Source organism: Monodon monoceros, unplaced genomic scaffold (genome assembly GCF_005190385.1).
Source record: "Monodon monoceros isolate NGI ecotype Baffin Bay Population unplaced genomic scaffold, NGI_Narwhal_1 Super_Scaffold_15, whole genome shotgun sequence".
NCBI lineage: Eukaryota > Metazoa > Chordata > Mammalia > Artiodactyla > Monodontidae > Monodon > Monodon monoceros.
The window spans coordinates 14,126,297-14,187,818 of NW_021703771.1; the positions used below are offsets into that span (position 1 = coordinate 14,126,297).

The 61,522-nt window shown below is 42.1% G+C and overlaps 1 pseudogene; it reads left to right on the forward strand.

The window, feature by feature from the left end:
- The first annotated feature begins 16,787 nt into the window (after positions 1-16,787).
- Positions 16,788-42,001, forward strand: LOC114896287 (annotated as a pseudogene).
- The last annotated feature ends 19,521 nt before the right edge of the window (positions 42,002-61,522 follow it).

Below are 61,522 nucleotides of genomic sequence, written 5' to 3' on the forward strand. Positions count from 1 at the left end.
GATTTCAGGTCATGTTACGAACCACAGTGACCGGCCATAGGTGGGTCGGCCCTCAGGACGGCCTCTTCCCTTCACCGCTCAGGCTCCTGAGCTTTGCCTGGTGCTTTTGATTCCATCTCATAATACTTTCATCTCAAACTCCCAGGAAACCAAGCTTGTCAAGTTACTAATCATAATACTTGGAAAAAGCAGCAACAGGATTCATCACTTCCTGGGGAAAAAAAATGATTGAGGGTCTAGCGTGTGGCTGGTGCTGTTACTGGTCTTGTGAATTCAACAAAGTTCTCACCCTTGTGGGTTTCACATTATAATGGGGATCAGACAATAGATAGATGGGTGCTTAATAAACAGTAAGATTGTGATGAGAATGATGACAAAGCAAGGCAGGAGGCTTGAGGGACAGGGAGGAATGAACGCTTCAGGCAGTCCAGAGAATGTCTGTCAGAGGAGGTGACTTCTGAGAAGAAGCCTGTTTTGTCCCTTGTATGTCAGACCTGAAGCTTCTATGATTACAAGTTGATTTGGTCCAGAAGCCATCTTCTGGACTCCCCTGAACCTTCTTTCCCGTAGTCATTTTACTGCCTGACCCAGTCCATTTTTAATGTAGGGGTGATGGCCTAGACTGCCGGGGCCTGAAAGCCATGTCCTTTCCTAAATTTCTTCCATCAGGTAAGGCAGGACCCTCTATTCATTCATTCATTTGAAAGATATTTGTGAGAACTCACTACATCCTAGAAACTGGCCGGGCTTTGGAGATAGGGACCAAAATGAGTAAGTCATGGCTGCAGCCCTGGGTGAGCTTCCAGATCAGTTGGGATAGTACACATGTAAACAAATCAGTGCAAAAAAAAGTGTGCCAGGTGCCTTGAGAGCAGGATAGAATGAGGTCTCCTTATGGAGGTCTTCAAAGTTATTGTGGAGAGATTAAATAGTATATTCATAAATCATACTTGACATATATCAAATATTATATCAATATCAATGTTACATTCACATATATGTATACAAGGGTACAAGGTTTACAAGGCAGTATGGAGCCACTGAAATTGTTAGTGCCCACTGAAAAAAATGCACAACCTAAAATTTGAGGATTATGGTTTATTCGGCAGATATACTGAGGACTTAAGCCCAGGAGCTAGGCTCTCAGATAACTGAGGGACTGCACTGACTGAAGAGGTAAGGGAGGAACCAGGATATATAGGAATTTGGGAGGGGTGGGGACGGGAAACCAGGAAGTTGAACATCAAAACATTACTGCTAATTAAAGAAAAAACAGACATCTCAAGTTAATGAATTTAGTGCTTTCCTATGTATGGGAAGATGCAAGAGTCTGGGCTTAATGAAATCATTCCTTTGATATGCACCTTAACTATCTAGGGCCAGTATCCTGTTTTTATTTTTCTTTTAATTTATTTATTAGTTTATTTTTGGCTGCATTGGGTCCTGGTTGCTGCACACCGGCTTTCTCTAGTTGCGGCGAGCAGGGGCTACTCGTCGTTGCGGTGCGCGGGCTTCTCATTGCGGCGGCTTCTCTCCTTGCGGAGCACGGGCTCTAGGCACGCGGGCTCAGTAGTTGTGGCTCACGGGCTCAGTAGTTGTGGCTCGTGGGCTCAGTAGTTGTGGCGCATGGGCTTACTTGCTCCACGGCATGTGGGATCTTCCCTGACCAGGGATCAGGAGGATTCTTAATCACTGCATCACCAGGGAAGCCCCCAGTGTCCTGTTTTTCTCCATCCTGAATCCTCTCAGGGTGCACTGTGGTGGGTGGCTGCAGAAGCTGATAGCCTGATGGCTGCAGCATCCTTTGTTCACTGATACGACAGGCAACATTCTTTGAAAACTGAGCAGGTAAGGGTAGGCTGCATGAAGTGGGGACAAGGTGAGACAGGCAGCAGGAAGACGTGATAGTTGAGTGAATAATGAGGCTCTGGACCAGGATATGGCAAGAGAATGAAACAAAAATCAGCATCATATAAGAGTGTCAGTGCCAAGGCAGACAAGACAGGACTGGGAGATTGATTGGATCCGACAAGCAGAAGTGAACAACGTCCCATTCAGAGGCTCTGAGAAGAATAGTGCATCCTAGCTCGGGAGCTTCCATTTACATGATATTAGTTGGATTTTTTTTTTTTTTTTTTTTTTTGCGGTACGCGGGCTTCTCACTGCTGTGGCCTCTCCCGTTGCGGAGCACAGGCTCCGGACGCGCAGGCTCAGCGGCCATGGCTCACGGGCCCAGCCGCTGCGCGGCATGTGGGATCTTCCCAGACCGGGGCACGAACCCGTGTCCCCTGCATCGGCAGTCGGACTCTCAACCACTGCGCCACCAGGGAAGCCCTGTGTTTCTCAATTTTAATAATGTTTACTGTATCTATTTCATAAGCTTATTTGAGTTTGCTTAATACAGTGTAATTCGATGTGATATGTCAACTCTGTATCGATAAAGCTGGGAAAAAAATTAATACCCTGTGAAACAGAACAAAGGTAAAAACTGAAAACATAAAGCAATGGTTCTCAAAGTGTGGTCTAGAGATCTCTGGTGTCCTCAAGAGCCTTTTAGGTTTGCATGTCCATTTATAATAACATTGTGATGTTATTTAGCTTCTTACTTTCGTTCTCTCACAAGAGAACAATGGGGTTTTCCAGAAGTTTCATGGGGAGTGATGGTACCATTGTTCTGATGGCTAATACAGTGTGTGCTTCTGTGTTCTCATGTTTAAAAATCACTCCATTTTACTTTCAAATACAGTAGATGATAAACATTACCACATAAGCACAATCTGTTTGGGGTCTTAAATAATTTTGGATAAAAAGGAGCCCTGAGACAAAAATGTCTTAAATAATTTTGGATAAAAAGGAGCCCTGAGACCAAAATGTTCGAGAACTGCTGATGTAAAGGGAACAGAGGGACCAGATGTGTCCAGGTACTTGAAGGAACTATTCCCAATGCTGGGGACCAAATCTGCTTTTCGGTTATCTGGTAGCAAATCATATAGGAAACATGAGGGTTACATATAAGTCATCTTTGGGACCTGGGGTGTGACTTGGGTACAAAGTGCAAGAAGACCTTGTATGTAGTCAATGGGTTTATCTATGTAAGTTTTATCTATGTAAGTTATGGTACAAGGGATGCTGGGTAATAAAAACAATACAACATCTTTAGTGCAAGGCTGGGTATTAGCTTCCTGTTGCTGCACAACAAATTACCTCCCACTTAGCAGCCTAAAACAACACTCATTTATTATCTCACATGTTCTCGGTTAGGAATCTGGACATGGTGTAACTGGGTTTTCTGCTCAGGGCCTCCCAAGGATGGAATCAGGCTGTTGGCTGGGTTGCATTTTCATCTGGAGACTCACCTAGAGAAGGATCTGCTTCGAAGTTCCTTCAGGCTATGGGCAGAATTCATTTCCTTGTGGCTGTAGAATTCACGGCAACTTGCTTCTTCAAAGCATGCAGTGGAGAGAGGACAGTCTCTGCTTCTTCAAGTCTGTATTTTCAAGGAAGTCATGGAGCCTCTTGTAAAGGGCTCACCTGATTAGGTCAGGCCCACCCTGGATAAACTCCCTTTTGTTTAACTTAAAGTCAGCTGATTATCAACCTTAATTATACCTGTAAAATCCCTTCACCTTTAATATATAAAATAATACCATCACAGAGTGATACCCTGCATCTTTGCCATATTCTATTGGGTAGAAGCAGATCACAGGTTTCGCCCACACTCATGGTGAAGGAATTAAGGGTGTGACTCAGGGGATCACCCTATGGTGTGTCTGCCATAGGTGGGGAACAGATTCAACCATAATAAGAAGGGTTTTGATACAATGACACCTGAGAGTTAGCACAAGAGCATGACTGAACCGCCAAGCAAAGACCTTGGAGAGAATATCCTTTCCAGCAAGATCCCACATGGGTGAACAACATTGCAGACTTTCAATCAAAACAGTAGGGTGAAAGTTCAGAAACACAGACATATGGAAGCATCACCTTCCTGGGTAAATGAAACAGTAACAAAGAAGATGATGTAAAAGATGATGACACAGAATTGTAGGATGTACAATACTCCTAGTTGGGTTGGTGGATTTGGCTGCTCTAGTCTAATCACCACTGGCTAATACAAATCACACTGTAAAAGCTAACTAGCGTTAAGAAGCGTTATTCTGAAGGGCAAGGGGATGTGTATGAGGTTTTTTAATCCCTGTTATATGTCTTTGAATCTGTTAGACTGTGTTTTGGAATTTTCCTAAACTTTATTCCTGAAAACTGTTGAGAGAAAAGCTGATAGGATTTTTCAAGGAATATCCTACGGATATCCTACAGAGGAGATGACCTACTGAAGGAATTTTCTAGAAATAGACTAGCCTGTAATTTGGGGGTGATAAAGATTTCCCTCTATAAAGATAGAGGGATGTGGCCACCCTTTGTACCCACGACGCAGAAACAAAACCTGTAGAATTAATCAGAGGAGGTAACCCAGTAAGAAAATTACGACAGAGGTTGTAATTTAGGAAGATATAACTCTGATAGGCCCACCAGGCTCTGTGCACAGTCTGCTCTCAAAATGGTTGACTGAAGATGAGAACCCTCTGAAAGGATCAAAATCCTAAACCTTAGTAGCTGGCTCTGCTAATACCTTGGTACCAACCAAGGCCATTTGAGATGTGACACAGGCTTGGCCCCCCCAGATGGGTAAGGGGAGAGGACAGCGTGTAGGAGAGGTTTCTGCCAGGTTAGGGGCCCCTTGCAAGGAAGGTGGAGGGCCTCAGAGGCAGACTTCACTCATTTTAAATGTTTCCCAGGTGGTTGCTCATTTTTGTTCCAAAGAGTTTGCTGAGGGCAAAAGTGGATCTTTCCCCAACAATCTTCAAGGAGTAGAAAACACAAAATTCCATCTTTGATTTTCATTATATCCTGTAATTTACATCAGTTGGGAGGCATTTATCGCTTCCTCCTCCTACTTCCTCTTTCTCTTCTTTCTTCTTTCTGGTATTGCTTAAATACAATCAAGCAAATCAATACCCGAGTACTTACCAAATATTAACAGGACCATTCATTAACAAACTCAGTTATAAGATGAAACTAAATCCTGGTAAAAAATTTTTTTAAAAACCTGTAATAAAATCAATTAATGACAACAATCATTATTTAAAATCTGAATTCATAGATATAGTAACATGATATCTCGAAAAAATTTTATGTTGATTGGCTATTTTAAATGTTAATTAAATGTATAAATTGCAATAATTGGTAATCCAGTACAATTTTTAAAAAATGAATCAAAACTGTTGCTTTTCTAGTACTTTTTTAAAAAAATTTATTTTTGGCTGCGTTGGGTCTTCGTTGCTGCGCCGGGGCTTTCTCTAGTTGCGGTGAGCGGGGGCTACTCTTCGTTGCAGTGCGTGGGCTTCTCATTGCAGTGGCTTCTCTTGTTGTGGAGCACGGGCTCTAGGCACGCGGGCTTCAGTAGTTGTAGTGCACGAGCTCAGTAGTTGTGGCTCACAGGCTTAGTTGCCCCGCGGCATGTGGGATCTTCCCAGACCGGCGCTCGAACCCGTGTCCCCTGCATTGGCAGGTGGATTCTTAACCACTGCGCCACCAGGGAAGCCTCTAGTACTCCTATATAGAGTTAAAAATAATCTGTTAATCTGTTCCTCTCTGTCTTACATACTTTCATTTGTTTCCATGCCTATCAAAAATTTCTAAAAGCTGCTATAAGGTTGGTCATCTCAATGATTTCTGCTCTTCCTCCGTTTAAATGTGTTTTTTCAAAACAGTAGCCATGGGGCTAAAGGTAGGTGAGTCAGTTATAATAAGGCAGCTACAGTAATTAAATTCATAAACTGCCACCTCTTGAGCTGTAATTTGAAAGGATGGAAGCTTAATTTTTCCATCAACGAAGTCAGTTTCATCCAAGCTGTTCTTCAGAGTGCATTAAAAAATTACATGTTTAAACTAATCAGGAGAAAACAGAATTTCAATCCCTCATCACAATAGCACGGATGGACTGTATATGTACGGAGCATTTTCACTCTAGAAAACGAAGTCCATTCCGAACGCACTCCTAAGTAATCAGGCAAACAGAACAGTAGAGATGTAAAAATACTCCCTGTGTGAGCTTGAGGCAGAAAGGGATCTAATAAATGAGAGTAAATAGCAGCCGAATTGTCCTCACCGAGGCTTACCTGTTCAGCCTAGCAAGGAAGAAAAGTTAGCATTAATTGGCAAGCTCAAAGCTGTCTCAAAGGAAATGGCACTTAGAGCAATTAAGTCAGACGTGGATAAACAGCTCTGCATTGAAAGCTGACAGCAGGACTTTGGCACAATACAGCAATGAGCGTCTGAGGGTTTTAATGGATGGAACCTTGGAGACTAATGGACAATTAATGTAAAACAGATGACTTCCCTTGCAGAGGACAGTCTTTTGAAAGATGCTTTACCTGCTGCTCAAACTAATGTGGCTAACGTGAAATAATAAAGGGAAGGCAGTCTTACGTAGCTGGGCTAGTGTGGGTATTAGTGTTCCTGCTTTCTCCTTGAATATTTTCAAAAACCAGGTCAGGAATTTAACAGTTTCCTGCAGCTGGTGGTGCAAGCCTCCGCCCACCACTGTCTCGCTGTCCAGAGGGGCCCGGACTGGCTGTGTTTCTGAAGCCATTTTCCACAGAGCCGCCCTGGGGGTTCACCTTGTTTTACAGGGGAAAGAAGACAGGATACATCATGGTGTTACAGCCTAGCTTTTATTTTATTTTATTTCATTTTTTTTGAAGTATAGTTGATTTACAAGGTTGTGTTAGTTTCAGGTGCACAGCAAAGTGATTCAGTTATGTGTGTATATATATATATATGATTTCAGATTCTTTCCCATTTTATGTTACTATGACAGCGACAGCAGGTCCTTGTTGTTTACCTGTTTTATACATAGCAGTGTGTACATGTTAATCCCAAACTCCTAATTTATCCCTCCCCCCCCCCCCCCGTTCCCCTTTAGTAACCATAAGCTTGTTTTCTATGTCTGTGAGTCTCTTTCTGTTTTGCACATAAGTTCATTAAAAGCCTAGCTTTTAAAATGACCACAAACCACCCCAGCACAAGAATTGTAGTAAATACATTTGAAACCTCTCTTAGAGATTTTGGAGCATGGTTACTTCCTGGTTCAGCCACTCTAGTTGTACTTACTGAAGTCCAAAAGCCAGGGTCCTTCAAGTTTGAGCTTTATAACCACATAACGTATCCTCCTGATAAGTGGTCAGACACCAAAAGCATATACTGAAATAGGTTGTTTGGAAAGAGAAATCCATCCCCCGTAGAAACAAAACTGTAATGATATCTAAATTTCCATGTGATCCCCCAAAGTCTGTTTAACCCGTAATGAGGCTTAACACACATCACCCAAGCCCTGGGTTCCAAGGAAAAGAAAGTGGGTGTCCTTTCCCACTTGGTGGGAAAATGGGAATGGACTGACCTATAATTTTGAGATACAAGCTAATCTTCAACAATTTTCTGTCTTCTAATGCCCTCAGGAAATCAGTGCCTTTATGTAATTTAAGTCACTAAGCATTGCGCCCTAATCCCTGCTCCAAATGTACCTATTTTAGTAATTTTCCACTCATTCTCCTCTAATTTTTCTTTCATTTGCTCAGGACAGTGTATCTCAACTTTAAGAAATTAAAGGAAAGCAACCTGCGTGGGCTAATTTACACCCTTGGGTGATGGCCCGAACACTCTCAGAAGTTTTTGCATTTTTTTTTAAACCAAACTGCTTCTAATATCACATGCATCTCTAACTGGCAGAATGTCTGTGAGAAAAGTCAAGTGAAAATGTCGGGTAGTTGAGTAATTCCATTTCTAAGTATCTAATTTGAAAGTATCTACAAGGGCAGGAGAAATGCACAGGGATATTTGTTAAGGCGGTGAAAGGTAGAACTCACGTGAAAGTCAACAGGAAAATGCATAAAGTGTAATATATTCATGATGTAATATTATGCAGGAATTGTGTGCGCACATTAGAAAATTAGAAAACGTCACTTTTTTTTCACAGTCTGACTGGATTTCAGCCCCCGGTGTTGGGCCGGGCAAGATTTGCACAGCTGTTGGAAGAAGCCCAGCTCCTCCCTCCCAAGTGGGACCCAGAGCTTTGCAGGGGCAGAGCTTAGTTTGAGGCCTCAAATACTAATGCATGTGGATTATGTGTTATAAGTCTGAAACTTGTGTAGTGGGTGTGGTATGGACTCAAAGTTGGGTAGGCAAGAAATATCTCATTGCTTTCTTCAAATCAAATCAAATCTGACTGCCATTCCCTATGCCACTGAATTTGTAACAGAGAAGAACAAACCTGACTCCATATTGAATCTATTCCTTTAGCTCTAACCCTTGTGCTCTGTTGCCTGTGCTTAGTCATGCTGGCTCTGCACCTTCTGTAAAAGAACATTGCCTATAGCCTGATATATACGTGATAGAAAGGTATAACAATTTTCCATTCATATAGAGATGAAAAGTTGCAGAACAGAGAATAACATTTGTCTTGTTGGAGGTTTACAGGAACGTTGTAAAAATGCCAATTCCTGGACTCCACCCCAGACTTGCTGAATCAGAAACCCTGGGAAGGAGCCCAGCATGCTGTGTCTTAAGCCCTCTTGGGACCTGAAAGTAACTTGGGCTTTCTGTTCCGACCTCACAACCACCACGCAGAAGCAAGAGATCTTCAAGTCCCAGCCGCCTCGTTTAAATGGGGGAGGAAAAATGGAGAGGTAAACACAAAACAGCTCTCGTTCTTTCAGATCCTTCAATAGCAACAAAATAAAATAAATACTGATGATAAACTGCAATGATAACGCGGTGATCACACTTCAGGCAGACAAAAATGGAGCTGGGCAGCTCTTGAGGGTCTGGTCTGACACATCTCTGCACCACTGAGAACTTCAACTTTCTTTCAGCTGTACCCGACCCAAGGACACCACCAGCCGTATTCAAAACAAAACCTGTCAGCTGCAACCTTATGGTCTCAAGGTCTCCTCTTGTAAATATGCAACGATTTTGGACCCCAACAAATCCTTACTTAACAAGCACCCTTACTTCTTGCCAGCTCCAGTGATAATTCTTGATAAACAACTCATGTAACTAATTGTAACCTTGTGGTTTTTGCCTTTATATGGGGTTTTTTCCCCTCCACTTTGTAGTCCAGTGGACTACAGCACAATTCAAGTGCTTCTGAATCTGTGTCTCCCGGGCTCCAGTCCTAACAAACCCCAAATAAACACCTCTTAATTTCAATCAGGTCTCCGTTTCTGAAATTTGCTTAATGATACCTTACTTAATTCTCTTTCCCCTTTTATATGGCACCGTGCAAAGCGCAGTCTGGATTTATAAAAAATGAAGGAAACCTGAGAACACATCTGATCCACACCTCAACAAATCCTCACCCCCAAGTGCCAGGTTTAAGAATTCAAGAGGCTTTATCCTGACAAAGAAGCATGCTGAGAAATAAAGGTCAAGTGTTCAGATGAGGCTGTTCCACATCTCCATGGAATGCACAAAGGTGTGAACACCCTTAGAATTTCAATTGGGTCTCCCTTTTGCAAAGATTTTTATACTAACATGGATCTAGCACATAACTTCCTGTAGTAAAGAATTCTGTGTTTAAAAAAAATGCAGTATCCTCCCGCAATATATTATACCAGATAAACGGTCATTTTTATCACATCATCTTATTTCAACTTCGTTATAAGGTTTGCTTCATGCAAAAGTGGAGTCATCACTTTCGTTCTTAAGCCCAATTAAATGTCACCATTTTCAGTTTCTCCTGCTGCCACAGATACTTCCAACATATTTCAGACCTGAAATTTTCTGAACTCCTTTTCCAAGTCATTTTAAGAACCTACCATTAAAACGTAATGACATGACTGGAAAATACTTTTGAAGCCCACTCAGTGTGACTTTTTTAATAGTGAGGTTTCCGAATTGCAGGCCTCGGAGGAGGATTTTCCAAGCTGTTGTATAACTCAAGAGCATCTCTGCAGGCCCATTAAGTCACCTTACAGAATTACATGAACTCTTTCAAGCCTCCCAGGGTAGCAGAAACTTAGCAATAAATGAAGGGATTATGCTTCATACAGTCATATTTTTAGACAATATATGTTAACAACCAAGTTAACAAAACTGCTGAGCAGTTTTTGGCTTCTGAGATTGTTAGTATGAAATACAAGATTCACTTTCTACAGAAACAAAAAAATGTTTAAAGCCGCATGGAGAACTGGTCTCCCAAGTTTTACTCGAGGAAATTCAGGCCAGAGATCAATTCAGACCTTGATCAAGGTCACAACGGCCGGTGTCAGGGCAGCAGCAATTGGACCCACAGTCCCCACTGCTTTCCTCCAACTGCCAATCACCATTTCAGCCAATTCTTAATTTTCACTGACCAAAAATCCAGCTCATTACCGTCCAGCACACGACTGCCACCTACTGGTGACAGTGGTCATTGCTACTTGTGCAAAGCCCGAAATCTTAACTGCCAGAAAGGAAACGGAATTAAGAATTATTTCGTCTTCTGATATCGCTTGTATGTGGAATCTAAAAAATACAGCAAACTAGTGAATATAACAAAAAAGAATCAGACTTACAGATATAGACAACAAACGTGGATACCAGTGGGGAGAGGGGGAGAGGCAATACAGGGGCGGGGGAGTGGGAGGTACAAACTATTGCGTTTAAGATAGCCTCGGGCTTCTCTGGTGGCGCAGTGGTTGGGAGTCCGCCTGCCGATGCAGGGGACACGGGTTCGTGCCCCGGTCCGGGAAGATCCCACATGCCGCGGAGCGGCTGGGCCCGTGAGCCATGGCCGCTGAGCCTGCGCGTCTGGAGCCTGTGCTCCTCAACGAGAGAGGCCACGGCATTGAGAGGCCCGCGTACCTCAAAAAAAAATAACCTCAAAGAGGGGCTTCCCTGGTAGCACAGTGGCTAAGAATCCGCCTGCCAATGCAGGGGACATTGGTTCAAGCCCTGGTCCGGGAAGATCCCACATGCCGCAGAGCAGCGCAGCTAAGCCCATGTGCCACAACTACTGAGCCTGTGCTCTAGAGCCCGCCCCTGCTCACCACAACTAGAGAAAAGCCCACACACAGCAACGAAGACCCAATGCAGCCCCCCCCCCCAAAAAAACCTCAAAGATGTACAACCCGGGGAATATAGCCAATATTTTGTAATAACTGTACATGGAAAGTAACATTTAAAATTGTATAAAATTAAAAAAAATTTTTAAATAAGAAAATAAAAAGACTTTACGAAGGAAAGAATTCAATTCGTCTCCAAAAAAAAGCATTCCGTCTACTGTCCTTTTAGGTGCTTTAATTACATTATCTTATTCGATCCTTTCAACACTATGAACTAGGCATTTTTCTCCATGAGGAAACGAGGCTCAGGTGAAGCAACTTACCCTTGGGAGAAACAAGTTCACACAGCCTTGCTCCTCCCGGCAGCAGCTGCACCACGTGCTTCTGTACACCCCTCACTCCGCGGGCTGAGTCTGGGTCCTGTAACTCTGACCTGTGCCTGGCTGGGTTCTCCCAGCTCTTCGCAATCCTCTCTGATTGGTGCTTCTCCATGGGCTGCAGTGATGAGTTCGGGGACAGCCAGTAAAACCCAGTGACACGTTTGCCAGCCCAGGTGAGGGAGAGGAACGTGTTCTTTTCCACTCCTGCAGCTAGTGGTGTAAACAGTGCAAGCGGAGCCGAGCGTTGTCAGGTCACTACAGTGCAGGAAAAGCTGAGAAACATCAAGGAACTGAACCAGTGACACCCCTTGTGCCCCCAATTCCAGCTGTGTTTGAAACCAGCTCTGCTCCTGGTGTTTCAGTTCTGAGAGGCAATAAGTGCCTCTTTAAGGATTAAGCCAGTTTGAGATGGATCTCCTGAATCTAGTGCTGAAGAGTCCTGACTAATACCAATGGTTTGCCCTTCCTGCCTTCCTTCTTTTTTCCTACTTTCAGCTGTCAACAAATCAATATTTATATTGTGCCTATGCTTACAAGGCATGGTTCCGTTTGCCACTACCTATCATACTATTCTTGCAGTTACAGTACTTAAGTAAAAACATCATTTGGAAATAAACAAAATTTTTAAAATTGAGGTATAGTTGGTTTACAATATTGTGTTACTTTCAAGTGTACCGCATAGGGATTCAAAATTTCCATAGATTTTACTCCATTTAAAGCTGCTATAAAATATTGACTATATTCCCTGTGCTGTACAGTATAGCCTTGTAGCTTATTTATTTTATAGCGTAGTTTGTACCTCTGAATCCCCTACCCCTATCTTGCCCCTTCCTGCTTCCCTCACCCCAAGGTAACCACTAGTTTGTTCTCTATATCTGTGAGTCTGTTTCTGTAAAAATCATTTTTAAATGAAGTTTTTACATAAATTTGAAAACGTAAAATACTTTAAAAATCTTTTATTTCTCATCCTAAATATCAGCTTCTCAAGAGCAACCAGGAAATCTACCATCATCTGAAATAATTAGTTCTTTCACCGAGGCAGGAATTGAAAAGCGCTTTGGGGTTTGTGAGGGAGACGAGCCATCTGTCCAGGATTCATGTCATCGTGGCGTAGAGGAGTGTAGTGGTCTTTCTCAAAGGAGACATATTCCCTTGATAATATCAGGATATCATACCTTTGTTTAAGGTAAGGTCAATACACATAAATACTTTGGGACAGGTAGCCCTATGAATCAGTATTTTTCAAAACGTTTGTTACCTATTTTTGGATGATAGGAGACACTAACTGCTTGAAATTATACATCTCATTCTTAATGTATTATATACTGTCTTTGTTAATGTTCAGATAAGGAATTTGTTACATGCGGTTTTCTAAACCAGAGAATTTCTTGGGTGGTGAATTGTTGACAATGTCAATGATAAAATAAATAACTTGATCCCAGAAGACAGTACCATGATCAGAATTTGCTTCCCCAGTGTTCTTGACTGACTACCAACTTTTGGAGACTGTCTTCTGATTGGTTAAGGATTGGTGACCCGGCTGACAGCTGCCCCAAGCAATATGCAAATACTTATCATAGAGCAATCTACCAGAAATATTTTGGCTACAGCAAAGGGAGTTTTGGGGTTTTGCTTTTTATTATTTGAGGCTGCTATATCAATGAGAGAAAGACATTTTGCAAGTAATGTTTGGAGCCATGAATAAACACTGGAGTTAAGTGCTACTATTTTTACTGATTTATTTCAGCAGTGTTTTAAAACCCTTTTAAAAATTGTTGACCAAGACAGCTCCAGCCTGCTGGCTCCTCACATCCCCACACCACCCCTGATTTTCACTCTGTTCTTCCAAGAGCCTCAGGAGCAGCTGGAATAGGGCCAAGTAAGGGTCCCTCTACCACCACCACCACCAGTTCCCTCCCCCAGCTCCTCACATTCAACCAGAGCAACTTTGCTCCGAGCTCTGTTTCTTTTTAACATCTTTATTGGGGTATAATTGCTTTACAATGGTGTGTTAGTTTCTGCTTTATAACAAAGTGAATCAGTTATACATACACATATGTTCCCTCTGTTTTTATGTATTGGGCTTCCTTGATTTTCTTTCACTCATTCAACAACTGTCTCTTGAAAACCAACTATCCTCCAAGCATCGTGCCGAGGCATTGTGATACTCCTGGAACAAGGAAGTCAAACTACCCTGTGTTTACGTTCAGGGGGGAGGGGGTGGGAGGGTACAGACAATACCCAAACAAGAGAATAGATAAAATAATACTGATAGGAGTATGATAAAGAGAATAATGTGATCATGTGATAGAGGGTGGCTGGAGGGGGCAGGCATCATTAGAAAAGGGGGTGAGGAAATGCCTTGCAGAAACAGTGATATTGGGTGATGTATCTGAGCCATTAGAAGGTTTTAAACAGAGGTGTGATATAACCCAATTTTTAAAAAATCAATTTTGTGTGCTCGGTAGAAGGAGATGGAGAGAGAGTAAAAGCAAAAACGTCATGGGGAAGCAACTGGGATCATCCCAGCAAGAAATCATGGTGGTTAAGGGTTAAGATAGTAACTGGAGATGGAGAAGAATGGACATTTGGAGGCATATTTCAGAGGCTGACAGAATACTTTGGTGGTTTGGATATGATAGATGAAATAAAGAAAGGAATCAAGGATGACTCCTAGTCTTTTGGATTTGAGCAGTTGGATGAATGGTAATGCCTTTTCCTGAGATAGAAAGATAGGAGAAGAAAGTGTGAGTAAAGACTCTAGAAATAAAGTTTTGTTTTAGACAGTTCTGATTTAAAACCTCTCTTAAATATTCAGGCTGAGATGCTAAGTCAGCAGTTTTCTATGGAGTCAGGAGCTCAGAGAAGAGGTCAGGCTCTAAAGATCTAATTTTGAGAGTCATGGATGATACAAATCATTGGGGCAAAAGGGATTGCCAAGAAGTGGACCCAAGACCATGTTCCAGGAACTCAAGGAATTAAATTCAGCAGGGGAAAGGAAGGCAAGATAGAAAAGGTGATGGATTCTTCTGCAAAAGAAATCTGCAGCAATTGCAGTGGATGTTCCCAGGACAAAGCCCACGGAATACTACAGAATCCCCGGCTGAGGAAATCTTGGCCAGAAATTCAGGAAGAAAATCGGGAGAATTCAATGAATTCTGCTGCTTTTAAAAAGCCTACAAAGATTACAATAAGTAATTTAGGGAGAATAATGCCATTCCTTAAGTGCCACACTTTGGGGAAAAAAATGCCCTAGTCTTGGGCACCACAGCTATGGTCCTGTTATTTATACTTACATGGTCATTGTTCCCAAAGAATGCCCCAATACCAGGGTGGCTAAGATTAGAAGGTTCTAGTCTCTGCTACTCTTTTCAGATCAACTCCTCTTCCATGCCAAACTAGAATTTCTATATTGAGGACAGATTTCCAGTCCAGGAGACCCTGTGGTTAGTTTCCCTTCAAGAGTCCCTCCCAACTTTCCTGGCAGAGAAGCTCAGCTAGAGTCATTGGCCATCCATAAGGTAAAGTTTAATAATGTTGGACTACAACAGGGAAAGAATGGACTTCTCCATGATTTTGTTCCCAGGAAGTTCTTTTGACGAAAGAAATTTTCAAATATGCAAAATTTCTCCAGACACTAGATTTATATCCTAAGAGGTATTATTTCTAACAATAGAAATAATACCAGACCTGTGGCCAGATTTGGTCTGGCCACAGAGGATTTTATTGCACACTTCCCTTACGTTAGTGGAAAACGTTTTTCCTAATACCTATTTTCATTTCTTGTTTCAGATCTTTTACTGTAAGCAAATCGCCTTTTGTGGTCTATTTGGTTCCATATTTTTTGCATTTTTGTGCATTTTGTTGGTGATTTCCCCTTTTGTTGGCGATTTTAAATGCCCCCAAGTGTAATGCTAAAGTGCTGGCTAGTGTATCTAAACACCAGAAGGCTGTGCTATGCCTTACAGAGAAGATACGTGTGTTAGACAAGCTTCCTTCAGGCATGAGTTAAAGTGCTGTAAGCCGTGAGTTCAACGTTAATGAATCAACATGTATATTAAATAACTTTTCTTTGAACAGAAACACACATAAAAGAAAGATATGTATTGAACAGTTAATGAAAATGTTGTGACCAGAGGCTCTTAGGAACCTAACTCTGTATTTCCCCTAGGAGCAATTGTTGAATCTTCACTAATACAGTGTTTGCAGTGACTTTGTAGAACTACCATGAATAATGAGAGCCATTTGTATTTACATCATCAAAGGGACACCACTCAATTGACTTTCCTAAAGGAAGACGACTACATCAAGGTGACCAAGGTCTCTGTAGGCAGAAAAGTGCAAGGCAGCCTTTAAATGGCAGATCTTCATTTAAAAAGACAAAAACAAAACAACAACAAAGAGAAAAATCAAACAAAACATTTAAAGCATTGCTTAACCAGTCCCCATGCCTCCCTCAGTGTACATATGTACTTATATATATATATATATCTATATAAAAAAGAAAAAAATACATAAACCAAAAAACTACACACCAACTCTACAATAAAACTGATATGTAGGAAAGCACTTGGAGCAAATCCTGGAAGATCATATAAATGTTAGTGCAATATGTTCAAATAAGGAAATTGCACAAACACAGAGATAGTTATTTTGATACTAAATATTATTAAAAATTACAACTAAACATATGCCAAATATTAATATATCACTTCATTCGTACCTCACATAATTAGGTGAAACATTTTCTCAGACTGAGATATAGAAAAGTTTATATTTTCTGTTTCTTCCTTGGAATATCAGTTGGAGATTGTTAATAATGATACAAACACATGATAGATTATTATATAACCATGGTCATGTTTTAGAAGAATACTTAATATGGGACAATGTGGATCTAGAATGAACCTACAAAGTTGTACACATACTATGATCACAATTTTTAAAAATTACCTAATGCTACAAATATAATGAGAAGACAATAATATTTGAAGTTGTAAACTTCAGCTCTGATGTTAAAGGTAATTTTTATTTTTTCTATACTGTTCTGTATTTTCTACATTTTCTCCAATAAGGATATTACCTTGTATAATAAAAAACTATCATTAATTATGATTTCTATACTTTCACACTGTTTTTATCATTCAAGCCTAAGAAGTATTCACATATGTTTTCATATTAAAAAGCTACACTTTTGTCACCTAAGATCTCAAATAATTAACATTTCTCTAAGCGTTCCAAAATCTGAGTGAAATGCAACAATTTATATGGTCAAGTCTCCAGTTTTCTGATAATGAACGACAACATGAACAAGGCCGTGCAAACAGTCCAAAAACTCTTTTGGGTTTGGAAGCGTGATGCAATTTTCATGCAGAAAGTATATCTTTCCAGCGATGGACGTCAAAATGAGCCTGCCTTCCTGGTGTACCCTCCCGCTAGCAGGAGGCTGTCAAGCTTCCAGGTGACAGGTGAATGCTGGCAGTAACTTGCAAGGTAGATAACCTTCTTAGCCTAAATCATAATTTATGGTATAAATTGCAAGGAATAAAAAAGAAGATCTCTCTAGAGAAAATGGTCTAGACCCACGTGGCATGAAGATAAATACGTAATATCTCCGTACCCATAGCACACCCAGCAGCAAATGGTATTCAGCAGTTACATGAATCGTGTAAATAGGCTGAACAATGTTATTTTTAACGACAAAATGGTACATATTTTGGCACCTGTTCGGAACTCAGAGTTGAGCCTCCTATGGAGCAATAAAAGATTTCATAGTGAATACTGAGCCTTTGTTTTTACACTGATTATAAACTCACAATTTGTAATGGATCTTTAGTGTTAATCCCTTAAAGTGTATACTTGGAGATGCTCTGGGTTCATTTTGAATTTTTAAAAATAAGCATGGGCTAATTTTCTCTCACTCTTTATTTATAAACAGCTTATCTGAGACTTTGTAAGCCCATCAATTTTGGGCCATTGACTTTTGTTTCTCTGCTCCCTTTTGTTCCTATATGTGCTCTCTGTTTTTGTTCTCTCTGATGGTCTCCTTGTGTTGTATTTGTTTTTCTCTCCAGGGCTGGTTTCGTTCGAAGGACACACCAGAGAAAATTCTGACTCAACAGACCTCTTCTATTCTAAGGGGTTGCGGAAGGTAAGTGAAAGCTACTCAGACAGCTTTTGAGGACAGATATTATGTGAGGCTTTGAGATGCTACTTGGCAGGACACAGCACCAACATGAAATGAAATCATTAAGCCAGAGAACACAGAAGTGGTCCCACAGCTCCAGGCTGTGACCAGAGACCCGAAAGATCCCTGACACTGCTCTTCCTTCCTTCCACAATCCCAGGCTTTATCTGAGATCCAGGATCAAGGGTGAAAGAGTAGTTTGTGCTGGACGGGATTAGTTCTTTCCTCTCATATTCATTTTCCGACGCTTTTGGAAAAGGTAACCCTCTCACAGAGACCTCCCCTTGACTGTGTAGCCACAGAAATAAGTCTCCCAACTGGGAGTATCTGTGCTGACCCTGGGGTATCTGTTGGTTGGGTGATAAACGTCAGCATCTGTCCTGACTTCCATGGTGCTACGTGGAGGAGAGAAGACTACAGACTCATTAACAGGCCCAGTTCCTCCCTATGATACTCACCAGGGTTCTTGGCCTTCCCCAATGAATAGAAATTTATTACCGGGCAGACAAGAAATTCAGGCAAGGCTTTACTGGGGCCCCTGCTGTAGCAGGGGGGAACGAGAACAAGTAACAGGTTCCCTTGCTCGCTCCCCAAGTGGCATCGGGGGGCGAGCTTGTTCCTTATATGGGGTGAGGGTAGGGGTATGTCCAGGGGTCGGACCAGAGGGGTGGCTTAGTGGTTTATCCACCCGTTTGGTGGTGTTGAGTGCAGTACCCTGTTTTTGCTCCCAGCTCTTCAGAAGTGACAGTTGGGTTTTTTTGGTCTTTTTGTACCTTGTCCATAATTTGCCCCAACTGTGCATGCACGCAGTTATTTTTAGTCCCTTATAGCTTCTTTGTATTTTGTTGCTCAAGGAGACGTGTGTCCAGGTGCAAGCATTGCAGCAAAGGGTCCCAGGTCCCAGGTCCCAGCCTGTCTCACCTATACCCAACCTACGGCAACCGAACAGTCTGGAACGAAGGTAAGTGATTTCCCTGGGGAAACTGAGAGTAATTGTACTTAAGATCTCAACTAGGCAGAAGACAAATGCTCAGTAAGGTAGCGTATGTGCTGAATGTTCAGCTTTGTTTGGAAAAACTTTTGTAAACCTTTATAAACGTCTACATGGACCTAAGGTTCTTGTAAGCTAAAGGTTGACCCCTAAAGTTTTTTCCTCTCTTTTCATTTTATTTTTAAGTTTTCTGGTGTTTCACTAGTACTCTGACATTTAATTACGAGTGGTTAGAATTACCCTAGAAAGAAAATATCTCTGTTCAGACTTCAAATACGAGTACAATAATGCCACTTGCTTCATTAAGTCTTGGGCATTTTAACCTCACAGCATAACCGGCAAAGAACCAACAGATTCACTGTAGTGACGTGCAGTCTCTGTTGAGATGATAAACAATACCCCTTCATATTTGAGGAGTCATTGATCATGCCAGGCCTAGGAAGAGTGAAAAGGGGAAAAGTTTTGGTTACTTTTGAAGGAACGAAGTAATGGTTTAAAAGACTGCTCAAGGAAAGACATATATTGTAAAATGTGGAGTCCCTGGAGAGTTTTGCTGAATGCCACGAGCTTGGGAACTGGCAAACCATTTTTACTTCTGTGTAAGACATGCTCTGGGAACAAATTAGATAGTTTGCCGGGGAGCTGCAAGACAGTTTGATTAACTTCCTTTTCTAGGACAAAAGGCTACCATTTAACGCGTAATCCTCAGGAAGCTGTGCGGAATTGAGTGATTCCGGCAATGATATTTATTCCACTTGAACTCCATTTGAGTTTATTGATTCCTTCATCTGGGAAACAGACAATCCAAAAGAAGCATAGAGCAGCTGCAGAGGCAGTAATCCAGGTGTTCCAGATTTTTGCTGTAAATCAGGGGAAGGGATAGGTCTAAGTTGCTCCCATTTGTAAATGCTTCTAGGCTGTTCTTTATGTGAAAAATGACTTATCTTCTAACTCCTCTTTCTGTCTTTTGTTAAGCTAAGACAGAAGCCTAGTGGCTAGCAATAAAGAAAATTGTATTAAACAATTAGAAAAAATTCTTTCCCAGGAGACGAGCTACATAAAAATATGTTGGGTTTTGTAATCAGCGTGAGCTGTGTTCTTAATATCTGAGGGATGGGCTTTTGGACAATGCAGACCTGGAATGCCAGCATTTGCTGGGAACCCGTAACTGTAGGGAAGACAGCTATGATGAATGATTCCACAGCACCCCAGGTCTGTGGAACAAGAAGTTCACTTGCATTTCTGTTTATAAAACAGACGCCTTCAACCTTGATATATTTTTTCCAAACTAATTCCATTCATTAATCAAACTAAACCATTATACTAAACCCCAAGGCTAATATGCTATAATAATTTCCCATATACGGTGGGAACGCCTTGATTTGTGATTGGGATGAGAAAAGAAGGATTATCTTCTGTTTCCTTTATTTCTCCAAAGCTTTGTGTTTAAAACACATAAAATTCATAATTTAAAACCCTCAGTTTCTTGAGTTCGTAACACCTGATTGCTGTTCAAATAGTTACTGATATGTAAAGGGCCACTGCTATGGTCTGAATGTGTGTGTCCCCCCCAAATTCATACATAGAAATCCTAACCCCTGAGGTGATGGTATTAGGGGGTGTAGGCTTTGGGAGGTGATTAGGTCATGAGAGTTCTGTCGTCAAGAGTGGGATTATTGCCCTTGTAAACGGGGTTCCCTTCCACCATGGGAGGAAACAAGGAGAGTCTGTATCCCAGAAGAAGTCCCTCCCTCAACCATGATGGCACCCTAATCTAGGAGTTCCAGCCCCCAGAACTGTGAGAAATACATTTCTGTTGTTTATAAGCTACCCAGTCTATGGTGTTTTGTTATAGCAGCCTGAACAGACTAAGACAGCTACACTCCAAAGAAACTGTAGAGAAAATTAGTGTTTCCATTTCTAAGCACATGAAGAGAGATGAGGGGCTAGGAGTCCACTGAGAACAGAACAACCTAACATATGCACGTGGGAAACTTCCCTCTAGCTGAAGCCAAAAGGTGTACCGCTATCACCCAATTAACCTAAAATTCTAGAAATTGTAAGTGGAATTGAGAAAAGGAGGAGGTTATGCTCCAGGTCTAAGCTGCTATATAAGCTTCCCTGGTGCCTGAGCTGTGTAATTGTCAGGGTTCCATCAGAGAAGCAGATGACTGCTCGGCATGTACATACACGTATGTTTTCAATATAAATAATATATATAGCTAAAAGTTAAAACTCAAAATCTTCTAGAAGAAAACATAGAAGATCTTTATGACCTTAGAGATGGCACATTTCATAGACAGACAAGAAATGATCATTATAAAACATAGTCCATCAAAATACAAAATTTCCGGGGCTTCCCTGGTGGCGCAGTGGTTGAGAGTCCACCTGCTGATGCAGGGGACATGGGTTCGTGCCCCGGTCCGGGAAGATCCCACATGCCATGGAGCGGCTGGGCCCGTGAGCCATGGCCGCTGAGCCTGTGCGTCCGGAGCCTGTGCTCCGCAACGGGAGAGGCCACAGCAGTGAGAGGCCCGCATACCGCAAAAAAAACCCCTAAGAAACCCCACAAAATTTCCATGCATCGAAAGCTATCATTAAGATGATAAAAAGGCAAGCCACAGCTGGAAGAAAATATTTGCAATACAAATATTTCATAGAAGAGTCATACCCAATGTATATAAGAATTCCTATAGTGAGTAATAGAAAACGAGCTGACTTTTTTAAAAAACTGCAAAAACTGAAACACACTTCACAATATAATTATAATTATATTATAAATGTAAATGATTATGTTTATATAATTATAAAAGTGGCCAATGCACACATGAAAAGATGCTAAACGTCAGTGAAATACAAATCAAAAGCATAATTTACACTAACTGGAATAGTTAAAATTGAAAAAACTGACAATACTAAGTATTGGGGAGGGTTACAAATGTAACTCTCAAACATTGCTGCTGGCAATGTATGAAGATAAGTACTTTGGGAAACAAGTCAGTAGTTTAAACATATACTTTCCATATAACTAAGCAATTCAACTTCCAGGGAAATGAAATTATATTCATTTAAAAAAAAACCTGTACAAAAATTTTCATGGCAACTGTTCCATACCTGTCAAAACCAGAAGAGAAAAACAATTAAGGAAATAAATTGCTAAATTATATGGCGGCATATCCATTCAATGAAATTCTACTCAACAAAGAAAAGGAACAGACCACTGTGTATCATTGTATATGGTGCTATATAACAAATCACCTCAAAATACAGTGACTTAAAACAACAACAGTTTATTATTTATCACAATTCCGTGGGTTGAGGGAGTGGCACTTCTACTGGCCTTGCCTAGGCTGACTCCTGCATCTGTATTCAGCTGTTGCCTGGCCAGGGCTGGAGAGTCAAGAGAGCCTCACACACCTCCTGGGGCCTTGATGCTGGTGATGGTCTGGGCACCTGCCTTCATGTGGCCCCCTTATCCAGGTGGTCTTCCCATCCTCTAGGGCTTCTATCTCTCTACATGCAGTCTGTGTCTTTAGCAGGACAGCCTGGACTTCTTTATTTGACTGTTGGTTTCCAAGACATAAAGTAGAAGCTATAAGCTCTCTTAAGGCTTAGATTCAGAAGTCAAAGAATATCACTTCCGTCACATTCTGTTGGTCAATCAAGTCACAAAAGCAGCCCAGGGTCATGCGGTAGGATATAAATCCTGTCATTTGACGGGAGAGGTAGCAATTTTACATTATAAAGGGACAATGTACAGGAAAGTGGGAGTCATTAGGAGGCTGTTTTCACCACTATCCCATTCCATACATACAACAACATCGAGTATTCTCAAAAATAATATTTTGACTGAAAGGAGGCATTCGCAAAAGGTAAACAGTATATTACTCTGTTTATATTAAACCCTAGAACAGTAAAACTAAGCTATGAGTCAAAAATCAGAACACGGTTGCCCCTGGTTATGGGGCCAGGGGTGGGGAGGGTGTCTGAAAATTGGGACAAGGAAGCTTTCCGTAGTGATGGAACTGTGCTATGAATTGTAGGTTACCTCCACTGATATTAGTGTCTCTTGTCCAATCAGCAAAGCATATAAATCTTTCTTTATTGTTCATATAATTCATTCTTTTCCATTAATTGGATTAGCAAACAATCAAATACGCTATTTATTACCTCTATTAGAAGGTGAGGAAACAAGACAGAGAGGATAAATGATTTGCTTATGTCACACAGTTTTAGTAGAGGCTCTAGGACAACTTCTGTGAAGAATTCAAAGAGATGCAAATGTCTCCTTGTCCAGGCAGGGAGGATACATAGGAGGAGCCATGCTTGGAACGGGACCAGTCGTTTACTCCCTAGGGACTGGGGAGACTGTCTTGAATTGGAGAGCTCAAGGCCATCTAAGGATCACTATTCAGACCTGGGGGATTGAGGCCCTCTGGTAATACTAGCCCAGACTTGCTGATTTTTTCAAGAGAATATAGAAATATAAAAATTTGAGTGTGTGTGTGTAATCTCCTAATTGTAAGATATTGAATCGATTTTAAAAAAGAAAAACAAGTGGGCCAAACAAAAGGACTGTGGTTGTAGCCCTCCTCCAAGGCCAGGAGTACGTACCCACACTTAGTTCTTTGCAAAATTGCAAAGTTTGTTTTTCTACACATCTTTTTCCTTTTTCTGCTCCAAGTTGTGTAGCTTGTTACTTTCACTGCCCAGCATTGTGCTTTTCCCAGAGCAGATGCTTAAATAAATGAAGTCAGGTTTGTAAGATTCCCTGAGTCAGCAGCAGAGCTTGAGCTGTCTAATCGGGATGCTTTGGGGGGCCAACATGAGAAAAGGTAACATACAGCAACATCTGACCGTTTCGCGGCAGGTGATAATTTAGGTGGTGCTATCTGTCTTTAAAAATATATTAATTTTCCCTCTGGTTACTTTTTTAGTCAACTGTCAGATCGACCTAGGAGCAAAGAAATATAGAGAAGGACATAAAATGCTGATGACAATCTGTAATTAACAGTCATAAACATTTCAGGCCCCCAAGGCACCTGTCCCACTTTAACCTCCGCCATACAAAATAGGGAATTGCTTTCTAAAAGGACACAGCCAGCTCATTCAGTAGGATCCCCAGCAACCTTTGCCCCAGTTATCTTGCAGCCCAGAAATCAACACTGTTAGCAGCAAACCTCAGAAGTAAAACTTCAGTACTCATGCTATAGGCAGGTGTAAATTACTGAAAGCACAGTGAATTCCGTAATTTGATGGTTTCCAGCCATTTCATTTTATTTATTTTTCTATAAAATTTTGGTTTATGTTTCATACTCTAGTGACTAAAGGCTCATGTCAAATGGTTGAGATTATTGGTTCCAGAAATTCCAATAAGCTGGCTTTACTAACATCTGCGTGCTCTGATTTTTGAGCTCATTGGATCTGTGCATATCACCGGGGTTCATAAATATCATATCTAAAGCCAGCCTTTCAGACGTGGAAGACAGAGGGAGACTCACCTCCTGTCTACCTCCTCTCCTGCCCCCAGTGGCCTCAGTCTCTGCTTCTGTCATTTGCATATCGGTCTGTTCTATTTCTTCAGCCCGTGTGTGTGATTACACACTTCTGGAGCCTTTCCAGCCAACTCAGGAGTTTCTGGGCTTTGGTGTCTATCCCCTAAGGCAGCAAACTCAATCTACTTAGAGAGCTGTTAATTAAGTGAATTATGTCTGGTCAGGTGTTTAAACGAGCAAAGAAAACAGGAATGGAAATGACACAAAAAGACTGAGTAAGCTATATGTAAATTAAACAAACAAAAAAACCCAACCCAACCAAAAGAACCTCTTTAAAAGGATTTTTCCTCTAGTCTTCAGTTTCGGTTTTCTCCTTAACTCAATTTGACAGAATGCACTTGTTCTTTAGTGAGATCATTCTCATTCCAAATATGCTTGTAAACTTGGGCAAAATGCAGAGAAGAGCTGAGAGGAATAGAAATACTGTGTATTCCCTTTACAAAACCGTTGAAGGAAACGCTGTTTACTTCGAAATAGTGTTCCAGAAAGTACGTCTGCCATCTGTAGTCCAGATGATGATGGTTGTGGTGATGAATTAAACATTTAGAAATAAAAGCTAACTGTTGTTTCTGTTTTCGAGGATAAGGCAACTGAAATATTGTTTCATTACTCTTAATGCGCAAAATAGCTAGAACTTGTTTATGCGTTATATATTCACAACTTAGAAGACATTTAAAGAAAGACACAATGATTGTGGATTTTTGAGAGTGTGGCTTGGCACAGTTTCTGCATAGGCTATGGTGCAGGCATAGTGGGCTAAGACGTGGAGACTGCCAGAAATTGGAAAGCATTCCTATCATCACCATATCCTGCTCTTCAATGAGGGATTCTGCTCTAAGATAGATTGATCGTTTCATGTACTGTCACTCACAGGCATGATTCTACACCTATCAATCAGTTCATCATAAATGTCCCCATCCTTGAAGCTATGATAAGGCATTTAGAAAGCTGTTCGTGATTCTTTGCTAAGTGAGATGCAAAGAAAACTAAATGGGTATGATTTCCGAGCGCTGCCCATCAAGAATAGGCAGTCCAAAAGGGACTTGTAAAAGAACAGGGCAATGCGAATAGCCAATACATTCATAAAATATTCACAAAATCAAGGCCCGTACATGTTTTTTGATGTTATTCTTTTTAAACAAAAGAGCAAATTTGATTTGGTTGGTGGGGGCTGAAGCAGAGGAATCAGAGGATGGTGGTGGAATCATCACCTTTCACCCAAAAGTCAAGAGACAATTCCGGTATGAATTGGGATTTCAAAGGATTTTTGCACGATCAAGAAGGCTGAGAAGGAGACATATAGGCCAGAAAATGAGTGACTGAAATCAAGCTGGACTTGGGAGGTGGCGAGGCATGGAAATGGCCAAAGGAGCAAACTACAAGAATATTAAATTGGGGCTTCCCTGGTGGCGCAGTGGTTGAGAGTCCGCCTGCCGATGCAGGGGACACGGGTTCGTGCCCCGGTCCGGGAAGATCCCACATGCCGCGGAGCGGCTGGGCCCGTGAGCCATGGCCACTGAGCCTGCGCGTCTGGAGCCTGTGCTCCGCAACGGGAGAGGCCACAACAGTGAGAGGCCTGTGTACCGCAAAAAAAAAAAAAAAAAAAGAATATTCAATTGAAGCAGGCTACTCACCTGCAACTCAAGATACAATACTTAGTAAACGTTTCTAGGTTCTGAGGAGTTAAGGAATGTCCCAATCTTCTTTCTGGTCTATCCACTCTTTCTTACAAACCTCTGTACTTCTCTGCCACTAACCAAAACAGCTAGTCATTCTAGTCAAACAACAGATGTTCCCGGTTGAAGATACTAGCAAAGAAGTGGTCAGAGTGATCCTGTGTGGGTTCAAGGCTGGATGGGGAAGCTTTGGGTACCAAAGGCAGGTTGAGAAAAGGGTCCTATCCAATGGTGTCTGAAGTCAGCTCCTATAATATCATGGGAAAAAATTATTAAATGATCAGGGATTTTGCAAGCCAGTTGTTACACTCATTACTAAAAATTATATTAAAATACAATTAAATAGATTATATTAGAAACAGGTAATTTTTTAAAAAGCCACTACATTTTACTGTTATCTATGCTGTTGAGGTCATTTTCTTACACTGTAGCTGTATAACGGAAGTACCACAGAATGATGTGCTCCTGGGTCTCTCTCCCCAAGGCTGCCCTCAGCGCTAACACGCTGGCAGCTCGAAATCAGCTACATCGATAAACATTTACCGGCACGTCACTGGTCTTTGCTACAATGCACCATCCCCAAGAGTGAGCCTGCTTTTTACATCAGAGCTGGTTTTAGAGGCAAAATAAAATCCCATTAGAAAGTAGAGTCACAGATGTAGAAAACAAACAAAACTTACGCTTACCAGGGAGGAAAAGGCAGTAGGGGTGGGGGGAGGGATAAATTGGGAGACTGGGATTGACATATACACACTACTACACATAAAATAGATAACTAATAAGGACCTGCTGTAGAGAATAGGGAACTCTACTCAATACTCCGTAATGACCTATATGGGAAAAAAGAAATCTAAAAAAAGAGGGGATATATGTATATGTGTAACTGACTCACTTTGCTGTACAGCAGAAACTAACACAACGTTGTAAATGAACTATACTCCAACACAAATTTTTTAAAAAAAGAAGAAAATAGACGCAAGGAATGCGTTAAGTGTAAAAAAGAAGTACCCAAGCCAACATTTCTCTGATCTTGTTGTCCATCATTTTTGACCATTGAACCATTCATTTAGAGCTATTTATTGAGCACTTTCTACCACCATGCTAAGCTCTCTGAATACAATGAAATAGAAGATGAAGTTCCTGCCCTCAGGGAGCCCATGACCGAATGCATCACCAGAGGAGCACATGGAGAGTGATACTAGAGGCTGGTATGGGAGGGAAGTAGGGGGAGCACGAGAGCACAGAGGAGGGAAACTGAGTATCAAGGCAGGTGTGGGATGAACCCCAAACACAAAACAGTACTTGGTGCCCACTCAGGCAGGTGATTGGGGAATCTTATAGGAAGGGAGCGTTAATGTGCATGTGGTCTGTTAGCTTTGACCACGTCTTGGAGAAGCATGAGTTGTACTCTGCAAGCAAGACCTCACATCCTCTGCAGCGGACCTTGTTGGGGAGGGAGCAGGTGGCACCTACCAGTGGCCTGACAATGGGAACTGGATGGCCTTCCAGTCTGAGGAATGGCCTTGCTGGTAAGAAGAGCATCCTGGTCATGGAAGTTTGCCCATTCCAGGTGACAGGTAGCCTTGCAGCCCTTCCTGCCGGCAGCTCGATGCTAGGCTACCTGAGGATATCTGTTTCTTCCCATTCACCCAGAATGAGGGTGTCTGGAGGGGAAGAGCGGTGTTTTTAGAAGGAGGCCTCATCTGAGTCTTGAAGGGAATAAGGATGGAAGGAAGGACAAGCCACACCCAGGTGACAACTACCCTGACATCATGGTTAATTCCCATCCGAAAGGGAGCTAATTCTGGGATGTTTAGAAATTAACTTGGACATGCTACTATACATAAAATAGGTAACTAATAAAGAGATACTGTAGAGCACAGGGAACTCTACTCAATACTCTGTAATGACCTATGTGGGAAAAGAAGCTCAAAAAGAGTGGATATATGTATAACTGATTTCGCTTTGCTGTACAGCAGAAACGAACACAACATTGTAAATCAACTATACTATACTCCAATAAAAATTTAAAGAGAGAAAAAGAAATAAACTTGGAAGGTAAGAAGAAAAAGGAAATAAGAAAGTATAGGAAAGGGATAAATAGCATTGCCGCTCAATTGCTGATAAGATGTTCAGTTGGCCCCTGAGATGGGCCTGGAGCTCTGAAATGATGATTAAATTCTCATCCAATTCCCGGGCAACTACTTCTAATATCAGGCAACTGAGAAGTAAATTGAAATGACATTATTAGAAATAAGTGTCCGTGTATAATAATTTGCAGTCTCTCTGCCTGAAAGAAGAAATTTCATCATCGGTATTCATTGCTTTTGAAACTGCTAAACTGAAGCTGATATTTCTTCATGTTAAATTGAAGGCTGTAGTTATCAAAACGCTGACAAGTGGAGTTATTGGCTATTTTCAGGGCCCATGCAAAGAGTCTCCCATTAATAACATTCACTGTGTACATTGATAGCAGAGAATTATTTAGAGCTATCAAATGTGTTATTACAACTTATCCTGTATGCCCTAAAGAAGACATTTTTGACTTGTGGGGGAAAAGAAGGATATTTGCAGGGAGTTGACAAATGACAAAATATCATTGCCTATAATAGGGGAAAAGATGTAGCAATGCTATTTGTAATAACTCAGTTATAATCTGCCACTCCCTCTTTTTTTTTTTTTTTTTTCAACAAGGTTTACCATGGTCATCTCACAAAAGAATAAATAAATAAAAAAAATAAAATAAGAGGTGAAACCAGAAAAGGAGAACTCAGAAGGAGAAATTTGTTTAAAATGCTGATTTATCACGTGGGCTTAAAAATCCCTACCGAGAAAAAAAAATTGACCATTTCCTTTATTTTCTACTAAAATTATCGCGAACTGCCAGTTTAAGGATACAACAGTGTATTATGTGCCGTTAAGGAAAAAAGAAAGAAGATTTTTTTAAAAGTTCTGATTTTAAATATAAAGGCAGAGACTTCCCAGGCAGTCCAATGGTTAAGACTTCACCTTCCAATACAGGGGCTGAGGGTTTGATCCCTAGTCGAGGAGCTAGGATCCCACATGACTCGTGGCTAAAAAACCAAAATATAAAACAGAAGCAATGTTGTAACAAATTCAATAAAGACTTTAAAAAAATGATCCACATTAAAAAAAAAATCTTAAAAAAAAATAAATATAAAGGCACTGGTGCAGAGGTAAACATGGGGTTATTCCTACAGGGTATGGAAGCCTTGTCTGCCGAATAAGCACCTCACACTTCCTTTTCGGGATGTGATTGTCTGCAAAAATAGTTCTCAAGCCTATTGTATATTTCAGACCATGAAGTATTTTGACAGATTCACTATGGATCATTTTGGACACATCCCTTCCTACATGATGCTACACAGATATAACTATATTCCATCCCCCCACAATACAGAAACACACATGCACAGCCCAAGAATGAATGGAGAAATGACGATGCCTTTCAGTGCCCCTCGTCCACATGGTTGACGTGCATGGTATTATTCCTACATCCCAAGTACCATGCTGGGCACTAGGAGAGACACAGGAATAATATACCTAATTCCTGTCCTCAGGAAGGTATCTTCCTGAGAGACATAAAAAATAGCAAGTCACAATATAATGCAGTAATTTTGATATGGAGGACGGTGCTGTGGAATTACCAGAATGAGGACGTTCATCCTGCCCAGAGTCAGGGAAAACTTCACAGAGAAATTGACACTTAAAGGAATGGATTTTTCCAGGCAAGAAATAGGAAATGCCTGGAATTAATAAATTTCAATTAATTCTGAAAAATAAACACTATAGAAGCACACTCAAAAGTTTTCCTGAATACCAGTACACAGACCACACAGAAGACCTTTTCAGAACCCTGAGCCATCCTTCTGAAGTCTTGGGTTGTTTGTTACCACAGCAAAGCCCGTTTTATTCTATCTAGTACAATTGGGTGATGGTCTTGTTGGAGCCATAGATCAGATCATGGTACATGAAGATGAGGATGGAGTTTCCTCAAAAGGAGAAGCAGTTCCCAGAATCAGTCATCTTGGGAAATAAACAGGCCTGGGATAAGAAGGATTTTGTAAGCAACTTAGGAGAGAAATTTTTCTTTCTATCTGGGGCTAAGGGTCTAAGGCAGGGAAATTTCTGGAGCCTTTCTGATATTGGGATGAGTGTATTGGGGGAGCATAACAGGCATAGAACCAATAAAGGAGAGAGCAGTGCCCCATCTGGGGGACACCAGTAACAAACACCAGCCTCTGTTGAAGGCCGGAGAACAGGGAATGGGGACAAGGTATCCCAGAGCAGCCTGTCCTTGATTTGGTATCATTCTTTCCCGTCTGAAGCATAAGGAAAACTAAAGATGCTAAGCACCAGAAGAAGCCTCTGTCGCTGGCCTACCTTCCTGATCTCAGCGAGTTGCAAGCCGCAATTTCATGCTGCAAATGTTCCATGAGGGTTACTCAGTAGGAAACATGTCATTCTGTCTGCCTGGTTGTCATCAGGTCCTGTTCTGTAACAGCTAGGCTGCAACATTAGCTGCAGTAACAAACAGACCAAGAATCTCAGTGGCATAAAACAGGAAATGTTTATTTCTTATCTACATGCTTAATGCATGCATGTGCATTGGGTGGCCTCTGCTTAAAGCCGTCCTCTTTCCAGGCCCTTAAAGCTCTCCGCCACCAGCCGTGGTGTATGTGACTTCCGCTGGTCCAAAGGATTCGACACACGGGGAAAGGCAGCAGAACAAGTGTGTGTGTGCAGCCTGATGGTTGCCATGGACCCCGCACATCCCCCGGGAAATCTCTTGAGTTCCTCGCTAAAGGGTCTATGGTTTTAACTGAGCAAACGATAATCAAATTTGAAATGTGCTGAGTGGGGCTGTTAGCTCTCCTAACAGAGGAAATTCTGTAAGGACGGCTTGGTGGCAGGTAGAGAAGACAAAGGAGGAGAGGTAAAAGAATAAGTGGAGAGGAGAGGATGAGTGAAGTTTAAGAAGCAAATAGAAATATAAGAGAAATGAAGGCAAGAAGGAGAATCAAGGCAGTGGGTACCACCCATCCTTGCTCCAGGTGGCTTTGGTACAACTTTCTCCTCCTCCGATGCTCCCGGATGTTCCTTTCTGTAGGTCCTGACTACTTAATCAAACAAAGACCCCCTAGACAAGAGGAGGCAGAAGGGAAGCGGAAGAGGGTGTGGGGATATCAAAGACGCCTGAGTCTGGGCTCTCGAAGGGTAACTGAAGAAATACAAGGAACGATAAGGGGCCAAGGAAAACGGAAGCGGCCTCGGAGAGTCTAAAATTCGGAATCTGCTTAAGACAGGGAGACAATGCAGCGGACGAAACTGCTAGTCTGTTATTTCAGCCTTGAAATATCAGATTCTTCCCCTGCCGCTCTCTGCCTGGGGATGATGGCAAAGCTCACACTCTTGAGATTGTATCTGGGAAGAAGATGACTGCTTGGGAATTGGTCATCCCGGAATAAATACAAGGGACCCTTGGCGTGGTGCTTTCGGGGTTGGCCTGCCCTGAACCAGGCGGGCTGGTCATGCCCCCACGCGCAGCCTCTCTCTGCCCATCGTTAGACACGTGCCCAGTCTTATCACCTCGACACGGCCCAGGGCTTTAGAGAACATGCTGGGCCTGCTGGGGAGAGGTGGGATGACTGTATTCCAGAGAAAACCTTGCCCTGACCCATGAGAAAGAGCTTAAGTTTGTGTAAAAAATAAAGCTTTTACAGCCTCACAAACCTAGTGCTAAAAATATCATTTTAATGTAACCAGAGCTGCTTTCTGTAGCACTTTGCTAGCAGAGACTATGAGACTATCACGCATCTCTATGAGATGTCAGACTGTCTTTTCGTGTAAAAACCATGAAACTGTTTAATTGAAATCCACTCCGTGAGGAGTTCTGAATGGATGTGTATTTGCCTGGAAAAGTAACAAGCCACTCCCCAAGGTGCCGTTAGACCTCAAAAATGGTAGCTGGGTTTTGCTCACATCAAAGCCTCTATTTATCACCTTTCCATGACTTAATTGTGGAATTGTGTTTTAAAAATTTACATGAAATAGAAATAGTTTCCTATTTCTATTTCCACTCACTGTTCTAAGCAAGAAATCTTAGAGCACAACCAATGGCTTAAATTCTCCCTCATCGTTTGATTATCTTCCCTTTTTCTGAAATTAATACTTCCCTTTTCTTTCTTCATCCACAAATACAGTATTTCCTTACAAGCTGTCATATCTTACACAAGGCTGCCATAAACCTAATCAATGCTGTTGTGTGAAAAAAAGGGATGAGGGCTCATTCTTAGTTACAAGAACAGATGGATTGTTGCCAGAGGAGGGGCAGGGGATGGGTGAAATGGATGAAGGGGGTTTAAGGTACAAACTTCTGTTATAAAATAAATAAGTCCCGGGGATGCAATGTACAGCATGGTGACTATAATACTAATGCTGTATTGCATATTTGAAAGTTGCTAAGAGAGTAGATCTTAAAAGTTCTCATCACAAGAAAAAAAATTTATAGCTATGACAGTTATCAACTAGATTTACGGTGGTGATCATTTCACAATATATGTAAATATCAAATCCTTACACTGTATACCTGAAACTAACATAATGATATATTTCAATTATACCTCAATTTTTTTTTTTAAAACAAGGATTCAGCCCAGTGGGTGCCCAGCTTGACAAGCCCCAGTGTCTGAGAGAAACAAAGGGCATCCCTTCCTTTGGGAAGGTTTCTACTCCAGGCTGCATGGCTTGATGAGCAGAGTATTGGCTTGATTTCAAGCCCCACATGTCCTTTGGGTAGACACCTGTGTGAAATACACAAACTGCACAACTGTACGTGCCAATTCTTACATGTTCTTACAGGATGTGTCTCCTTGGCTACATTTGATTGGTCCAGGGATGGCTTCTTATATAAGCCAGGCCAATCAGAGCTCTTCTGTGGAATTTTTTCCAACTAGACCCAAGAGAGTCGGACCTTCTCTGTTGGTGAAAGTCAAAAGATGAATTTCATGAGCTATTGGAGACTGAGATTCCTGCCATTTGATAAAAGCCATCGGTAGTGAAAAAGAATGAAGCCAATGCACAAGGAAACAAAGGCAAGGGACGGCAAACACTCACCCGGTTCCAGCGGTGCCTGAGACCAGTAGCATCCCTGTCCTTCTCGTGGTGGGTGGTTTGGTTGTTCAGCCGTCGCTTGGATTCCATGAGTCAAAGACATCCTTTTTTGCTTCAGCTTCTTTGACTTGGGTTTGCAACATGGCAACTTGAGAGTCATGAAAAAATGCAGTGGGGCTGCAAAGAGCAGCCGTATATCATAGCAGCCACTGCATCCAGACGTGCCTCCAGCCTGCCCAGGTCACCTGTGGCCAGCTCCTGCAGCCTATGCACAGAGAGGTCTGTGCTCGTTACATGATTAGGAGGCAGCAACTCCCTATTTCTAGCAGTTGGAGCTTATCCAAGCCTCTAGACCTCAGTTTCCACATCTGCAAAATGGGAATTTTAATAATTCCTACTTCATAGATTTTTTGAGAGGATTAAATGAAGTAATGCGTGTAAATATTTAGAACAGGGCCTGGCATCTAGTGCTCAATAAATGTTAGATCTGATTATATTATTTTATTATTTCCAGTGTCATATGGTGCATGACATAGGATAGGCACTAGTAACATTAGCCACACGAGCTGCAGTGGCTACAACAATCTCATTTTAGCCTTAACCCCATGGCTAACATTCTGTGACCTTAAGAAAGTTATATGTTTATTTTTTTTTTGAATCTCAGTTTTCTCCTCTATAAATGGGAAAATAATAATGTTTTGGCAGATTAATTGAACGATAACATGAAATGATGTGTATAAACAAATTTCATGAACTCAAACTCTATCCAATTATAAAAGATGAAAGATTAGAAAGATGAATCTGTTTGCTTCTTTACAGTGATACTAATATATCAGTATTTTAATCGCTAAAAAAGAAGTGAGAACTTGTAAACTGATATCTTCTATTGAATGCAATAGGTACCATATGTCCTAAAAATAGAGATTTTTTTCTCCATTGGAATCAATAAAACTGTTTTTACTTTGGGGAAAAAATATGTCCTTTAAACATTCTTGTTTTTCTTCAATTAGCCCTCATGCACAAATTCTGCCTTCCCCTCAGGAAGACTGTCTGAGAATTTTGATAGTACCCCAAGCTCAGTCTGGGAAAACAACAATTTTACAATTTCAAATCAAATCTTGGCATGATGTTTAAAACATTAGCCTGCCTACAACAAAAGAAGCCTTAGATCGAACCATCTGTTTTCTAAGCATGCTAGCCTTTGATAAGTGGAGATTTTGAAAATAAAACTGAATATAATCATCTCTGGACCATTTTGGTGAGAGAGTAGCCCCACCAGAAGAAAAAAAAATCTATTGCTTTTTGCTAGCAAGTTTGCAGATCTGAATGAAGAAGACGGTTAGCAGGGTAAATTCAAGTTAAAGAATTAAAAGTATGAGACCATATAAGAACAGGCAAGTTGAACACAATGCTACAACATCTTGTTTCTGTTTTAATTTAGAACATCACCGTCTGTTCTCTGTCACAACCTCCTCCCCTCTTAACCTGAACATTAGCAAGAAAGAAACTGGAAAGTGTGGGGATTGGAAAGAGCCCAGGTGTCTGACTCAGGTATTTTCAAGCCTGGCCATAGACCTGCTCAGGGCAGCCCCTTGGTGTTGTGGTTGCGAGGTTGAGGTAGACACCCTCCAGCTGCACCGCCTTCCAGCAGCACTGTCCCTTGCTTCCTTGCTAGCAAAATCTCAGTTTTGCTCAGGTCTCAATATGACTAATCCTAGGCTATAACTCAGGATTGGTGTCTGTCCACTCTTTGCTACTAGAGGGGGCGGAATGACGCAGTCCTGGCCAATGTGATGTCAGGGGATATGCTGGGGGCTCTGGGAAAGAGTTTCCTCTCAGACAGAGGGCGAAAGGCCCATGAGTCCAGCCCTCTGTCCTCCCCTTCCCCTTCCTTCTTTGAACACTTTCGTGTAGATCTGTTGCCTGGAGCTACAGCAGACCGCTGGGGAGCCGCGATGGGAAGACAAGACAATCAGAGAGACTGAGGCAGTGGCCAAGCCATGTTGAGCTGCTGACACACTCTTGAAACTCCCCCCTCTAGACTTCTTGTTACATGAGTAATTAGGTGACTTTACTGGTTAAAATACTGCTAGGTGTTTTGTTACATGCAAGGAAAATCACACAAACAGAGAATAGGGTTTTCCCCAAAGAATTTTACCAGCAATGTTACCTCTTCTTTGTCCCCTTAATGTTGCTATACATTTAGAACCACAGAACATCAGAGCTGAAAGTCACTCTATGTCTCCAATTAACATGGTCAAGAAATTCAGACGTGGTTCCTCTTTTTTAAAAATATTTATTTATTTATTTATTTTTGGCTGCGTTGTGTCTCCATTGCTGCACGCGGGCTTTCTCTAGTTGCGGCGAGCGGGGGCTACTCTTCGTTGCGGTGCACGGGATTCTCATTGCGGTGGCTTCTCTTGTTGCAGAGCACGGGCTGTAGGTGCGCAGGCTTCAGTAGTTGTGGCATGCGGGCTCAGTAGTTGTGGCTCGTGGACTCTAGAGCACAGGCTCAGTAGTTGTGGTGCACAGGCTTAGTTGCTCCGTAGCATGTGGGATCTTCCCGGACCAGGGATCAAACCCGTGTTCCCTGCATTGGTAGGCGGATTCTTAAACACTGCACCACCAGGGAAGTCCCCCAGACGTGAGCCCCCCCTTGATTGAAGTGAAGAATCTTGTTAGCGTAAATGCCCATGGAAAAGGAGAAAGACGAATTAGACATTTGACCTTTGGTGTGAATGACTCTATCAAAATCATTCCCAAGAAGCAGGTTTGCCTGTGGACAAAACACATTAAGCGGCAGGAAATTGAGGAGGTTATCTCTTAGAAGGAGAAAGGTACAGAAAGGGGAATCAGAGGTTCCGTGATCAGTATCTTCGATTTTTTATTATTTTTTAAATTTTATATTGGAGTATAGTTGATTAGCAATGTTGTATTAGTTTCAGGTGTACAGCAAAGTGATTCAGTTATACATATCCATGTACCTATTCTTTTTCAAATTCTTTTCCCATAATATCTTCAATCTTTTTAAGGCCAGACCTGAAGTAAAGTTTTCCACGAATGTCATGTGAGATGAAGAATGCATTCTTGCAAATTGCTTTCCAAAAATGCACAGTAAGAAGCTCCTCCATAGGGCGTGAGACCTCTGGCCTCACCATTCCTGGGCTGCTGGGCCTTGCTCTTGGCAACAGAGGCTCTGGCGCTGGCAATGGGGAGGTCACTAGGTTCATAGAACCTCATGAAAGAGATTTACAAAAACCCACAGAGCTAAAATAAATACTATTATAGGGGTATCAGAGACCAGTTTCAAAAGCTGCAAATATTTTCTGAACTCCTGCCATCCGATTCTCCCATAGCCATGTAGATGCAACCCAACTATTCAGTTCGTTTGAATTGTTAGTTTACAAGATTTTTCTTGAAATGTTGACAATCCCTTCTACTTTTTCCCCTCAAACTTTTATGAAACTCAAGAGTATTTTCATCAGAGAGAATATAGTCTTCTAACTTAATTATAAAAGTAACACACGGGTACATCCCTGTCTGTCCTCTGCATTGCCTAGCCCTAGCTCTATTTAGCAAAGTGTGTGGAACATAGTAGATGCTCAATAAATATTTGTGGGCTAAATGCGTGAAGAAATGCAGGAAACTTAGAAAAACAGAATTTTAGAGAAACTCCCTCTTTACATAGGGATTTGTAGACAGTCAATTCTTGTTCCATAAATGTATTTTCTATTTATATTTTAAGTTGTCTGTTTCTTTTCCTATAAAGGAGGAAGCCTATGGGACTTGTTATTTCCTGAAAATGGGAATACAGTTTTTGACTGTATTATCCTCCACTATAATAAGGGACAGACGGATGGCAAGCTGCTTCCACAAGTTTACACATTGCTGGAAACAAATCTAAGTTTTCTAACTGCCACTACAAATTCCTCCACTCTGCTATGTAGGTCAGTCTAAGACGTTTGGTAGAGATTTTTTGCTTTTTTAATTTTTTTGTTGTTTATTTTTGGCTGTGTTGGGTCTTCATTGCTGCGCACGGGCTTTCCCTAGTTGTGTTGAGCGGGGGCTACTCTTTGTTGTGGTGCGCGGGCTTCTCATTGCAGTCGCCTGTCCTGTGCGGAGATGGGCTCTAAGCGCATGGGCTTCAGTAGTTGTGGCATGCGGGCTCAGTAGTTGTGGCTCATGGGTTCTAGAGGGCAGGCTCAATCGTTGTGGTGCATGAGCTTAGTTGCTACGTGGCACGTGGGATCTTCCCAGACCAGGGCTCGAACCCATGTCCCCTGCATTGGCAGGCGGATTCTTAACTACTGTGCCACCAGGGAAGCCCAAACATTTGGTAGAGTTTTATAGTTCAACTAGAACAATTTTAAAAACTAAAGGAAACAAAGGAAGTAAATAATAAACGTTCTCCTTCAATTTCTATTACACGGGGCAAATGTAAGTCATGACATATTTTCTTTGCCCACTTGCAGAGTGATTTATGCCCTGATGTTACCAAGCTTCTTTCCGGGGCTGTTGGAGTTGGACGTGTAGCTCTGGAAGTAAATGAAGAGTCTGTCATTGAAACTCCCTGGAAATGTCCTCATTAGCAACATAATTTGGCAAATACGATACTGATGCCGCTGTACCAATCCCAGGTTGGTGTATACACCATTCCAGTAAATCACCTCCTGCAGACCCTCTGCATGGTCAGGGCTGGGATTGTTACTCAGAAACATTAGGGGAAAAGAACTTAGATAGAGTTTAGTTTTAAATTGTGTCTGGCAGACTATTATAAAATGTTATTACAACAGTCCACAGGGAGCCACAAAGGGATGCAACAGGACCTGAGTTCAAATTACAGTCAGTTTCTGAACGTGGATGTTCCCATTATTTGTACACTGGATTATCCTTACCTTTGGCAGAATTGTCCTTGGGAAAAAACAGAGAAATAAGGACAGTTTGAAGTTCCAATTTTCCCATCTGATACTGGGTCACCATAAACGATATGATAAAAAATAAAGAAGGATGAGGTGATGGGAGTGACATTTTAAATAGAGTTCTCTAGAGGAGAGGTGTCTCTGAGCAGGGAAGTGGGTGAATTGAGGATCCAGCTTTGGGCTGCCTAGAAGAAGAAGCTCCAGGCTGTGGGAACAGCAGGTGCAAAGGACCTGGGGCAGGGTTGTACAAGAGCAGACACAGGCAGGGGAGTTGTGAGGACCAGCCAGTGTGGCAAGCAGAGTGAGCAAGGGATTGAGTATGTGAATCATGTCAGAAAGACACCTAGAGACACAGTTGTGCAGGGCGTGGAGGCCCCAGGAAGGACTTCGGGTTGGTCGGTGCATTTAGAGCGTATTGGCAAAAGAGTGACACAATCCCAATTGCCTTTTAAAACTCTGGCTATAGTTTAAAGACTAAACTATGTGCGTGTGTTTGGGGCGGGGGACGCTAAAAATAGAAATGGGAAAACCACATAGGGGGTTATTATAGAAAACCTCCCCAGAGATGACTGGGTTGGGACCAGAGACAGGATTTCTGGCTGGGTTGGATACGGGGTGGGAACAAGAGAAAAATGAAGGATAACTCTGGTTAAGATCCTCATCAACTGAGTAGGACTATAGTGGTCCCTCTTATTTGGGGGGATCTGTTCCAGCACCCCCGCATGGCCCTGCAAATACCTAAATTCGAGGATGCGCGAATCCTTTGTATAAAATGGCATAATATTTGCATATAATCTACACACATCCTCCTGTATTCTTTAAATCATCTCCAGGTTACTTAAAATACCTAATTAACGCCCATACTATGCAGACAGTTGCCACAGTGTGGCAAAGTCAAGGTTTGCTTTTTGGAACTTTCCGGAATTTTGTTTTCTGAATATTTTCGATCCACGGTTGGTTGAATCCACAGAGGCAAACTCACAAGTATAGAGGGCTGACTGTATTTATTAAGACGGGAAAGGTTGTGAGAGAAGCAGGTTTAGGTGGACATGAGCAGGTCGTCCAGAGGCCAGTTTTAGACAGGTGAAGTGTGAAATCCTTGGAGAACCCCTCTTAGTGAAGGTGATTGCTGTAGATAGGCACTTTGGACCCTGCTCTTATAAAAAAAAATGACATCAAGAGGGAAAAGGCCTAGTAAGATGTTCTCATGTGGCTTTCTGAGGCCTCACAGTGTGGGACGCTTGGAGGCCCAGCTGCTATCATAGGCATGGCCAGCTGTTAGTACCGCTGGTTCATTGAGGTGCTGACGCCAGGGGAAGACACGTGTGCTCAGCCTCCTGCAATAGTACAACACCCAGGAGATGGTGCTGAAGGCCAACACAGTGACTGTCAGGCGTTCTAGCAGCCCAAGAATGCCGAGACCAACTATGTGGTCTAGGAGACTGGAAAGGAAACCAACCCAGAGAATCCCACACGTTGGAATCTATCTTATTCCTACTTAATAATCTGCACTTACCTCATCCTGCTGTTCATGTCCTACTGCAGCCCCCGAAAATATTCCCATGGTTAGAAGACCTGACTGGAAAGACGAACTTGGATATCTCGTGGTGAAACAGCGACATCAACAAATATAGACAGAGATGCCCCCTAGAAATAGGTGTTTGGGGATCTGCTCAAGTTAAACAAGCAGCAGATAAAGTTTTCGCAGAAGCAGAGGAGCTATGAATTGAAGATGAAGAGTGGGTAACCTTGATAGAGATCGGCCCACATAAAAAAGAATGAAATAGCAGCAGCACGGATGGACCTAGAGATTATCATACTAAGTGAAGTAAGTCAGACAGAGAAAGACAAGTATCATATGATATCACTTATGAATCTAAAAAAAAAAAAGGATGCAAATGAACTTATTTACGAAATAGAAATAGACACACAGACATAGAAAACAAACTTATGGTTACCAAAGGGGAAAATGGGGAGGGATAAATTAGGAGTTTGAAATTAACATATACACACTACTGTATAAAAAATAGATAAACAACAAGGACCTATTGTACAGCACAGGGAAATATACTCAATATTTTGTAATAACCTATAAGGGAAAAGAATCTGAAAAAGAATAGATAGATGACAATCATTTTGCTGTACACCTGAAACTAACACAACATTGTAAATCAACTATACTTCAATTATAAAAAAAGAAAAAAACCTCCTAATCCAAGCATTCATTTTTCTCATCCTTAAAAAAAAAAAGATAGAGAGATCGGCCCAAAGTATGGACTGTACAAACAGAACAGATGAGGTCTTTGTCTGAAGCTAAGTCTGTGGAAAATATTGTTGCAAAGTCAAAATTAAGGCTAAGAAAAGATCTCTAATCAAGACTGATCTAGAGGATGATGTAACTGCCCTAAATCAGAGGTGTTTGGGGGATGCTGAGGTGGAATGTAGCTGAACAGTGGACTGGCCCAAATACAGCACCTGTGGATCCCGTGTTACCAAGTACCCTTTCCCAGCTGCCCGAAACACACAGGACCAGGAAAGAGTCCAAGGAAAAGAAGAAACACAACGCTTCAAAACTGACGCTACACCACCTCCCGCAGGAGGCCACTGAAACCAGTAACAGAGGAGGATGCCTCTGCCCATGAGACTCAGGGTCCTGAACGTGGTCAGCTCCGAGACCAATTTCTCAAGCCAGGCTTCCCTCAAACCAGAAGAAAGGATGTCGAGCATCCACCATCCTAAGTCAGGCAGCGATACCACGTTGATAACCATGCTTAATGCAAAAGACTTTCTACAGGATCTGAAATGTGTCCCATCAGATGAAAAGCAAAAGCAAGGCTGCCAATGAGAAAATGAAACTATAATTCAGAGAAGGAAAGAGAGGGTGCGGCCAGAGGGCAGGACAATTATTGTCCCAGTTCCTTATGGAGTAGTAACCAGACCCTTAGGTGCATTTCTTTTTTAATTAAAAAAAATTGTTTTTAAAAAAATTTTTTGCCTGTGCTGCACATCTTGCGGATCTTAGTTCCCTGACCAGGGATTGAACTCAGGCCCTGGCAGTGAAAGCGCAGAGTCCTAACCACTGGACCGCCAGGGAAGTCCCTAAGTACATTTCTTAAGAGTAGGAGACCAGGTTGTACCAGTTTGGGTTCAGGGTCCCTCCTGGCAGTTAAAAGATTGGCTGTGGCTTTTGCCTGATGGTTCACTAGCTGATACATTTGCTAAAGCTAAAGATTGTCTCAAGGATGACGAAGTTTGTCTGGACCCAAATGTTCAGCAACGTGATGTAACGTATTAGAACGCTCAGCTATCACAAACATCCTGTGGATAGATCACTCTTCTCACAGCTCTGAGAAACCTTTACAGCTACACAGTAAAGCACACATCCCACCTGAGATTCTGAATTAGTTGGTTTCTCCTTTGTCTGGAAATTGGGATTAAGAAACATGGATATATTTTATACAGGGGATATATGTATACGTGTTGCTGATTCACTTTGCCGTACAGCAGAAACTAACACAACACTGTAAAGCAACCATACTCCAGTAAAAATAATAAAATAAACGTTTAAAAATTAAAAATTTTTAAAAATTAAAAACACGGATATACCTTGACCTAAAGGCTAAGAGTCAGGTTTTATAAATTGACTAAAAACTTAAAAAAGATGAAGGTCACAGATTGCTCTCTTACAAGACCTGATTTAACCCTTTGTGGAGAACCCTGAGGAACATACTTAGGTTCTGTGACTTTTATCTTTTCCCGTTAACCTCCCCCAACTTCTGGTAGTCTTTATTTCTTCACCGTCCCAGAAGTCCCTCCTCTCGTCCCGCCTTGGGTTCCGGGCCTGGCACAGAGTAGACGCTTCTTCCAAACTACCACCACTGTGATGCTGTGGCACAGGGAAGCGCAGCTTGAGAAACAGGATATTGTTTGTTGTTCTTATTGCAAGTTTTGTGATGACCACGATTGCCATTTAGAACATGTTAGCCTCACCACTAGCCCGTAGTCTAACCTCTGAATGATCTGTGTCTAATCACAGAGCCGAGTGGCAGGGCCGTAAATGTCACCCCACTCCACGGCTCTGATATGTGCCCTCGTTAAGGTCGAGGAGAGGAAAGTTAAATATCAGGGTTGAGCTCCTGAGCAATCATGTCATTTCTATTGATCATCTAATGAAAATGTATGGCATTTCACAGTGAAGAGATAAGTTTACCTGGGGCTGCCGGCTGCCACAGCTGTCCTCAGCTGGCTACAGCCAAGAAAGGCTTTCACCATAACTTTAATTTTAACTTTAAGATTCTCCTGTTACCAGGGGGAAGGCGGGCGGGGGGAGGGATAAATTGGGAGATTGGGATTGACATATACACACTGCTGTATATAAGGTAGATAACTAATAAGGACCTACTGTGTAGCACAGGGAACTCTACCTAATACTCTGTAACGGCCCATAAGGGAAAAGATTCTAAAAAAGAATGGAGATATATATATGTATAACTGATTCACTTTGCTGTACACTGAAACTAACACAGCATTATAACTCAACTATACTCCAATAAAATTTTAAAAAAATATAAGATTCTCCTAATTGCAGAAAGCACAAGAGGACTGAGGAAAAGTTGGGCACTTTAGTTCTGCAATTTCTTTACCAAGCCCTATAAATTAAAACGTAGACACTGGTAACCATCATGAGAACCCCGACAGATGAAATGTAGAGGCCAAAGTAAAGGGAAGATGAAACCTTTGCTTAATCTATCTGGGTAGATAGTGCCTATGATAGTATCCTGGGGTCCTACAGATGTGATGTTTAGTAGCAGCTATAAAAACATCCAAATAGGGGGTGTAAATAGGAGCATAGAAACAGTCACATAGTGATACACCTGTCACACCTTAAAAAGAAGCAGAGATGTGTATCACATATTTGAAAAGGGTGGGAATTAAGTCATTTATACAATCTAAGTTATAGTCATGAAAGGAAGTAAAAATTCCCAAGAGACCACAAAGCCATTCCTGGCAGGGGGATTGTGGACACACCTCCTGGCAGCTGTGGCCTTGAGTAGTTTAAGGAGTTTGACCTCACTTGGTAAACAAGAAACTTCCTATTTCTTTTAAAATTAATCAAGAGGGTGGAACAGGAGAGGAGACTTCCCTCGCCCCTGAGATTTTACAGAGAACGCTGAGCTCCAGAGCACATGGAGAGCCGTGCAGACATGTCACCGATGACACTCTTGTGCAAAGGGGCATGCGCCCCACATGACTCTCCAGCCCCTCACTCTGCCCAAGGAGGGCAGGCTAGCCGCTGGGAAGGTGGCAGCCTTCGTGTGCAACCTACATCTGTGACTTGGACAGGTCCTCACCGTTTTCTTTGCCCCCGTTTCCTCTTCTCATAGAGATGTTAATAGCGCCGGCTTTACAGGATTGTTGCGAGGATTCAGTGAGTCGCTCTAAGTCCTTCAAGTCCTTGAAGCAGAATGTGGCACATAGTCATATTGTATGTTTGTGAAATAAAACAGGTGAGATGTTTGCTTGTTTAGTGTCTCCGCTCTTAGAACATAAGCTGGATGAGGAAAGGACCTGCTTTGCCCTCTGCACATCCCCAGTGCTAAGACAGTGGCTGGGAGCACCCTGAGCTTCCTCTGTGCAGTCCTCCTGGGTTTCCCGCTAGTGTTTCACTGCTTTCTTTGTCCAGTGACCTTATCTGGGTGATTTGGCTTATGTGTTTAATTATGGACTCATAGAAATATTTTAGGCCAACAAATTCTCTGGGAATCCAATCTTGTTAACGTAGGAATTCGCTTACTGAGATCTTATATTGATAGTTTAAGGCCTAGAGCTCTTTCTGGCCCAAATATATAGTCCAGAAATAGTACTGATAAAAACAATTTGTACACATTGAGATATAGGGAAGTCATTCTGGCTTATCCGTGAGTTAACGTGAATTTGATGCTAACTGAAGTAGCTTGTTTGTGGCCTATCAGACATACATCGTACGTCTGCTTTAATGATTAAAGAAAAGGGCGCACTGCCCAGAAGTGAAGAGTGTCCACGTCAAAAACAGAGATTAAGTGCCCCTCTTCCTGGGGTGCCAGCGCTGGTCCTCCTTTGATGATGACTCCCTTCCCAGGTGCCAAGGCCATGCTATACGTGCTGTTCTGTTTGTTTGGTTTTTTTATAAACCTTGAAGAAATGTGTCCCTGACTTGTTTAATGTTCTTTGTTCTGACAAGATATAAAACTGTGCTGAGGGCTTCCCTGGTGGCGCAGTGGTTGAGAGTCCGCCTGCCGATGCAGGGGACACGGGTTCGTGCCCCGGTCCGGGAGGATCCCACATGCCGTGGAGCGGCTGGGCCCGTGAGCCGTGGCCGCTGAGCCTGCGCGTCCGGAGCCTGTGCTCCGCAAGGGGAGAGGCCACAACAGTGAGAGGCCCGTGTACCGCAAAAAAAAAAAAAAAAAAAAAAATGTGCTGAAAACCCTGCTTCTCTGGAGCAGTTTCTCAGAGTCATCTGGGAAGTGGACTTCTGGGCTACTCCTTGGTTTGGCTCAAATAAAGCTCTTTTCTATTCTTATTATCGATTGTTTATTGATTATTTTCGTCGACATTACTCAGCATGTTTTTTCTTTTTTTCGGTACGTGGGCCTCTCACTGCTTTGCAGATTCTAAAGATTCTGAGTCATATCTTTTGAGCTGCTTTGCAGATACTAAAACCCCCACCAGGTGGAAGAAGTTAACTGTATGCTGACCGACAGCACGTAGACCCCAGACTGGCTGATGATGTTGACCCCCAATTACCTCACCACCAGCCAATCAGAAGAATGCCCATGAGCTCATCACATCCCCCCCTCAAAACCCCTCCCTCACCCTTTTTAAAACTCTTTCCTTGAAAGCCTTCGGGGAGTTCGGGTCCTCTAGGCACTAGCTGCCCTGGACTCCTTGCTTGGCACCTGTGCCTGCAGTAAACGCTGTGCTTTCCTTCACCACAATCCGGTGTCAGGAGATTGGCTTTACTGTGTGTAGGCCAGGGGACCCCAGTTTGGTTCAGTAACAGTTTGGGTTAATTACTTTGCCTTCACCAGTACCACGGGGGGTGGTGAGGTTCAGATCTTTAGTTCCCTTCCAACTCAAAGAGCATCTATTCCACTCTGCAGTAAAAAGCCCATCTTGTTTATCTCTCTGTGGATATCTAGGATGAGTCATATACAGACATCATAAATTCTACTTCAGGACATTAAGGTGATGTGCTGTGAAGACTTTGAATCATGAGTAACAGTAACATCTCCCGATGTCGTAGGTGTGACAGATGAATAAGCGGTGCTAGTTAGGGTGAGAAATGAGCAAGGCTTGTTACCTGTGCTCTGTTGTGGCAGTGATTTGAGCTTTTCTTTCAGGCACGAAGAGGCGATGGCTGTAGAAATGTTTTTTAAGGCTTGTTAAGATTGGAATGTCACATTTCAGCATCTGTATGATCTATTTAAGAAATAAGAGTGAGACGAGCCAGTTTGTATGGCTGAGGATGAATTTGAACATGTCATAAGACACATCTCTTCTGAAAGTCAGATGCAGAAAGTAGGCTGATACAGTGTGTTGGGGTTCTGTGATGTGCGCTGCTAATGTTTCGTCTGCACACACGTTTACACACACACACTCAAGACCTTGGAATCAGTCCTTGCCAATGCCTGGGGAGGTACTTCGACACTACCTTTGCATGCAGGGAAATGTCCTCGTAATTAGTCTTATGAGACACTGGGAAATATTTCAGCAAAAGATAAAACTCTAAACAGAATATATTATTCCTCTGAAAAACATGTGTCCTTTAACAAGCTTAAGTCCTTTTTCCCATGCTACCTTGGGATGAGAACTCTCTCGATCAGAAAGGCTTTTATCTGCAGTTTGTAGGAGGCCAGCTCTGCCGTGGTTCCCTCATGCCAGGTCCTCCCACAGGCCTCGGAGGCAAGGCCCAGCCGCAGCCTGACCTGTCTTGGTGAATGTCTGTCATCCTCTTAGGAACTCAGCAAGAGAGGCAGTTTTGACAGGAAATGTCACCAAGCTGTTTTCCATCCACTGCCCTACCTGTGGGAGATGCCACAGGCAGTTTCTCATCTGTTCCCCTGGTTCCCAGGAGGCACGGGACTTTCCACCTGTCCCCTGTCTTCAGAAACAGATGCAGACTCTAAAACTGCTTGGTTGTGGTCCTCAGGAACGGAGTGTCCCACTGCTCGTGTCACCAGCATCTTTGGGCCCTTTCTGTTTGGTGTAGTCCTGTGGGACTGGGACACAGGTAGCTGACGCGCGCTGATCTTGTCTAAATCCACCTGGGCTCGATGTCTCCTTCAAAGTGCGGCAAGCCCACCTCATCACATTCTAAGTGGCCACCACACTGCTGCTTGACCACTTGGTAGAAAACCTGATCAACAGTAGCTTAAGAGAGGGAGGATGTTTATTTTCCTCACATGCTAAGAAGTCTAGACATAGGCAACTGCTATGTTCAGTTAGTAACATGATGTCAGGGCTGATGTCCCTGCAAAAATTCTGCAAGCTTCTTGGTCACAAGATGGCTGCTGCAGTGGCAGGCATCACATCTGCATTCAAGGCAGGATGAAGCAGCGAAGGCAGGCACTAGCTATCTTGTCTTTTTTTTTTTTTTTTTTAGGAAGCAATAGCTTTCCCAGAAACCTGCCGGCAGACTTCCCCTTGTGCATTATTGGCCCTAACAGGGTCACACCATTCTGAACTTCAATGGAGGCCAGAGATCCAGTTTTGCAAGAGAGGAACTAGATTGACATGATTGGCCTAGAGTAGACCAGACTAGTCAGAGTATACTGCTGAGCGGGTCTCCTTGCCTCTCTGAACCAGACAGGAGCTCCATTGGTGAAACAGAGGGGAGAACGGGTTGGGTAGGCAACAGCCGTGTTGCCACTTGAACCAGTGTGGTGAGTCCCAGCTTTCCCCACTCACGAAGACCAGTCAGCATCTGAGTCCACTCTCTCTCCCTGCTTGTGATTCAACTTTAGCTCATACTTGAACTGGCCAGTGAAGAGGTGATTTGGGGCCTTGTGAAGACAATTTCCAGTTCTGCAGAAACTGTGAGACTCACCTAAAAGAAAAAGCTATTAGAGTTGCCATGATCAAAGACTATAGACACACCAGCCCTAAATGCCTTTTCGGGCCTTTTTTCTTTTCTTAATTCTAGAGCTGAAATACCAGAGCTGACATCAAATGGTAAGAGGAGAGTGACATTAGGTAGACATCGAGAGTCTGAAGCCACCACAAGCTTACTCACCTTTGCAGAATTCTAACCATAGTAAGTTTCCTTCAGGTAAGAGTACTATATCACTTCTTATTTAGTTAAAGAGATAGTTGGGATTATTACCTGTGTTTTGGCAAATTGATACAAGAAAAATCAAACTATCTTGCTACCAATGGACCTAATCCCTCAGGAGATAAGCTATGAGAGCTTAACCTACCCTTACCTTCCCTTTCATTTGTCAAACTCCTACACGTCCCTCAAGACCCTGCTTAAAAATAACTTCCTTTCACAAGTTTCTCAAAGTTGGTCAAACCATCTGTAACTTTATAGCCCCTTTTCATATTTCTCTTGTCACTCTTACCACTGGCACCCTGGAATAATTTACTTATCCAACCATCTCACCCACCAGATTAGGAACATTCCCAGGGGAGCAGTTTTGTCCCAAACATTTAGCACAAGGTGGGAAGCACAGTAGTACGCTCTCAACATATTTTTATTGAATAAATCTATTTCAACTTTGAATAATTACTAACTTATACCATTAAAATCCTAACTTTTTTAAAATTGAAGTGTAGCTGCTGTACATTATATAAGTTACAGGTGTACGATCTAGTGATCCACAAGTTTTAAAGGTTATACTCCATTTATAGTTATTATAAAATACTGGCTATATTCCCGGTGTTGTACTATATATCCTTGTAGCTTATTTTATACATAACAGTTTGTACCTCTTAATCCCTTACCCCTGTGTTGCCCCACTTCCCTCTCCCCACTGTTAACCACAAGTTTTTTCTCTATATCTGTGAGTCTGCTTCTCTTTGTTATATTCATTAGTCCGTTGTATATGTTAGATTCCACATATGTGATATCATACAGTATTTATCTTTGTCTGATAAAGTCCTATACCTTAATTCAAAAACAGAAAAATTAAAAATGTACTCACAATATCAAAATAAAAAGCAGGGGCTTCCCTGGTGGCGCAGTGGTTGAGAGCCCGCCTGCCGATGCAGGGGACGTGGGTTCATGCCCCGGCCCAGGAGGATCCCACGTGCCGCGGAGCGGCTGGGCCTGTGAGCCATGGCTGCTGAGCCTGTGCGTCTAGAGCCTGTGCTCCGCAACGGGAGAGGCCACAACAGGGAGAGGCCCGCGTACCGCAAAAAAAAAAAAGCAAATGCAAAACAAGAAAAATATTTGCAACTCCTATCATGTAAAAATGGTTTATTTTTCTATGTATATAAACTTCTAGAAATTGAGATTTAAAAAGATCAACAAGCCAAAAGATAAACAGGCAAGGACATAGACAAATCACATAAAAAGAAGTGTGAGTGGCCCTTAAGCCAATGAAAACATGCTCAAACTTACCCATAATTTTTAAAATGTTAATTAAAATTATGCTGAGATGCTGTTCTCACTTATATTGGCAAAAATCCAAAAGTTCAACAACATACCCTGTGAGTGAGACTGTTGGGAAACGAGCAATCTCAGCGTTTCTGGGGGCAGCGCAAATGGTACCATCTTGTGTGGCGATATCTATGCAATACATATCTCAAATACTGTCCTCTTTAAACCAATTCTCCTCATTCTGGAAATTCATCTTACAGAAGTCTCTGCACAGTTACAAAAGGATACACATAAGGCACGTATGTGGAACTAATAGTGTAGAAGCCATTTCTGTAGGTGGGGGGAGGATGGTTAAATAAACTAGGGTAGGTTCTCACAATGGAACACTATACAGCTGAACGTGAAGGAGGTTGCCTTCTCTGTCGTGCTCGGGGAAGGTCTCAGGACAGATGGTTCAGTCGAAAAGCAAAGTTCAGCGTAGGGACCACAATTTTATGCCTTTGTTTCATGAAGGGGAGGATAAGATTTTGCATTTGTTTTTGTTTGTAACTGCAGAAAATACTGGATGCGTGTACTGCAAGGGAGAGAGCAGATGGCAGAACAGGGCGGATGCAGTGGAAGCAACACTTCTCACTGTGTACCATTTTTGCTTTTAAAACCTGTGAATTATTACTTATTCCAAAAATTAAAATTTTTAAATCCTACATCTTGCCCGTCGGTTTTAGAGCCAGATTGTGTGTCTTTGTATCTCTGCTGCACCTTTTACCACATCAGTGAATCTGGGCAAGTTTCTTAACCTCTCTGAAGAAGAATTTGATGAGTTGAAATATGCAAATAAACCAAGCCTGAAGCAGAGTAAGTTCTTTGCAAGTCTGGGCTGTTATTAGTACTGCATTTACTAATAATAATTTTAAAGAGCTCTTAGTAACCCTTTAGTGATGAGGTTTTTGGAATCTTTTCAATATTCTTGTGTGATAGGGATAAGCTGTTTCTGTTTGCGAAGAAAATAAAATTAACGCCAAGAGAAACAAGGTGATTAATTCAAGATAGCACTGAGTGCAGTACAAGTGCAGGAGCTGACAGCAGGGCACTGCATGCCACACATACAGGCACAGCTAGAGTCAAGTGCATCGATTCCTATTCCTCTTTAGCACATCAAGAAGAGAATATAGTCAACCTGATTTGGAGGTATTACAAATTTGCAAACTGTTTCAAAATGTGCAAGACAGCTGCAGAACACAGCCCCTGCAAGTAACTGCTCCAAATCTTGACAAAATCAGTCATTTGAAATCTTCCTCCTAATTTTCTAGTGGCAAGGGGAGGTCACGATCAGGCTGGGAGTTTCTGGGGAGGAACTTGAAATAAATATGGGCAACAGATTCCCCTGCAGGGCTTTGCATGTACAGTCCTGAACATGCCCACTCAACAATTGTTTATTTTTTAAAAATAAAGAATTACTGGGGCAGAAATAGTATCATTAGCAGGGCACTGTCAGTACATTCACCTACCCCTTTTAGAGGGCTTAGTTTACCTTTTTCTGTGGAAAATGAATACGTGCGTGACATTTTGAGATTTGGATTATTTATCATCGGGTAGGGCCAATTCAAAACAGCACAAAGAAACAGCTTAGGTGTTTTTCTTTCGAATAAAACAACAACAAAACCCCCCAAGCCTAATACATTGTGAAGAAATTGTGCCCCCTGCTGATTTAATTTGGTATTAACGTCACCTTAAATTTTTTGGAAAAATCCTCAACGTCTGGGACTGCAGGAAGGTGCTGTGAATTCAAGGTCATTTAAATATCCTCTCAGACATAGCCTCTCTCAGCAGTTAGGAACTCTGCTTCATACTGACCTTGGGAAAAAGGAAGCAAAGAAGAAATGCTGCCTTTTGTGACTCTTATAAAGATATTTGTCCTAAGAACCTCCTCGGCATTCCATGTACCTTTGTCGACTCTGAAGAGGAAACATGAGCAAAACGAAAAGCGTGTGTTGGCTGATGGTGAGCACAAAGCCCTTATGTTTACTTTCAACTTTATTAGGACGCAAAGGACATTAGAACTCTGTTCCAACTACCCAGAGAAATTAAAATGCTCCTTGAGACTGACTGAGATTATTCAGTCTGAGAAGACTAATTACCGCCAATGACCAGTAATCATGGCCATGCATTCGGGGCCTCAGAAGTCACTGTTAACTTGCCATGAGCCACCGATTCAGATCCTAAATGCTAAATCCTCCAAAAGGGCTCCAGCCCTGGACAAAATGAGCAGCTGAAAATGTAGCAATTGTAACACTGGCCCCCCTCTTCTTGGGGTCCTCATTTTTGTCTTGACGCCTCTCAATCTGGGCTTTTAAATCTATACATTTTTCTGGTCTGGTACTGATTTCCCATGGGTTGCCAAGCACTCTTTCGGGAAGTTCATTGACAAAGCTTATATTCTTTTCCTCTGCTATGGACTAAATGTTCGTGTTCTCCCCAGCTCCATACGTTGAAGGCCTAACCCCAACAGGATGGTATTTGGAAGTGGGTCTTTGGGAGGTGATTAGGTTTTGATAAGGTCATGAGGTGGGAGCCCCCGTAATGGGGTTGGCAACTTTATAAGGGGACGTAGAGAACAGAGCTCTTTCTCCTCCATGTGAGGACACAATAAGAAGGTGGCCGTTGCAAACTGGGAAGAGAGCCCTCACCAAGAACCCACCCCTGCTGACACCCTGATCTCTGACTTCCAACCTCCAGAACTGTGAGAAATATAGGTCTGTTGTTTAAGCCACTCAGTCTGTGGTATTTTGCTATGGCAGCCTGAGCTGAGACATTGTCCTAAGAAGATATTTACATCTTTTGGAGAAACGCAAAACATAGGAAGGACTTTAATGGTGCATTTGGCCTTGGGGATAATGAAGATAATGAAGGTGTTCCAGGGTACAGAACCGTTCCTCATGCCTCTTCTAGCCACGGCCACAGGCTGCATCCCTGCTTTTCTGCCAACAGCAGAGAGAACAAGGCCTTCTAGTCTAAAGGATGCAAAGCTTTGTTCTAGAGTCAAGTAACAGGAAGGTAGTAAAAACTGTCTTTTTTTCCACATTCCCTAGAAAGGCTTTCATTCTTCCCAGGCCCCTTTGACCTTTGGAGGGTGTTGCCAGATTTAGCAAAGAGAAATATAAGGCACCCTGTTAAATGTGAATTTTAGATAAACAAGGGATGATTTAATATTCGTATTTGTTGTTTGTCTAAAATTCAGATTTAACTGGGGTCCTGTATTTTGTCTGGCAACCCTATCTTTAACTGTCTTCATGGTTTCTGTTTCCAGGGCATTCTAAACACACCTGAGTGACTCCTGAGCCGGGTCGGGGTAAGTGGGCTCTGGGCTCAGGTGGCCACAGGGGTCCCTCAAACGCTGCTGCTGTCCGGGAGCTGATCGCCCTCTAGCGGCCAACAGGGACATCAAACCCGCCGAGCGGGGAGCGGGTCTGGGGAAGGATGCTCAGCCCACATCCTCACGGTGGTCCTCGAGGGCAGGGGAAGGGGCCTGCTGAGCTCATAGCTGGCTAAACTGAGTTCTGTTTCCCCAAGAGCCTTTGCACAAGAAAGTCGCCCTACTCCCAGTAGCAGAAATGGAGATTCCCTTCTTTCGGTTAAAAGTACCCTGGAAGAGTACCCATCTGGAACAGCCTAAGCTAACGGTGATGATCTAACCTTGGACTGCACTCACTTCATCACTGATGACTGTGGGATAGATGTCGTCACCACCTGCTGTGGAGAAGTCCAAGCCCTTCACCCCACTGACCCCAAGTGATTTGTCAAGGTGTGTTCTTTTAGACAGAAAGCTCCGGGAGACGCTTATCTGTAATATGCCTAGCGCTCAATAAATATGTTTAAATGAACTGATGTTGAAATCCACTAGCAGCTTTGAATTAAAAATAAAGAAGAAACCCACTCTTACCCTCAGAGAATGACTGCTGTATCAGGAGAAGAGAAGGCAGAAGTTCTTAACCCTCAGCGATGACTGTGGAATTAGGCCTTAGAATTTCAGTTCCACTCTTCACATAGTGACTTGATGGCTGGAGTCGGGCCAGCACTGAAGGATTGATAAATGTGAGATGGTTTTACAGGACATGGCTTGTAATGTTTCATGAAACACGTGTAATGTCTAGGGTAGTGGAACTGAGCTAGAACCTGGGTTCTAGAATCCAGAGGTGACTCCCCGATTATACCCTGAGCTCCTTGAAGGACAATTTCTTCAGTATAGATGCCTCATGATTGCTTGTTGAATGAATGAATGAATGAATGAAACTGTCTATCACAACCTTCTCCACACCAAAGATTATCTGTCACGGAGCATGCTCACTGGCTCTAGCGGGGTCACGGCAAGGCAGGTATAGACTAGAATGACAGAAGTCTCGTGTCAGGAGCCCCGACCATCAGTGGCAGTACTAAGGGGTGACTGGGGACAAGAGTGACCTTTAGTCTCCATCAGTTTTCCTCAATCCCCCCAAAGAGCACAGAATCCAAGCAAAAGCAACCATCTTGCTTTGAATTTTCAAGACAAATCCCCTAAAAGGGAAATCTGGTTAAAACAATCATTACTATATTCTGGTTCCCAAATCATTCTTTTCATGAGGTTAACTATTCCTTGGAAGGTATGCAGGTTCAGAAGCACTGAACTTTCCTAACTTCGTTAGGAAAGGAAAAGTTAAGGCACTTGGTGATTGAACTGGTGTATTTCTAGAGAGCAGGACTGATACGTGGACATTCTGATGGCATTTTCTATGTCATTTCACCGGCATTTGGCCACTTACAGCCCCGATGAAGATATAAACCCCTTAAATCCAATAATTCCACTTGATACTAGATTATAAAAGGGGTAGAACCTGCATACCTTCCAAGGAATAGTTAACCTCATGAAAAGAATGACTTTGGAACCAAAATATAGTAATGACTGTTTTAACCAGATTTCCCTTTAGTCATTTAGATGCTATATTCATTCCTTAAACACGCATTTTCTTTTAAGTGCTTACCATGCTTCAGGCTATTCTGAGAGCTGTGAACAGGATGAATAAGAGTTCACTTGAGGGCTTCCCTGGTGGCGCAGTGGTTGAGAGTCCGCCTGCCGATGCAGGGGACTCGGGTTCGTGCCCCGGTCCGGGAAGATCCCACATGCCGTGGAGCGGCTGGGCCCGTGAGCCATGGCCGCTGAGCCTGCGTGTCCGGAGCCTGTGCTCCACGACGGGAGAGGCCACAACAGTGAGAGGCCCGCGTACCGCAAAAAAAAAAAAAAAAAAAAAAGAGTCACTTGATTTCATTCACCTTAGCATGTATCACACTTCCTCAAATTCTTCCAGAAAGGGTCTGGGTAAAATTAAGTCAATAAGTAAAAACTAAACAGATTACAGAGATGTTCCCACTGTGAAAATGATCACTGTGCGCGCTGGGGTTTACGTTAATGGGCACGTGAGTGGAAGTGGTGTCAGCAGCACTCTTTTTCAATATCATCGGTTACAAGGAGTCCAGAATGTTTTGAAAGATAAAGAGGCTGCCGTTGAACCCCATTTTGTTTAATCACGTAGTCACCTGGTTAGACTTACTGTTAGAACCAAAATATATAGACTGGATAGACAACAAGGGCCTACTGTATAGCACAAGAAACTATATTCAATATCCTGGGATAAAATAAGTATATATATATATAACGGAATCACTTTGCTGTACAGCAGAAATTAACACAATATTGTAAATCAAACTATGCTTCAATTAAAAAATAAACAAAATAAAAAATTAAATTAAAAAGTAGAACCAAAAAAGGATAGTTTCAAGTCCTTCGACTAAATATTCCTTTTCCTCTTACCAGCTTTTGCTTTTCCGCATTATTTAATTCTTGAGCCCTTCAATTCTGTTCCTCTTTGGCTATTTGCACCATCATACTCTTTAAATATTACTATTTCCTTCTTTGGTCATCACCCACAATACGTATACTTCATTATCTTATCTTGGTGTGAGAAACTCATCTAATACACCGATACACTTCCCTCTGAAGATGGTATCATCACGTTAGCAATTTGTCTCTCTTCTAATTGAATAAGCTACCTAGAAAGTGATTCTTACATCTTTTTCTTTCTTTCCTTATAAAAGCTCTGTCTGTATTGCTGACATGGCATCTGCTTAAATATCCAAGATTAAATCTACTGGTTGGGCAGGAGAGGAGTTGATATATAACAAAATGGCACTTCTCCTTCAGGAAACTCAAGATTGTCTAAGTATGCCTGACACACCTGCTGCAATGGCATTGTGTAATAACAAAGGATGGCGATGATGACAGCCCAGCCCAAGCTGTGGCGACTGGTTCTCTAACTCCATAAGCCAACAGAGAAATTATGACCTGGTGAAACAGGTCTCACAGTCACTCCAGAAATTCCAAGGTGATTTTTCATCCCCTGCTTGCAGTGAAGAGACTAGGTTGTTCGATGCTTTTCCTCGCTTGTTCCATCGTTTCCGTACCTGCCTTACAAGACTCTTCACTGTCATTTAATCCAATTTGTGTTCAACAAAGATTTCTTGGGACTTCTCTGGTGGCGCAGTGATTAAGAATCCTCCTGCCAATGCAGGGGACACGGGTTCAAGCCCTGGTCTGGGAAGATCCCACATGCCGCGGAGCAACTAAGCCTGTGCGCCACAACTACTGAGCCCAAGCACCGCAACTACTGAAGCCCATGCACCTAGAGCCCATGCTCCGCAACAAGAAAAGCCACCACAATGAGAAGCCCGTGCACCACAGCAAAGAGTAGCCCCTGCTTGCCACAACTAGGGTAAGCCCACGCACAGCAACTAAGACTCAACACAGCCAAAGATAAAATAAATAAAATAAATTTATTTTTAAAAAAAGACCTGAAGATTTCTTAAGCCCTTTGTACATGCTAGCCACTGAGCTAGGGGCTGGGGATGCAGCCGTAAGTATCAGTAAGTGGACAGAGACACTAGTGTCTTCTGTTACCTTCTTCCCTATTCACTTAATCAAATTCATCTGTCTTTAAGATTCCCGTTGCGGAGCACAGGCTCCGGACGCGCAGGCTCAGCGGCCACGGCTCACGGGCCCAGCCGCTCCGCGGCACGTGGGATCTTCCCGGACCGGGGCACGAACCCGTGTCCCCTGCATCGGCAGGCGGACTCTCAACCACTGCGCCACCAGGGAAGCCCCTTTAGCACCTTTTATGATATAACTATTTGTTTTCTTTGCCCATCTTCTCCACAGGTCATTGGCTCCTTCAAAAGCTTAGGATGCATTTTGAAAAAACTAAACACTTGGAACATAAAAAAAAAAAAGCTTCGGACGTATATTATTATCTTCCTCAGGCTAACACAATAATTGGTACATAGAAAGAGCTGACCAAATATTTGTCAAATGAATATAGTCAAGAGTAATCTGAGAGTATAAAGTATGGTTACCGTAAAATGATAAGCAAAGCTTTCTGTATATTATCTAAATTCTGACATAAGCACACTACTTCTTGACAAGGTACTGTCTTGTTCCCTGCATTACAGTGCTGTTTCCCAAATGTTTATATAAATTATGGTTACAATTAGGAAACCTCTGACTTAAAATCTGAATACAAAAGGGTAAAGGTTGCATAAATTGGTGAAATTTTAACCTTTATCTCAACTTTTACAAACTTTATAAATTATTGTAATTTTAATCATCACCAAAGATGTTCAAAATTGTCTTTGAAAGACAGTTAATTTCATGTGGTGGTATTGATACAATTCTATAGCCATGTTGAAGTATCTTAAGAGGAACTTACACCACAATGATATATATGTATAAAACTTACATATCAAGATTTATTTATATTTACATAAAAGTTTCAGACCAAGATTAAAGCAGTGTATTAATTTATACTAAATATTTAGTAAATCTATGAGAAAAACATTAAATAACCTTCATATCTGTCTTATTTTTTTACTCTTCTCCATGTCACTCTTGACCCTTTCAACTCACCAGAAAATAATCAATATTGTACACCCACAATGATAAGAATTCCCATTAGGTCACGGTGACCCACTTCTTCTAATTCCATGAATAGGAAAATCAGACCTTTCTTCTAGTTGCATATAATATGTTTATTAATTGTTCCTGATGCTACTGCCTGAGATAGGCTCCCAGCCTAGTGTATAATGAAGTTAATCCCTTTCCTAAACTGAGCTGGCCAGGTGGTGCTGTGAAGTCCACAGCAGGTGAGCACTGCTTCCCAAGATTGTTGACAAGTACAAATCAAAATGAGACAAGTTATTAGTCAAGAAAATTATTATGTAATATTACAACTATATGGCAGTAATAGTAAGATACTATCATTACTACACTGGCAATAATATTATGGAAACCCTGTGATAACACTATTTATTGAACATTTAGTATATGCCAGGCCCTAGGCTAAATGCTTTTCAAGCAGTATCTCATTGAGTTCTCACTAAAACCTGAACTACTCAATTGTGATAGAGAAGTGGGCAAACTAACATGAATTTTAAGTACAAAAATAAAATATGGAATGAGCTAAGCCACTTCAAATTCTTATTGGAAAAAAAAATTCCTTCTTCCCCTTTGCCTGCCTGGTCTACAGCACAATGATAGCAAAAATGAAAAAAAAAAAAAGATGATTCATTTAACAATATCTAAATTAAACTACTTGTATTCATAAGAAATATAAGTGATTAAATGTCTGTGACTGATTATTCCAAGAAGCAAGTGGTGTCGCCTTCATAATAGTCTATGATTGTGATGACAGTATATTTATAAAGTCATAATTTCTGTCCAACCAGCAAGAATGAAACAAATCTAGAATATGTTTGCTGTAGTTTGTATGCCCGGAAGAATGATAAGTTAATAAAAAAAATGATTCTTCAAGACAGCAGAAGACAAGCCATGGACCAAAAGAAAATATTTGCCAAGGACATATCTGACAAAGGACTGCTATCTAAAATAGACACAGCACTCTTAAAGCTTAACAGTAAGAAAAATAAACAATCCAAATTTAAAACTGGAAAAAGACTTGAACAGACACTTCGCCAAACAAGACAGACAGGTAGCAAATAAGGATATGAAAAGAGGCTCCACATCATATGTCACTAGGAAGCTGAAAATGAAAACAACAATGAAATAACACTACACACCTATTAGAATGGCCAGACCCCAGAACACAGCACCAAATGCTGACAAGGATGTGGGGCAGCAGGAACTCTCATTCATTGCAGGTCGGAGTGCAAAATGGTACCCCTCCTCTGGAAGACAGTTTGGTAGTTTCTTACAAAAATAAATATACTCCTGCCACATGAGCCAGCAGTTGGTTCCCCGGTATTTACCCAAAGGAGCTGTAAACTTATGTCCCCACGAAAACCTGCACACGGATGTTTATAACAGCTTTATTCAAAAATCATACTTATGGGCTTCCCTGGTGGCACAGTGGTTGAGAGTCCGCCTGCCGATGCAGGGGACACGGGTTCGTGCCCCGGTCCGGGAAGATGACACATGCCGCGGAGCGACAGGGCCCGTGAGCCATGGCCGCTGAGCCTGCGCGTCCGGAGCCTGTGCTCCGCAACGGGAGAGGCCACAGCAGTGAGAGGCCCGTGTACCGCGTATAAATCATATTTATGTTCAAACTGCAGGAGATTTATAGATGTATAGAGGGGTCGGCATGGTATTAGTAATGTTCCTTAATCCAGGCATCCATGGCAGGCCCCTCCGGATTAGAAGTCATTAATTTCTATTATTGTCACAGTGCCTGACCAGGAGCCCCTAATCGGATTATCTCTCCTGCTATTCTAACCAGATCTATTCCAGCACTGTCTTATAACAAGTGCAAATTAATTCCTAATATAAAACAATAAAAGCTAATATAGAAAGTTCTTTGAATTTATTGTGCTATTAAATAAATTCTGAAGCGCTTCAGTACTTGGTTAAGAAATCACGCTCTTTCCTTTCGTGATTTTCTTTGCCTGAATTCAAATTACAGTCTATTAGTCCACAATCAGTAGTATCAGGACAGAAGAGGTACAATTAACACCACAACAACTCTTTACTTTGAAGGTTTCCCTCTGCACTGGAGATTTTATTCCCATCTCCTTATAACTATTTTCTAAGGAGGTCCCAAATTCAGAGCATCATTATAAGTGATTTGTGATGAATCAGTGCCAATACACTGAATGCTTTACTAAGCCGTTAATATATACAGAGTATTATATTATCTTTGAATAAGACGAAGACGCATAATACAATCACTTCACAAGAGAGGTTCTCCTATTTTCTAACTAGAGCAAAACCACTTCAGAAGTAGGTTTTAAGCTATGAAGAGAAAACAAGAAGAAAATCATGAATTGTCTTAAATAAGTAAAAAACTAATTTGTTTCTTTGGGAGGGAAAAATTTTCTTTTTTTGGAGATGAACATAAAAACAGATTGTGGATCACTTGCAACTAGAAAAAAAGCCTAGGGCAGTGATACTCTTTCTTTTTATGGCTGTGGAAAGAATAACAACCCTGCAAACTACCTAACCCTCCCCATTACTACCACAAAATAAATTAAGAAATAAAAATAAAACAATTCTATCAGATCTGGGGAAGAATGAACTTTTAAGGAGAGGCCAAGAAAAATGCAAGGAGTTCACATTAAGCAATTTCTATGAGCTAGACGCTATACTAAATATTTTGTATACATTCTTCTATTTCATTCTTATATATTAACTCTTCGAGTTAGATATTATTATCTCCATTTTATAGATGAGGAAACAGAAAGATTGAGTAACTTGTTGAAGGTTATATCAGTAACACAGCTCAGATTTGAAATCCCCCCTTGTTTCAAGAATGTTTCCTTTTTTAGAAATATTAAACAGCCTTCTGATTCAAGATGGTAGACCAAGGTCACCTGTTTATATTCGTTCCCTCTCAAGGCTCTATTTCAAAGATAGTAAAAGATTGGTAAAATGTCCAAACCCACAACAATGGGGGGAATATGAAGGGGCCACAGCAGGTGACAGATTTCAACAATTTTCTGGAAGATGGAAATTGGGTAGTTAAGTTACGGAAGCGTGAAGCAGAGTAGAGGAAGCTGTCACCAAGCCACAGGCAGAGGTGGCTCTAGTGAAGCAGGGAGCTGGCTTTCTCTCCATTATCCCCAGAAAATGCCACATTGATGGAGGCTGGGGATGAAAAGTTGAGTTGATAAAAGGGGTTTGGAAAGCCTGTATACGGAACAATCAAAACCCCCATTCCTTTCTACCACTCTCATCCATAAAATTCATAGTATTACAGCACCAACTTTCACTTCTTACACCCTCACTGAAAAAGAGGAAAGCTTACCTCTTGAAAAAAATTATGGTGAAAACTAATGCAAATAATATAGGTGTTGGTGCCTCAAAATACAGTCCTCCTCATTGTGGCATGGGGAGGTCCCCAGCATAAGAGCCAGCTCCTGTTCCAAGTATGGATCCATATCACAAGGTCAGCACTGGCCTCTGCTGACAGCAAGCTGGGCACTCCGCAGTGGTCCAGCCAGACCAGACTTGCTAAGTCCATACCGTTTAAGCCCCAGTACAACCTTCCTTTTTGTAGGTATTGGTTTCCTGTGGCCGCTGTAACCAATGACCACAATACTCTTGACTTAAAACAACAGAAATTTATTTTCTCACAGTCTGGGGGGACAGAAGTCTGAAATCAAGGCGTCAACAGGGCCATATTCCTTCTGGAGGCTCTGGAGGAGAATACGTTCCTTGCCTCTTCCAGCTTCTTGTGGCGTCCAGCATTCCTGACCAGCATCGCTCCAATCTCTGCCTGCATCTTCACATCAACCTTCTCCTCTTTGTGTGTGTCGCATCTCCCTGTTATCAGAACACCTGTGATGGCATTTAAGGCCCACATAGATAATGCAGGGTTATCTCCTCATCTTCAGATCCTCAACTTAACCAGATCTACATGGACTCTTTTATCAAACAGGGTAACATTTTACATGTTCCAAGGATTAGGCCCCGATATCTTTGGGGGCCACCATTTAGCCCATTACATTCCACCTTGCTCGTTTTGTTTACGAGCCCAGTGAGCAAATATAGGGTGGCTAGGAAAAGAGGCTAATATCCATAGAACATCCAGGTCACCCTGTCCCTCTGTTTATTGAGAACCTCTTCTACAGTGGGTGCCTTTGGTAAGCATTTACAGAGAACACAAATAATGTCACACTCAGAGCTTCTCAGCACTTCTTGTCATCAATCCTCAATTTTACTCCTTACAAGTTACTGAACACCTGGCCAAACCTTTATCAACTACCCAAAAGCCAATGTAAATTCATAACTTTGGTAATTTCTAGGAACAGTGGACAACCAGATGTACTGCCCAAAGTCCTTTCATTGGGAGGATTTTCCTTCCACACATCTTTCAGGGCCAGTCCTAAATGAAGCTGTAACACTGCCACTGTGCACTTCCAGCTTGTTTGCGTATATTATGTGGAATAGTTTGTAACCAGGCTCAGTTATTCTCTTTTTCAGTTTCTCAATCAGGGTTCCAGCATAAATTAAAATTTATCCCAGATGGTTTAAATGAAGAGCCTTTAATAAAGAGATTGTTTATAGAGGTGTAGGCAAGGTTAAAGGAACAAAGGATGGTGGGGTACCCAGACACTAGCAAGGGTATGATGTTACTATCACCCCTAGACGTGAAGAAACAAGAGAAGAAAACAGTGCTCCTGGAGCTCCGTGAGAATTAAAACTATGGTAAGAGACTTGCCAGCAGTAGCTGTGGCTGTGGAGAGAGTAGCCAGGGTCAGAGATGTAACACTCAAGCAGGGAGAAAGCATGGAACAGATGTTCTACCCACTCTGTCCATCCATCCACCCACGTATTGATCTCCTATTGATTGGAACCAACTGGAAGCCAGCTGACAAGGGAGACAAAGTGATGCAGTGTCCATATGGGTCAGTATCCTAGGACACAAAACAAGTCAGAAGGGATCAGAGGTGTGCAAACACCATCGA